Here is a 72089-nt window from a genome sequence, read left to right as displayed (position 1 = left end):
ATGAAGGCTTTGTTTAAAGTGCACAGTCATTGAATAGTCAATATTGCCTATGCTTACATACAAGATGTTGTATTAGTGACATCACAATGGCAGCTGAGATCATAACATCAAAAATAATGTAACAAGTTCAGGAGGCAAAAGCTTTTGCTTCAGCTGAAGTTGGAGTGTGAAGGAGACAGATCTATAAAAACAAAAAGGCAGAAAAGGGGCATTTAATTGGATCACAATCTGTTGGTGAGACTGCAGACTGTCAAGATTCATAGAACTATTCTTGGACAACATGGAATAAGTGGAGAATGCTGAGTAAGCCCAATAGATGTTCCTGTACTAGAGAAAATCGTGAATATTGTTTATGATCAAATTCATGCATTTTGCTTGATTTAAAGAGGGGGAGAGAAAGTTAATCTTTTGAAACTGTTTGATCTGAAATGCTCTTTACTACTAGAATTCCTGCTCTAGTTACAATATTATAAATATTGTTATAAATGTACTGAAATAACATTATGATGGATATTGTGGTTTATGGAGTTTGATATTCTGTAAATGCAGAAAAAAAAATGCCAAATAAATTAACAAGGAAGAATCAGCAGAAAAAAATATTTGAAAGACAAACCTATTGATTTTTTTTTTAAATCTAGGTTTGTATTGGCCAAAGGCAAAGGCTTAACATATGCCTAAGTTCAACACATGTATTTTAAACAAAGGATTTTGCATGGAGGATCTGAAGATGGGGTATGAGACACCCTAAGGGGGCAATCCTAAACACACTTACTAGGCATGAGCCTTCCTGAATTCAATGAGATGTACTTCTGAGTGCACATGGATAGAACTGCACTGTAATTATGGGAGCAAATGAGTGGTTAAATGACATGGAAGAGTTAACCAATCAGCATGATGCCACTTTAAAATCAAGTCTGGCCTGTAGACTGATGATTTTACAAGCTCTTCTCTAGGCTCACCCCGTCACCAATTTCTGGGGTAGAGGAGGGGCTGCAACTGGTTTTGTGCCACACCACTTGCCTTCAAAATAGTTGTGGTGGCATATGTTGTCAAGGCAGAAATTACTACAGTACTGGGTTGTAGCAACTTCCCTATTCTTCCTGTTGTTCCTTTCAGGTGACAGAGAATACAGTTTGGCACCCCCTTCCTCCACACACCCCCTTCTCCAATGTGACAGTATGAGGAGTGGATCAGGTTATCCATGCTGCGAATATCTACCGCAAAAGAATAAGGCTGCAATCCTAGCCACACTTTCCTGGGAATAAGCCCCATTGAATATTATGGGGCTTACTTCTGAGTAGACATGCATGTGCTTGGGCTCCAGGACTGTTAAATTCAGCTGTTTTGTGAACATCCCATCTGGTGTTACAGGCAAACACTCTTTTCAGTATATATTGGCTGATGAAAAACAGTGGGAGTATGACTGTTCTTACAGTGTTGTCAAAGAAAGGAACAGCTTGTTCCAATATTATTCCAAATACATAACTAGATAGAAGGAAAAGCCATTAGTGAGGGGGAGGCAATTGAAAGGACAAAAAAACACAAACACACATCAAGGTGGGGGTGTTGAAGACAGGGAAGTATGAGGTAGTGCAAGATTCCAAAATGTGAAAAGAATATTTTAAACATTTTGGGAACTTCTTCTGGGAAACACCAAGGAATTCCTGTGCTCTGAACTCTTGGAAAGCAGTAGTTCTGTGCTGTTACATCAAGGATCAATTGTAGGAAGGAGAAAGGACTGTGCACACTACTTTGTTTTGTGGTCTGCACAGGTCCATTGTGTGGAAAGAATCCTTTCAGAATGACTGTAAATTTGTGGCCACATGCAACCCCTGTGGCCACATGCAACCACATCATGAACAACTGTTGACATTTTGCTCTTCTTGGTGCACAGCAAAAGCAGAAGCCCTTCAAATAATAATATTTAGGGCATTGGTTTTTAATTGGTCATGCTATAGTCTAAGGCAGGTCATAGCAGTAGCATGAAGGTTGGTATGATGGGTGAGTCCCTGGGTAGAAAAATAAAAATAAAACATTGACAACCATTGCTTTAAGATTATTGTGTCACACAGCTACACAACTGTGGTTTCCTCTAATACAGGAGAGAGAAAGAAATCTACCTGAGACAAACCACACAAACCTACTCACATTTTTGTCTGTAACAGGTTGGATGTTGATGCGAAGCGAGGAAATACAACATTTCATCTGGAGCAAAAGTCATTGGAAATCCTCCTGCATTTAAAGTTCTCTCTTTAAATGAATAGGATTGACACAAGAGCATAGTAAATTCAATGAGTATGAGGCGTGAGCAGCAGAATTTCACAACTAAGCTATGAAACTCACTGAGGGCGCAATCCAAAGTGCGCCATAAAGCATGTTTGCGCCTCCGTGGCTGGGAGCCACAGCTGGGAGCCATTTAAAGGCATGCAGAAGGCTGGCAGAAGCTCTCGCGCCTACACAAGTGGCAAAGGAAGGTGTGGGGGCGTGGGGAGGGGGCATGGGTTGTTTCTGGGCGGGGAGAGGGCGGGCGATGGGTGGCCCTGGGGACGGGCGCGTGGGGCGGGGCTGGAACCCGGCAGTTATGCCAGATCCCAACCCCCATCCCCAGGGAGAGCGGAGCAGCATCATGCTGCTCCGCTCTCCTTGGACTTGCGCCACCTCCTGGCTGAGCCGCTGCACCCAACGAACCTGTGTTGGATGCAGTGCAAGCCTCCTGGCTTGCCTGCTCCAGCGCAGGTTTGGACTGTGCCCTGAATGACCTGAGAGTCACCATCTCTCAGCCTAACCAACCTCACAGGATGCTAGTGAGGATACCCTGCCCTGAGCTTCTTGGAAGAAGGGCAGGATAGAAAAGTAACCAAAAATAACCAATAATAATTTTCCAGTAGATTGTGCTATTAGATTGCTATGGGGATTAGTGACTTGCCAAACATTTATTCAGAATAACAAATTTTTAATTGAGGGTAAAGTTTGCCGCGATGTCACCGTTATAAAATTATGCTCCAAACCACAACCACATTCACTAGGCATTGTTTGTTTCTCAAACAATAAATAACATGTTTGCTGCTGATTTATGAACTGGGCCTACATAGTTCTCACAGATGTTATAAATGTGTCTGGCCTGTACCACTTCAGACTGCACGTGATGGCCTGTGTGATGGAATATTCCTCTATACAAATAAATAACAAATAATTTAAAAAAAACTAGCATTTCAGAGAGAAGCTTAGGCTAGAATGGGGTGGCCAACCTGCAGCACGCATGCCAATAGTGGCACATGGAAACTTTCTAAGTTGCACACAGTCACCATATATTTTTGAAAAATGTTTAAATAATAAAGCACTGCAGCAGTTTATGGTTTGCTTGATTTCTTAGCTATTCCTTATACAGCACACCCCCAAGTTTCTAATGCTGCAGTGGGCATATTCAGGGTGGCCATGGCTACTCTGCTTGATTTGCTCTGGTAGGAAAATGGAGAGAAAGGTGAGAGAAGAATGATGGGCAGGAGATGGAGCCAATAGAGCAGATTCTAGTAAACTGCATTCCACTAACTGGTGGGTCACTCACTTACACGAGAACGCTGGCATTGGTGGCGCGCTGAAGAGGCAAGTCCAATGCCCAGTCCAATGAGATAGTGTCCAATGAGCAAAACCCAGGTGGCCCAGCCAGGTGGAAATACCATCTTCAGGAAAATCATCCACAAAGAGATCCAGGCTAAGATCATCTTTGAAGACAAGAAGGTGGGCAGGCAGAAGGGGGCTGGGCTGTGCAGAATGGCAATGAACACATCTTATATGGACCTTGGAATGAGTCCTGCTGGACCAGACTAAAGGTCTATGCAGGTCACCTTTGGGTCTCATCAGCAGTCAGCCAGGTATCTTTGGAAAGCCCCAAATAGGCAACAAAACTCTTCATCATGCCTGTTTGTAGTTTGCAATCAAATGTAAACCAGAAGCATCTTAACCTTGATTACATAAGAGGCTCTCTAATTTCTATAGCCTGAATTTAAAAAAAAAAGCTAATAGAATTTAAATAAATCTGCAGAGTACGATGCCCGCAAGTCAAGCCATTTCAAGAAAGGCATTTACTTTAAATTTAAGAGCATTCATGCTGAAACAACATGAGGCCAAAACTAGAAGAGATTTTAAGCCCAATCCAATGTTTCCTTAGTGCCCAGGGCTACAGCAGCACCAAAATGGTGACCACTCTATCCTATGGGACCAGGGAAGCAGCAGCAGGTCTCCACAGGGTAAGGTAACAAATATTCCCTTACCCTGTGTAACATCCAGGTAGCCCCAATGGATCACCCCAGATCTGCACCTATTGATGTGGTGCAGAACAAAGGAGACCCCTGTTGAGTTTCCTGGCCTGGGAGGGGAACTTGCTGCCGACTCTGTCCCCCTTCACAGGCCTGCTTCTCCCCTCCCCTGCCCTTCTCCTATTCAGTTCTGTCCCCTTCCCACCCACCCACCCATCCACCCTTTCTTTAGACTGTTTTTGTATAAAGGTTATTTGGGTATTCAGATGTCTGTAGAGGGGTAATACTAATACACTCCCATCTAAACAATTCCCTTGTTTAAGCTCATCAGTTTTACTCCCAAGGAAATATTGTGCCTTCTTTTCCAACACAGCAACCCTGTTGTCAAGTACTGCATCAGATCATTTACGGGGAAGAGCAGATTCTGAGCATCACACCGTAAATGCAATCCTGGGTTTTATTTGCCACATATCTCCATCCCTGTTGGGCAAATAAGACCCAGGCTTGTATTCACTGTGTGATGTCCAGAACGTGCCACATGGAGGCGGTAATACAAGAAGAATGGCTTATTGTATGAAAAGAATGTGTCACCACCACATTCAGTGATTTTACATCAAAAAGGCAGTTGTGAGGAGTGGTCCTGCCAAATGGCAGGAAGTGGAGCTAGGATTCCCAAGGCCTAGTAGTGCGCCTGCCACTTTGTCACATGAACTCATTCACATGCTCTAAAACCTTCAGGTGAAACAATCCTATAGATCAGGGGTCTCTAAACTTTTCAGCTGAAGGGCCGCATCAAATATCTGGCACAGTGTTGAGGGCCAGGAAAAAAAAATTAAATATAAAATTTAAATAAATACATTAGAGATGGAACTTAGATGAATGAATAAATGAATAGGCTCAAATGTCAAGGATTTCTCCAAGCATCAACACAGCACAAGAAATAAAGCACACACCTAAATGGACTCCCATTCCCCCCACCCCACAACTCTGGTTGTGTTTGGTCAACTGGGTTTGAGACTCTCAAGAGATCAGATGCTGGCCGTGGGCCAGCTAGAGGCTTGTTGTGGGCTGCATCTGGCCCCCGGGCCAGGGTTTGGAGACCCCTGGAATAGATGGAGTCACACAGAGGAAGTAACATATGAGCAGGAACCATCATGTTGACAGATGCTGGTTCTTGGCAGTGATTTGTGTACACATGGTGCCAAGTTTTTTCAACTGCCTTGCTCATGTGATTCACTGACAGAGAGTGGCATCCGTTAGAGCTGTTGCACTGGCATGTTATTTTGTTCGGATAGCAGCATCTACAGGGCCACTCCATATAGAGGATTTTAAAGAATATGGCCCTTGGGGATTATGGTGTTTCTGGTCTTTTTCTTTATACTCTACACACTCCTGGCTCCACCTCACAGACAGCAGAAGTGGCCAGAAGAGGCAGAGCAGGAAAGAATTAAAGCAAAAATGGGGAAGATGATAACAAAAAGGGGATGTTTCATGAGGGGAAATGCACGAAAGGTGAGGGACATCAGAAGCACTTCCTTGAGGGAAATGCAAGGAATGAGTGACAAGGAGTGGCATTTACTGCACACATGTGTGCACGCAAACACGATTAGCTGTCATTTTATTAAAGACTGGCTCCGGTTAAGCCATTCCTGTTTCATCCCTTCCATATTCAAAAGCACAGCTGCTGCTGCCTCATGATTGGTATTGACACCCATTTTAAAGTGTTTATAAAACTTTGGGAATCACACCCAGTTCAACTGAAAATAAGGCCACTATAAAGTTTTTGTCACTATTTTTAAGAGGCACACCAAGGGCAAATGAGATATTGATGCACCACTTCCAGTGATACAACTGAGGCTTTGTAAAGCTGGTGAATTTCTCTTTGTGTACATCGATCTTCAGGACTGAGTAGGCATCAACTGCTAGTCTGTTTGGCTTTGGCTGCTTTTTACCATTTGCAATCAGTGGCAATAAGGAAATATTTGATACTATGAGCTTCTTTAAATGAAAGATTGCTTTGCTCTTCATTATCCTATCCCCTATCCTTTTAACAGCTTCCCAATTTAGACTGCTTGTTTTCCTTTCTTTATTGGTGATTTTTCTGATGTACACCAAAATCTCTCCTTCCTAATCTAAATCTATATCATTATAAGTGACTGGGGGGGGGGGGAGAGAAACCATCGCGAAGTGCAGAAGGAAAAGACCAATATGTGGGAAGGCAAGTATACATGTATTTGCACAAATTTGGGAAATCAGCCAATGTTTGGTTGTGCCAGATCTGTGCAGTAAGAGCAGCCCAACGCATTTGGAGGGTGGGGTGTTGCATAATTGCAGATTTTCTAAGAAGAATACAATGGGCTTGGACCTCCATTCTACTTCATGGTAGTGAATGCTGGGGGTGTGTATGGAAGGAGTTTTCTTTTATTCTATATGCATACTATTCCAAAGCTGATCTCACTTGGTAAGCAATTTACTTCTTTTTAAAAAACCAAAGTCTTTAAAGACCAATTAGAGTACAACAAGATATGTAAGTTTGAGCCCATATAGGAAATTGTTCAAGGAGAGACACAGATCATGGCAAATTGTTATTGCTATTGTATTCCTCCTTGAAAATTTCCCCTCAAATATCTCTCCTCCAATTTTTTTTAAGTACAGTGTGCATGCATGTTTATATACTGTATAGGGATAAAACCAATTTAGAATTGTTGTGGAATAGAAATCTTGGAGAATAAAAAGACTACTTGTTCAAGCCCACCCAAAGACAGATTTACAGAGCAATCCTGTACATGTCTGCTCAAAAGTAAGGGCCACTGAGTCCAAGGAGATTTATTCTCAGGAAAGTATGTATACAGTTGTGGCCTTAACCCACTATCTGCTTTGTAAAAATAACTGAGAAAGCACATATAAGGTATTCTGAGTGGTTAGGTTAGGAAAGGTGATGTACAAATATTTAGTGTTATTATAATACTAAATGCAACCTTATATAACCAAAATTTATCAATACATATAAAAAGATTTTCAGGAATTCCACCCAACCTCTGAAAAGCAGTATATGAATATTCTTAATGATGATGATTGCTTTTGGAATGGTATGTGCCCAACTTAAAACATTTATTATTTTGCCTGTAGTTAACATTTTTACCACAAGGTGGCACTTGGTCAGGTTTGGAAACAAGTTTAGATGCTAACATAATACTTTTATGAAAGAAGTGGAATCGGGTTCCACTTGGTTCTTTATTAAAGAAATCTATTTTTCTTTCCCCTTAATTATTATAAACAAGTGGAAAAAGACAAGGCATCACTGAGGTTGTTAACAATGGGCTCTCTTTTATTTGTTGCTGGAAGACTGGATAAAAAGATTGCTTGGTTTTTCAATGCAATAAAAGCCGGAGATTGGGAGAAGGGAAATAGAAACCACAGCATAAGAGCTCCTTGGCTGCATATCATTCCCAGGAAACTCCCTTGTGTTTGGTCTAGGATCAGATGGGGTTCCTCTGATGCCCTTTACTTAGTGGTCCTGACAAAAACCAACCAAGAATCTTGTGGCATCTTACATAGGAACATGTCCTTTGTAGCATAAGGCTTTGTGGATTAGCTCCCATCTCATCAGATGCATGAGAGTGGGTTTTTTAAATCATTCTGATTGAGTAATTTTTGACAGCAGAATTAAACAGGCTTGGCTTGATCTATTTGATCCCCTAAAGGAAGATGAAGCAGTTTGAACTTTTTTTAATTGAATGAAAATTGATGGGCTTTGTAATTCTCCTTTAAAACTATGTGAAACATAGGTGTTGACTAGTCTGTTGCGTTAGTTCCTAAACTTCTAGGCACTACTTACTTCTTTTTTTAAAAGTTGGTTGTTTCTGGACTTATGGGCCCTGACCTGTTCTCTTGAAGCTAAGCTGAGCAGCCCCAAGTTGGGTCCTGTCAAGTGGGCCAATTGAGGCTGTACAACCTGCCCAAGGTTGTACAGGTGGCAGGACCCATAATCCAGTAATAACCAACACGGTCTGGGCCGGATGCTCAAGCAGGAATCGAACCCATAGCCTGTTGCCTCCAGGAGACTACAAAACCTTAGGCAACATCACTGCTGAGCCACAGCGCCAAACTAGGCACTACTTACTTTAAGGATGTCTCTGGACTTGGCCCATGTTAAAGTGGTGCCTGGAGCAGTGCCTTAAATGCCCCACCTCCTTTAAATTCTCTTGCCCACTCAGTCACTTCTTGGAAAGAGACTGGACTCAGAGCATGCTCTCCCAGCCAGTTTCAAGAAGCAACCAAGAGGGCCAAGAGAGCACAGTGCCATACAACAGACATGGAGCAGGGGCCTGACTCCTTACCACTGCCACCTGCTTGTTTGTGCCTTGCAGCTGGGCTGGACCAAGCAGGCAACAGAAGGCGTGAGGGAGCCAGTCAGTCTTCATTGCCTCTTTCTTACTTGTGAAGCCAAGCAAGGCAGAGCAATCTTGCTTTGATTGCTCTCATGGCTGGCTTATCAATTTGCCATGCATGCCATGCCATGCTCTCATGGCTGGCTTATCAATTTGCCAGCCATGCAGGCACAAAGGAGGCAGAGGGTTCCCTGCCCTCCTTACCATTACCACCACCATCTGCTTGTTCCCATGAGAGCCCTTGTTTGTTCCTTCCCAGCATGCTCCACCCAACCTGTTTGTTTGAAGAACCACTGGATGGAAACAGCCAAGTGATGGAGGTGAAGGAGGAGGACACTGCAGGATCCCTGTGCTGCCCCTCCTCACCAGCCTGGTGGCTTCTTAAAACAGGCTGGGTGTGTATGCTCAAATCCAGACTCCTTTTTTAAAATGGCTGGGTGGGCAAGGGGGAGTGATAATCATGGGGCACAAAGAATTTTATTTAAGGGGATAGAAAATTAGGGCACTGCTTCAGATGTTACCCGAACACAGGCTGGGCCTCCTTGGCCCACTTTGGGCTCAATCCTATCCAACTTTTCTGTGCTGGTGAAGCCGTGCCAGTGGGGCATGTACTGCATCCTGTGGTGGGGAGGCAATCACTAAGGCCTCCTCAAGGCATGGGAACTTTTGTTCCCTTACCTTGAAGCTGCATTGTGGCTACATCAGTGCTGGAAACTTGGATAGGATTGGGGCTTTGCAGCCCAATCCTATGCGTGTTTACTCAAAAAATAAGCTTACTCAAAAGAGTCAATGGGGCTTACTCCCAGGAAAGTGTGGATAGGATTGGGCTGTCAGTCTCCCTGGACAAAACCATTCCCTTGTTATTGTGGCTGGGTAATAGCTATTCAGTGGGCAAAATCAATGGAATAGTGAAACATAGTCTCCTTAAGTTCAAATCCTAACCAACTTTCCAGCACTGGCATAGCAGTGCCAGTGGGGCATGTGCTGAATCCTGCACTTGGGTGGCACTCATGGAGGCCTCCTCAAAGTAAGGGAATGTTTGTTCCCTTACCTCAGAAGGGAACCTTCCCTTAAGGAAACATTGCCCTTATGCTGGTGCTGGAAAGTGGGTTAGGATTGTGCCCTTATTTTGACTGGCAACCTCTAAAGAAAGCCCTATATTAAAAAAGTATTCCCACAAAGTGGGGGGGGGCAATGTGCCTCAGTGCGCCCTGTAAGCTGCCCCTCCTCCTCACTGTCAAAGTCATTCTGAGAGCAACACAGAGGAACACCACTGCCATTATGATTAATTTGTAGCTACAAGAGTTAACTTTGCTAGGGAGATCTGCTTTGGAACTCACACTGTAAGTATTCAAACAGTGGGTGTGATTTTCAACATTATTAATCTGATGCAATTCCATGACTGAAGCCACTGGAATTTGAATCCAGAGGCTGGAGACCTGATGCACTCTCCAGTGTGTGCCAGGCATATCACTTCCACAGCATCCTTCAGTTCTGTCCTGCTCACACTGAAGAGGATGAGGCTGAATTTGCAATGCATGCTTATGGGAGAAATGAGATTTCTAATCCACAGGCTGGACTAGGCCACTGCCTTGTCAGCATAGCTGATCCTCCTCCACAGTGTTTACCACATCATGTTGGTAGGGATGGCTGATGGGTGGTGAGGGTTTGTTGCCAAAAGCCTTTGTTGCTGTTTTGCAATTGTGGGAAGGGGGGAGGAGGGCTCTGGCAGGGAGTTGTGCGTGTGTGATGTATGTGTGTTTTTAATATCTGGAGGGCTTATTGTTATAAGGTGCATTGAGTGCCCCTTTATTAGGGAAGAAGGAGGAGTAAAAATTAGCTAAATAAAGAACGCTTAGCAGCACTTGATTGGAGCCCAGCCCAGGTGCCTATTCTGGCTGCCAAAGTCCAGCCTGTAACAAATAGCGATAGACAGTGCTACTGAGCACATGAAAAGTGCCTGTCTCTCACCAACCAGAAACTGCCACCCAACAGACCCAGGACTCTACTCATCATCAGGGCCGAGGAGGAGGACTTGCAGGACAGAAAGAGTGCCCACTTCTGAGCTCAGACACCTCTCCTTGTGGACAAGAAGCCAGACAGACGAGGGATTCCATGATGGGACTCTGACTTTGGGTTTCCTTTTGCGAGGCAGAAGAAGGTTGTGGTCTTGTGTGTGCAGCTTTTGGAAGAGTTGGTGATGCGGTCCTAAATGAGAAAATGCTATGTCAGGAAGAGCCAGGACCTTTTCTAGAAGCCCAATGGAGCCAGCCTTGCCCCATCTAGGGCGAGAATCAGCACAGTGCTGCTCTGGCTCTCCCTGGGAGACTGAGAGCCCAGTCCTACACATGTCTACCCAGAAGTCCCATTAGAGCCAATGAGGCTTACTCCCAAGAAAGTGTGGATAGGATTGGGCTGTCAGGCTACAGCCTGTTCGCTCTTCCCAGGGAGTAAGTCCCACTGACTCTAACGGGACTTACTTCTGAGTAGACAGGCCTGGGCACTGTGGTCTCCAGCGCATTCCTGATTTATTAGAGTCAGCTGCATGTGTGTGTGTGTGGGGGGGGAGGCTGGTGTTGACTCGTAGGAGAGGGATCCGGCCTGCTTCTTCAGAAGTCTGGCTCGCCCACACGCACTTTCTCAGCCGCAGCAACAGGCGGGCGGGGTGAGAAGGGAGCGCTGGCCAGGAGCGGGCTGGGCTCGCTTCCTTCCCAGGCCTCCGGCCACCGAGCAAGCGAAGGTTCCGTTCCCACGACGGGAAGACGCGCGTTTTCCGCGCCAGGCGGGCGGCGCTTCTGCCCATTCGCCCTCCCCGGCGCATCTTTCCACCGCCGATGGAGAAAGCGCAGCCGGGGAGGGGCTCCGTCTCTGCGGTCGCGCCCTGCCGAGCCAGCGAGCGCGGGGGGCGGCCTCCGTCCCGACCCGCTCCGTTCTTTCCGAAGCTGAAGTTTCCGGAAGGAGTCCCAAAAAGGCAGCGGGGAGGAGGAGCCCGCGGCGCCGGATGCGCGCCTTTTTTGGAGCGGGCTCGGCCACCGGAATCCCCTCGCCCTCGGGGCTGTGTGAGCAGCGCTCCCCGGAGGTCTCCCCTCCCCTCCCGCGAGGGCGATCCGCGGCAGCGCGCACCGTGCAACGCTCTGCTCCGGCGCAAGCCCCCCGCCCGGCCACAAGCGCCGCTTCTGCACCGTGCAAGACTCCGGGCGCGGATCCAGCCACTCCGGGCACGCCATGCTAATTGCCCACGTGACGAGCCTTCCCCGTTCCTCAGTCCTTATATGGGCAGTGACGTCGCGGGCATTCACGGCTTCCCAATAAATACTTAGAGCAAGACTTTCCACCTCCCGAGCGGCAATTGATTAAAACGGCTCTGCAAGGGACACACACCGACTGTTACCACAACATCCTCCCAGCAGCTCCTGGGCTCCGGTGCCAGGAGATCAGGAGCCTCCTCCCCATCTATGCCCACAGACGCCTGCCTCCCAGCGCTCCATACTGGAGGACAGGCACCCCCTCTCCCTGCGTGACCACTACACGGCAGGCACGGCAGGGCTGCTCTCCGCGCTGTCCGTGGAGCAAATGATGACTGCCAAGACGATAGACAAAATCCCGGTCAGTCTCGGCGGCTTCGTGCACCAGCTCCCCGAGAGCATTTACCCCGTGGACGACATCGCGAGCACGCTGCCCACGCCAGTGATCAACTTTCCCAATGGTGACTTGGGAGGACCCTTCGACCAGCTGAGCGGTGTGACGGCAGGTAAGCCGCCTCTCCCCCTCCCGAGGCAACCTTGGGACCTCTGGGGGGTGGGTGGGTGAAAAGGGGGCGCCTTGAAACGGGGCAGAGGTGGCGATGCTGCCGTCTCCGTGGTCGCAAAGCTGGATCTCTGCCTGTTTTGGTGGCAACCTGTTTAAAGATCTCAGTGAGCAGTTAGTTAGCAGGCAGGGCCAAAAAGACCTGCAGAGCCCCGGCTCCAGAGCTGGAGAACTACAACACCTGAGAGGAGACCCCACCGCTCTCCTTCCCCCCCTTTCTGAAGGGCTGCAATGAATACATCGGTTGCCACTTGCAGCGGGAGCCCACGGGATACTGGGTGCTCTACTCAATCCGGGGAAGCCCTACTAGTGACTTCAAGCCCGCGGAACCTCTCCTGTGCGCGCTGACTCGCAGGCACGTCCCACTGTGTTCAGCTATGCACGGGTGGGGGGGGGGGGCTGTCGCAGTGGTTTAGGGTCTCTTTGCCCACAGCACTGAAGAGTTTAAGAGCCGAACCCTATGCATGTCTACTCAGAAGTCAGTCCCATTATAGTCAATGGGGCTTACTCCTGGGTAGGTGTGGACAGGATTGCAGCCTCAGCTAGCTTGTTCGCACTGCCGGTGGTTTCAAGGAGTTTGTGGGATGCAGTGAAAGTGAAGGGGCGAACAAAAGTGAACTTGGGTTATGTGGAATTGTGGGTCTCCTTCCATTTTTGTAACTTTAATGCAGCCAACAAAAGTTGGACCTTACCCCCCTCACAGCCCAATCCTATGCGTGTCTACTCAGAAGTAAGTCCCATTAGAATCAACGGGGTTTACTCTCAGGAAAGTGTGGACAGGATTGGGCAAGACGCGCCCTCCCCCTGAGAGGAGGGCCACACGTCGTCCCCTTCCCCGGGTAGCAAACCAGGAGCAGAGGCGAGGGCAGGCAGGTGTCCGTGCGGCGCGAGCGCGAACTGATGCTGACTTGCCCTGGCAGGGAGAAGAGGCTGCCTGGGCGCTGCTCGAGAAGAGCCCCTCTGATGACCCGCCTTTCTCTCCCCTCCACCCTCCAGATGGCCTGATCGGCGTGGACATGAGCGACAAGCGGTCCCTGGAGCTGCCCTACACCTGCAGCGGCTTCGCGCCGCCCTCGCGCGGCCAGCCCTTCACCTACATGGGCAAGTTCTCCATCGACCCGCAGTACCCCGGCGCGGGCTGCTATCCCGCCGACGGCATCCTCAACCTGATGAGTGCCGGCATCCTGCAGGGGGTGGCCGCGCCGCCGCCCGCCTCCTCGTCGTCGTCCTCCTCCTCCTCGGCCCCCTCGTCGTCCGCCGCCTCCTCGGCGTCCCCCGGCTCCCTAGGCTGCGCCCTGGCGCCCACCGCCGGCGAGCTGGAGCACATGTACTCGCCGCCCCCGCCGCCCTACTCCGCCTGCGGGGAGCTCTACCAGCCGCAGCAGCCGCAGGCGGCGCCCCCCGACGGCGCCTCGGCGTTCCTGGCCGCCCCCTCGGGGCCCTTCCCCCCGCCCCCTTCCTACCACCACTCCCCCAAGGCGGTGCCGCCCGCGGGAGCCGACGGCGCGGGCCTCTTCCCCATGATCCCGGACTACGCGGGCTTCTTCCCGCCGCCGCCGCCCGCGCAGTGCGGCCAGCGGGAGCTGCACGGGGGCGCGGAGCGCAAGCCCTTCCCCTGCGCGCTGGACTCCGCCCGCGGGCCGCCGCCGCTCACGCCGCTCTCCACCATCCGCAACTTCACGCTGGGCGCGCCCCCTGCCGCCGGCTTCGCGGAGGGGCCCGCCGCGCCGGGGCCGGCCGTGCGCCTGCCGCCCGGCGCCTACGGCAGCCCGGCCCACCTGCCGCTGCGCCCCATCCTGCGGCCGCGCAAGTACCCCAACCGGCCCAGCAAGACGCCCGTGCACGAGCGCCCCTACCCGTGCCCGGCCGAGGGCTGCGACCGCCGCTTCTCGCGCTCCGACGAGCTCACGCGCCACATCCGCATCCACACGGGCCACAAGCCCTTCCAGTGCCGCATCTGCATGCGCAACTTCAGCCGCAGCGACCACCTCACCACCCACATCCGCACGCACACCGGCGAGAAGCCCTTCGCCTGCGACTTCTGCGGCCGTAAGTTCGCCCGCAGCGACGAGAGGAAGCGCCACACCAAGATCCACCTGCGCCAGAAGGAGCGCAAGGCCGCCGCCGGCGCCTCCGCCGCGCCGCCGCCCGCCTCGCTCTGCCCCGGCGGCTCAGCCGCGCTGGCCTCCTGCGCCTCCAGGACCCGGACGCCCTGAGAGCCCAGCCTCGGCTGTCTGCTCAGAAGCAGGTCCCTGGCGGTCCGTGGGGCTTGCTCCCGGGAGACTGGATGGGGCTGCAGCCCGAGTCGCCCCGGCCGGCCAGCGCTCAGCGTGGGGCCTCCGCCGAGCCGGTCGCCCGCCTCCCTCTGGCACTCGCGTGTTTGGAACTGCGCCTGGCCAGGCTGGACCTGAAGCGCCTTTGCACACTGCGCGCGCCCCGCTCGCTCTCCAAGGGGAGAAAAGGAAGGAGGTGCGGGCGGGAGGGAAGGACTGGCGCCTGCACTTTAGAGCTGCATTCACACGATGCAACCCCCCACCCGAGTCAAGCCATCCACAGGAACCTCTGCTCTTGCCAAAGCTGCCCCCCAAACCAAGCACATGGATCGTTCAGCGTCCAACAACCCATCCTCAGCGGGTCTACTCAGAAGTAAGTCCCATTATGTTCAATGGGGCGTGCTCCTTGTGCATAAGATTGTAGCCCAAAACCTCCATTCTTTTTTGTTTTTCCCCCTCTGGGCAATAGCAATGCAGCTGGGAAGCTGCTGTCCCAAGAGCCCAAGCCTATGCGTGTTTACACAGAAGTAAATCCCATTAGAGTCAATGGCTCTTACTCCCAGGAAAGTGGGGCTAGGATCGCAGCCCAAAGCACGTCGACTTCGAGGGCAGCCCTGATGATGAAAAGTCAGTGGAACGTACACGTGTTCAGGATTGAAGTGCTACTAGGAAGAATTAAAAAAAAACAAGTGCAATGAGGACTGGTCGAGACAATAGGCCTGGCAATATCTGCCTCCCCTCTTTTCCCCTCCAAAAGGTACTTTCCAGATTTTAAATGACTACTTTTTTCCCCACCACCTTGTATATTTCCCCCTTCCTGTATTTTTTTTTTTTGTGCCTACTCTTTTTAAGACAATGTGCACTGTTCTTCGCCTCCCCCAAGAGAGGAGGGTTAGCTTCAAGTGGACGGATCGGAGAGGTTTAACTTATTATTTAAACTAAGGGGGCTGTACATAAGTTCTCTGATGTCTGGGTGCATGCAATCGTGTTGAACTGTCCTTGGTGCCTTTTCTGATGTAGACAATGGTTCAGTGGCTGCATGTACATTGGCTGCCTTATTAATTATAATGGGGGTGGGGGAACCACAGCAGCAACAAAAGTTTCCAACCCTCTGATTTTACTATAGCTGTATATTTCTGCCCATTAATATTTGGATTTTTTTTTTCTAGAAACTCTATTTTTGTATGCACTGTTTTTTGTGACTTACCAAGTGTTGCTTTTGTAGTAATAATAATTAAAAAAAATCAGAAGAGAATGTAAATAATCTTTCAAGGGCTAACAAAGAAGTTGTTGGCTCTGCACAACAGATGAAAGAGAAATGATTTATTCTAATAAGGCACAACCACTAACTGGAGCCATCCCCAAGAAAGGTGGTTTTGTCATGATTATTGTGTAAATAAATGTTTTGTGAAAAAAAGAAAAAAAATCCTGTTCTGTCATAACATTCTGGTCACCAGTATATCTCTCCCATGGATACTGGAACAAGGACCACCCTCATTGCACCTCTTAGAGTTCGCCTTCATACAAACAAATAAAAAGACTGCAGGGGGAAGGTAGTTTGAACATTCAACTTTTTGATCCCTTCTAGCTCTACTGATCATATTTCAGGGTACTTCCAGATGGGACATTTAGTCTGGGATTGACATATTTTGTTCACACACTCTTAATGGGGGTTTCACATAATGTTGTTACCCATCCATTGCCCACTCATGTTTTCTCATGCTTATAAATCATCACACATTAGTGTAATCACCACTAGTGCATTGCTATTGTTTTTGAGAGGTGCATGCCCAGGAAGAGTAAGATGGAGGGTCAGTCTATTTTGCCCCCCATACACATACTCTCTACTGCTGTGTGGAAGAAATATTACAATTTCCCATGTGACTACAAGCAGGAAAGCAACAACTGGCTGGTGCTACAAGGAGTCCATCTGGAAGTGCCCTCACAAACACTGGAAAACTTGCAAGACTCTTGTTTTTATTGTAGACTTGGATTCAAAGCCTAGGCTATGATACTAAAGTTTTCATTGACTTCAGTGGAATTCTTGACTTTCTCCATGTACATTTGTTATCTTTTTCATTAAGCACTAGACAGAGTGACTGGCCACAGGTAGCCTAGTGAGCTTCATGGCCACGTGGGGGTTTGAACCTGGGTCTGCCGTGTCATAATTCAACACCCTTACCACTATGTTCATATCTCATTAAACAACATAAGTGGAGCAGTTTTTAGATGTTGTGGTTTGATCACAATATTAGCATCTGGGGTAATCTGGAAGTGGGGTTGTTATAAGGCAGGGGTGCTCAATAGATCGCGAGGCAAAATGAGTAGATCGCGGAGTGCTGACCCCCCCCCGTCAGGTGCCTCTGGGAGGAAACGCCGGGAGTAAGGCCCATTGTACTCAATGGGGCTTACTCCCAGGTAAGTGTGGCTAGGATTGCAGCCTCACAGCCTAATCCTAGGCATGTCTACTCAGGAGTAAGTCCTGTTATACTCAGTGGGGCTCAAGGTACACCAACATACATTGTACACATAAATGTTATATGTTATGATGGCCCAAACATTGTAAAAAAAAACTCTGGTAGATCTCCGGGCCTTGCTGGGTTTCAAAGTAGCTCTCGAGCCAAAAAAGTGTGAGCACCCGTTATAAGGGATATTCATGATATTCCACAAGGAAGCGAGATTCAGCGGATATGTCCTTTTAAACATTCAAAAGTAACATTTGAAAGTTGTTGAAATTTGTTCCCTTGTAAACTCCCTTTGTAAATATGGCAAAACTAGGATGTAGTAGAGCCAAAGTTAAGCATTCTCATGCCATTGATTTCAGTAAAAGAAATGCAGTCTGATCCTATGTATGTTTACTCATTGTATGCAAAGGGTCTTGCTTGTAAGTGCAGAGGACTGCAGTGTTAAGCATGGGCTCTTCAACTAAAAAGCTTCTCACACTTCATGTAGATTGAAGAATCTGCCATAATCCATGCAGTTCCTTTGTGCCTCTCCCCCTTGCCCTTCTTCTCTAGGAAAAACAGACAATATTGTGAAACCAGGGTCACAGATGAATTACTGTAGTTCTTTTCGAAACTGAAACGGTGCACGCACAGTATGGTCAGCTGTTTATCTCTCTAGCAATCACATCTACTTCCAGAGAAATGTGCTTCTCTTAAATCAAGTATGTTTTGTGTCAACATTGTCACTATGTTGTTCCTGTTCTTCCAGTGTGGCCATCCCAGAGACTTTGGCCTGGTCCCAAAGAACTGTGAAACTGGTTCCACAAAACAGTGTGGGAGAGAAGCGCAGCCGCTCCTGTGCATGTTCATTCAGAAGTTAGCTGCACAGAATTTAATAGGCTGCAATCCTAACCTCACTTACCTAGGAGTAAGCTCCATTGACTATAATGGCACTTATACCTAGTAGACAGACATAGGATCAAGTGTACTTTATGTCTATAGGACTTCAGTAGAACAATGTGCTCCTATACACATTTGCTTAGAAATTGATCTTGTTGAGTTCAGTGGAACTTACTACCAAGTATGCATGGCCTTTGTCATGTTTTTCTCAAACAGCCTTCCATGCCACATGGCAAACTGCTTTTGAAATTGCAGGTATGGCACAGAGCCAGTAAATTCAAATGGACTAGCAGAAAGCCTGACCTTAGGTAATTCATTGGATCCCAGCCTTCCTTTCAAATTGTGAAGGTTGGGTGTGCACACAGGTCTTTGCTTACTTAATGCAAATTTTATCTGAGGTTGCAGGACACTCTGAAATTACAGAAATCTGCCTGCTCGAAATGGGCAAAGCTTCCTCCTCTACTTTGTAAAGAATTGTATAGACTGAATCCCTGAATCTAGCAGCACTTGAGCTCAGGGGACTTCCCTGATGAGTAATAAATAGAAATGTTAATTCAGATTAGGGCATTTTTGACTCATTACTGTTCCATGATTTCAGGCAAGCTAATTGAAGCAGGCTCAGGAAATAAATACCACACCAATCAACCAAAGGCCCACTCGGAGAGAGCTACTCTCAGTGCTGGGATGGGCAAGGAGAGGTGTCTGTGGCTTTGTGAAAGAATTCTGAAGAACATCATGGTGCTAACTGAGTTCCATTTCAACTAACCAAAAAGCCGACCACAGTAAACGGTTCCCTTTGGTTTAAATGCCTCTTTAACTCCAACAGCTCTCTCCGAAAATAGATATAGGAAAGTTGAGCATTGTTTTAGTGGAAACAGTGATAGCTTCAGACTCACTTTCTGTTTAGATCAGTCTTGCAAAAAGGCCCACAGATGTTTCTAGCTCTGCAAGCATTTTTTACTTGCCTGTCTACCCACAACATAACTATCGTGGTCATGCGTGGCTTAAAAGAGAAGAGAACACCCCTTTCTAAAGCCACAGGCGAGTGGATACTTGCAAGTCTGGCTTACACAGGCTTTTCAGAGTTCATTACTGGTGCTGTTATGCTTGCACATTTATTACAACCAATAGTACTGTAGGCACAGTGATGTAGCATTGTCCCCATGCGCCTTTACAGTGCTTCTGTACACTTGGTGGCTGGCAGATGAATGTGTCAACTGCCTGCACTAAAAAGCCCTTCAGGCCAAAGAGGTGAAGAACTACTGTGAAGGCTCACTTGGTAGTGTTGGATCTGTGATGGCACTTTCAAGATATATCATCACACTGCAGTCATAACTGATAAGTATATGGCAGCTAAGCCTCTAGTCTTGACCAAGAGTGCTTAGCTTCAAAAGTAATATGAGCTTGACAAAGGCAATGGGAGCAAACAGGGCATGACAAAGTGTAGATATGGAGGGAAATAAGTGGGATCTCTCAAGGATGTGACTTGGGACTAGTGTTTTTTTTTTCTTTTTAAACTTGTTCATAAATGATCTAGAATTGGGGTAAACAGCAAGGTGACTAAATTTGCTGATGGCACCATGCTATCAGAGTAGTAGTACATAATTAAGTACTCCAAAAAGGATCACTCCAGACTGGGTGGGAATGGAAGCCAAAAGGCAAATACGGTTCAGTGCTAACAGGTGTAAAGTGATACACATTTGGGGGGGGAGAGCCCAACTTTACATACAGTATAAGCTGATGGGGCTTGAGCCAAGGGTCAGCTGTCAATGATGAGCCAAGAAAAAAATCTGGGGTTGTGATGGATAGCTCAGTGAAAATGTCAACCCAATGCACAGCAGCAGAGAAGAAAGCAAATGCCATACTTTTTAGGCCAGGGGTGTCAAACTTGTTTCATACAGAGGGCCGGTTAACATTCAGGGTGCCTGCTGAGGGCCGGAAGTGATGTCATTAAGCAGAAAGTGACGTCATTAAGCAGCTGATGGCCAGAAATCAGCACCTTGTTCTCATATAGAAGTTCATTAACTGCAAATGACATAAGAGAAAATACGCAAATCTTGATCATATTTCAAGATATGGGAAAGCCCAATTTTCACGTGGGCTGCTGTTTCAGTGGTAACCTCAGCACTGCTCAGCAGCTGAGAGCCTGAGGGCCGGATAAAAAGCTTCCGGGGGCCGCATCTGGCCCCCGGAACTTATGTTTGACACCCCTGTTTTAGGCCATTACGAAAAGGATTAAGAATGAGACTGCAATCTTATCCTTACTTACCTGGAGTAAACCTCATTGAACATAATGGAACTTACTTCTGAGTAAACACACATAGGATTGGGCTATAAGACTGCTAATATTATGTTGCCCCCATATAAATCTATGGTGCAGTCACATTGGACTGCACATTTGGAATACCGAGTACAGTTCTGGTCCTCCTTTCTCACAAAATATATTGTAGAGCTGGAAAAGGTACAAAATAGGGCAACTAAAATTATCAGAAGGCAATAGCTCTTTCCTAATGAGGAAACACTACATCTGAGGCTTCTTAGCTTGGGGGAAAAAGGCAATTAAAGAATGAACGCAACTGATAGCACAACCCTAAGTATGTCTACTCCGATATTAATCCCCTTGTTTTCAATGGGGCCTACTCCCAGGAAAGTGTGTATGGTTGCAGCTTGAACCTTGTACAATGATGCCTGATGCAGAGAGGATTTCTTTCTTACTCTAATAATCATATAACCAAGGATTATCCAATGAAACTAACTGGCAGAAGATTTAGGATGAAGGTACTTCACAGTCAGTGGAATTAGTTGCTGCAAGGTGTGGTGATGGCCATGACCTTGGATGGCTTTAAAAGAACATTGGGCAGTTTCTTGGAGAACAGTATCAATGGCTGCTATTCATGATGGCTATGCACTACCTCCAGATCAAGTGGCAACATATTTCTAAATACCACTTGCAGGAAAGCAGTGATAGAAGAGAACTATGCCTCTTTCTCTCCTGCTGGCAGGTCACTGCAGAAACAGAATGCAGATAGATGTGACTTTAGCCTAATCCAGCTTTCTTCTCTGCTTCAAACTCAACCACAGAACACTGAAAGTGCCAGAACGAATTGTTTGGGGATGGTACTATTCAATTAGTCTTTGGGGAAATTAAAGAAAATGCAGTTTTTGCTCACTGTAAAGATCAAGTGACCTATCTGCTTTTCCTGTGCCAAGGTTTCCCAAAGGGAGGTGAAGGAGACCAGTAGGCATCTAGTGGAAGGCAAGGACTTCAATTTTCAAGGCTTGTGGATAACAATGTAAACTTATTTCCCCAGGTTTCCAGGTTTGAATTAGGTTTTCTAAGACAATGTCAATGGCAGATATAGCTTCCATACTACAACACGCAACTGGATTTCTGCTAGACAGGCCCATCCCCACTTCAAGTCCTTCTAACACATCATCTTCTTTTGAAAATGGTTTCTCAATTCTCAACCCTGTGTGTGTGTGTGTGTGTGTGTGTGTGTGTGTGTGTGTGTGTGTGTGTGTGTGAGAGAGAGAGAGAGAGGGGGGGGGGAGAGAGAGAGAGAGAGCAAGCCCTCTAGATTTGTTCTAGACTTGAAGACTAGACTCTTCTTTCATTTCCTACAATAAGATCTACAGAAGTATTATAACCTTTTCTGGAGAACTGAAGGAGGAGGAACAAACAATAGTTTTTGTAATGTGGTATTTAATGTCTTAGTGTATGCTGGAATTCATTTTGGGGTGTGCAAGTCTCTCCACAGGTTGGACATGCCTCTCACGGTTCCATATATTAATGGCCTCCCTGGATGCAGTTATATCTTCTGCATCCACAGCATACCTCTGAAAATGTAAATGATGAAAACTGAAACAATCCACAAATGCTACAGCAGCTGAATGTTAGCCTGCCATTAGAAGCAGTAAGATCAACTACAGATGGCAAATAGGTTGAAGTCACACTGAACAAAATAGAATCTGGAGTAAATCACTTCAGACTGTAGATGAGAGGCTGCATTTCTGTAATCTTCCCTGTACAAAAACCTGCCACTAGAGACTTGGTACAGGGTGACCCAAAAAAACCAGAACCCACAAATCTTTGAATAAAACTGTTAACTTTAATTTTTCTTCTTTTTTCTTTCAGGGTATACAAGTCGACTTTGTGCATGAAATATTGGAACAATAATCTTCCCCAATATGTCTTGGTCAACCAAGAAAAAGTTTCTTGAAATTTATTGGACCTTTGTAGGATTTAATAAAATTTTTATGAGTTCTGTTTTTTTTGGGTCACCCTGTACTTCAAGAAAAGAGGTTAAGCATCACTCTGGCAAATGTCGTTCAAAAAATACAAACCCCTGCCTGCAATCTGGTAACACTTCTGGCGACACTATTATGATAGTATATGCCTAATAAAGGTTTGTTGTATGTTGTTGTATGTACTATTATGATAGCTTTTCATAGAAACCCACATATTTAAACATTTTTCTACATGGTTTGTGGATCACTCCTTCAAGATTGTTTTTAGAAATGTTCCTCTGCCCTAGGCTGTCAAACTTAGATTTCAGTACCTTTAGGAAACCATCATGGCATTTTTTATTTTTTTTAAATCAAATGTTATTTGTGTATCCAAACATTTTGGGCAGCCCAATTCTATCCATGTTCCCCTGCATCGATGCAGCAGCGCCTGTGTGTCTTGCAGTGAATCCTGCAGGGGAATTTTGCAGGCTGGAGGTCTCCGAGGCAAGGGGACATGTGTCCTCTTGCCCTGGGGAAAGCCTCAGCAGCTACAATGGGGCAGCTCGGACCCATGCCTATTAAATCGCTGATGAAAGTCCATGTTGTCCCCATGTTGGTGGATCAGGCCCAGAAAGGGGGGTAGGATATACCACGTGCCAGCACTGCTGATCCCACATCCCCTCCAGGGCCCTATCCACCCTTCCCTGCCCCATTATATCTCTCCCTGTGCTGCTAGGCATGGAACTTACTGTGTCCAGCAAGTGTTGCTCCCTGGGCCCACCACTTCGGCCGAAGTGTTGCTCCCTGCGCTGGTGTGACGACACAGGTCTTTCTGCCAACGCTACTAACCGGCATGCTCTCACAATGTGCTTTACGGCATGTTTGCGACAGTCTGTGCTAGTGGAGCACATGCTCCGCCACTGCAGAATGGGAACAGAATTAAGCCATTAATTGAACAATGAAATAGAAGGGTTCTCACATAGCTTGTAAGATAGTATCTACCTTCCTTGTTAATTTTAAATTTAGACCAATGTAAGTGTGGGCATTTTAACCACAGGAATATTCACTTTTAACAGGCAAGTAGGTTTTCCACTGAGAGTATGTAACAACCTGTACGTGGCTATGAACTACTGAGTGGATGCATTTAAGGATTACTTCTAGAAATACAAACCATGACATTGCCAGAAGAGCAATTCCCTTCGGCCCACCATTTCTACCTTCCACAGATATTCAGGTCATGATCCAAAGGGCTTATGTGCAATGTTCCAGGTGCACAATAGGGCTGTTCTGCAGCCCCCTCCCCAGCTGCTCCTACATGGTGAGGAACCCATGCAAGCAACATTTGATGCCATGTGAAAGGAAATAAAGGGCAGCAGCAACCACATGCATGGAGAAGCTGAGATACCGTCTGCTCAGTCACGGGGCTCTTTGGATTCTAACCTTATTCAATAGTAAAACTCAATTGTGTCCTTAAACCAGTGACGCCCAAAGTTGAGACAGGGGTCCTCTGAAAACAAGGTCCCTGTATGGACCGCAGCTTGTCCTCCTGGTAGACCTGGGCACCAGGACTTTCTGGGACGTTGTGTCTGTTGCCCAGCATCCCAGAAGGCTGCATGATAGGGCGGCCATGCAGACATGACTGCCCAGAACGTCCTGGTGCCCAGGTCTACCAGCAGGACAAGCTGCATGGGAGCAGAACTGAAAGGTTCACTCATCAGGTACATGGATCCACCTGAACACCGGCCCCGGCCCCGGGCCCTGCCTTAAGCCATAATAAGTAGACTATAGTATGAAAATAATAAAGGCTAGCATTAGAGTAAGAATGTACTGAGAGAAACTCATACTGCCTTCAAGTGTCCTAAAAGATAGTCTATTTCCAGATTTTCATTCCTTCTGTCACCCTATGTTGATTTTATATTGTTATAACATGATTTCATGTTCTGCTTCCTATGGCAAAACTGCTGCTGAACTCCTGATCTAAATGGTATTAAAATTTACCAGAACCAGAACCAATGCACAGAACACAAAGCAGTATTATTTAACTTGTTTTTCCAGTATAATTCAATGCAGTCTATGTACTGTTTTCTCACATTCCATTAAGCATTTGTCTTCACTAGGAGAAAGCACATGTGTTATCGCAGCAAGGCAACTTCTTGCTTAAGAGCCCAATCCTATGCTCTGGCTGTGCTGCATCCTGTGAGGCCATAGCAGCAGCTGGAGGTCTCCTTGAGATCTCCTGGGACATTGATTCCCCTACCCCATGAAGAACTCCGGCTGTCCTGATGGACCTACTAGGACCCTTGCCAGCAACTTAGCTGGTACAGAACCAAGGAGACCCATATCAGGCTCCACAGTTTGGGAGGGTAGATATGATTCAACAGCAGCCTCTCCTTGCCTTCCTCCCACCCTGAAATGTCAGCAACAATACTTACCACAGGACACTCTTACCCAGCATCCCACTAGCATAGAGGCCCAGTACCAACTGGTGTGGGCCTTTTTGCTGGCACCACATGTTGCCCAGCGGCAGCAAAGTGCCTTATGGCACTTTTGCAATAGCTGTTCTAGGGCAGTGCACGGGCCAGCAGTGCTACCCTGGTGTAGGATTGGGCTATCCGTCTTTTTCAAGTGGTATGTTAACACACCACTACTGTATCAAGTGTTCCCCCTTCTGCTTCATCCTTGCCCAGTATCACTAGACAAAACAGCTTTGGTCAACTACAGGTGGGGCCACTTTATCCACAGATTCTGCATCTGCAGATTTGCTCCACCATGAATACCGAACTCCTGGAATGCCCCCCATAGACCTCCCAGACATGACCAGAACTTCATCCAAAAAATGCTCCAGGTGGCTTTCTGAGCCTCAGAGAGGCCACGCACAATGCTTCATAGCCTCTCCTAGGCTCAGAAAGCCATCCAAAGCATTTTTTTAAGATGAGGTTGTTTTACCCAAAGTTTAAAAAAAACAACAACTCCGGGTGCTGTTCTGAGCCACCGGAACACAAGGCTCCGGTTGGGTTTGGAGCAAAGGTGGGCTCCAAACATTGTGGATTTTGTTATCTACGATTTTCTGTATCCACTGAGGTTTGGGAACAGAACCCCTGAGAATAAAGAGTCGCTAAACTTGGCTAAGGCATCTGTCATAACACAAAGAAAACTGTTTTATGTTACGATAGGTTAACACTTGATTGCAATTGATGGAGGAAGAGTACCAGAAATGAAATCCAAAAACAGAAGGCAGGTGCTTGGGGACAGCCTTGAGAAAGCCATTTATATGAAGTAGCACACCAAGTGAGGGTTTGCTTACAAAATATATGTTGTTGCATTTTGTCTATGACTTAAATCAATAATCAAAATAATCAAAATTTGAAGCATTAAAGTACATTTGAAGCACTTATGTAAGTACCTCAACAAGATCACATGCACACCCTGCATTAGCCACTAACACAGCAAATGTGCAAAAGAATTCCACAGAGGTTGATAAGTTACTTAGAGCGTAAACAGTGCTCTGAGCCAGTGCAGGCCCCCTGTGCCGACTCCCGAGTGTTGCATATGTGCCATAAGGCCTGTGCCGGCCCAGGAGACCCAGATATGGACACTGTGCCGGCCCAACAGGTGCATCAGGCAGCCTGGCTGTTGCAGCGCAGGTTAGGATTGGGCTATTAATGAACCGTAATTCAACAGTGTTAAAGTATACCAATACAAAAACCTAGATCTTAAAAACTTAGCCAAGGAATGTATATTAAGTTGTATAGTATGATGAAGTTTTCCTGCAAGAATGCATCCAACAAGCACTCCTGTGACACCCATGCTTTGGGCAGGGACTGCTCAATACTAAACCAGCAGAGCAAATTTATTTTTCTCACCTTTTAATAGAAGTTCTGCAAAGTAACTCTATAAATAGTAAAAAGGAAAATTACTTCAGTACAACAACTGTTTACACACAGGTGTATGTACATCTGGTTTGGAGGAAAAAAACAGAGATTAAGAATCTACCTGCAAATAGAAAAATGTTTATCTTCCATTCTGTACAAGACTTGTGCCAAAAGCTGAGACTATTACCATCAACTGTGTAAAACAACACTGTTCATAAGTTGCATTATGTTATCCTTCCACATACAAAGCAATGGAACTTCGCAGAAAATCAATCAGAAAATAGTCAAAACTATACAAACAAATCATTGGAAAATGTCATATCTAAAAGGCATTATTTTAACACATCAATAAGCTCCCCTCTATTGTGGCAGCACCCATATGGGATGAGACCTTAATTTCAATTAGGTACCAGACCATTTCCTCTCCAGGTAATTAAGTATCTTACTTCAGCAATACTTCCCCAAATACATCCTGGAGGGCAGAATAAAGATATTGCCCATCAATTGCAAAAAGGATATTGAATTGGAAAAATATGGGAACTGCCCAAAAATGACTTGGACCTTTATACAGCACTTAACTAGCAAGCCTCAGAGAAGAATTCTTATTGCCTTTATTCTTTCAACAGCAGCAAAAGGAAAAAAAAAGTGAAGGTTCACAAATCAAAGTGTTTTTCTAAATTAAGCCAAGTTGTGCCTTTGGGGGCAGGAACATCCAGGTGCCTGAAACATCAAACGTTACTGCTCTTCCTGATCTTCACATTAGTTAGTACGAATAAATACAATGGTACCCAACTACTTTGCACCCATGGAATTGGAGAGGTAGCCTCTGATTTTGTAGCTTCTCTTCAGGAAGGGATGTAGGATACAATCTGTGCCCTGAGTGGATGATGCAGATCCTCCAAAAGCCACATATCTGAGACACACCTACCACAAAAAGCATCTCAAGTCCACATTATTGGCAGGAAGAGGCAGGAACCAGCTTAGTGTTCTTAGTTCACATGTAGAGTTATTACAGAGTTGCTGTGCTACTGAGGGGGAGGCCGAGCATGAGAATTCACCTCAGGAAAAACCCACTGGTATGCGCACCATAGTGATTTCAGGTGGGTGGAGGAGGGCCTGCTTTTCCCCCCACAACAAATTCATTAATACAGATGCAATGTTTACGTATCTGCCCACCGCTCTGGCCAACAGATTCCACTTCTTGATACTCTCAAAGCACCAAGAAGCAAACCCACAAGAAGCAGCAGCAGCAGAACACGCTGACCTATCTCCCAGCACGCTGAGATGCACTTGAGAAAAACTGGCATGCTGCATAATCAGTGGTGCAAGAACTATGTTGCTATTATTATCATGATTATTACTACTCAAAAAGCATTCCTAGCCCAGGAAAGGGCAGGCCAAGTATGACTTTGAAACCCCCAGCGTGGTCGCAGGACCTGAGGGGTATCAACAGGGCAAGAACCTGTCCATTGCCTCGCAGCGGGCATCAATGAGGAAAGGTGGGCTCCTGATGCCTTCCAGTGAAGCAGGTGGGTGGGCGAGAGGGCAGGGGCACTGGTGAGTCCCAACTGTGGGTGATGCCAGGTGAGCAGGGGCACCGGTGAGTCCCCCCTGCGGGTGATACCGGGTGGGCAGGGGCTTCAGGGAGTTCCCCTGCAGGTGATGCCAGGTGGGCAGGGGCAGGGTGGTTCCCTCTGCAGGTGATGCCAGGAGGCAGGGGCATCGGTGGTTCCCCCTGCAGGTGATGCCAGGAGGCGGGGCATCGGAGTCCGCCCTGCAGGTGATGCCGGGAGGGCAGGGGCATCAGTGAGGGCGAGGCCAAGCGGAGCCCCCCTCACGGGGACACGCGGGGGCCTGGGTAGGGCTCGCTTCCGCACCAGAAGTCAGCGGCCTGGGTGGTCTCCAGGAGCCAGACCTCGGCGGGCAGGGCGCGGGGGTCGGGGGGCAGGTGGCCGTCGAGCGGGCGGTAGTAGTGGCAGTCGCGGCCGTGCTCGGGGTCGTAGGGTGGCGCGAGGATGTCGAGGAAGGCGGCGGGGCCGTCGACGGCGTCGATCTGGTGCAGGTTGTCGGTGTGCGGCGAGAGCAGGCAGGGCGGCGAGGCGGGCGTGTAGAGCTGCTGCGAGCGGAGCAGGGCGCGGTGCCGGCGCGGGGAGGGGCCGGGGGGCGGGCCGGGGCCCGCGGCGCCCTCCCCCGCGGCGCTGCCGTGGCCGTCGGCGTCGGCGAGCGGAGCGTCGAGGCAGGCGATGCGCAGCTGGCCGTAGAGCACCTTGAGCAGGCCGTTCATGCCCGGGTGGTCGTGCAGCGGGATGCGGGCGCCGGCGCGCAGCACGAACACGCCCATGCTGAAGGCCTCCGTCTCGCAGATGTGCATGTAGCTCACGGGCGGCTGCAGCGGCCCCGGCACCGCCGACGGGCCCCGCGGCGCCAGGCGCAGGTCCTCGGCCCGCACCTCGCCCAGCAGCTGCCGCAGGCGCTGCAGCTCCTCCCCGAAGCGCGGCCCGCCGCCCGCCGCCCGGAACGTCAGCCGCGCCTGCCGCGCCACCCGCTGGATCAGGGAGGCCATGTTGTCGCGCGGCATCGCGGCCCCTCCGCCGCCGCTGCCACTTCTCTCCCCGCAGAGGCTGCCGCGGCCTCGCGCATGTGCCCACGGTCCCGCCCTCCCTCCGTCGCCCACTGCATTCTGGGGGCTGTAGTTCCCGGGCTCGGGCGCACAGGCAAGAGAACGCTGGTGGCCAAGGGGATCGGTGCGGGGATCGTGCTGCAAAAGTGGGGAGCGCGAGCGAGACGGTGTCCAAGGCCGCCTTCCTTTGCGCCCACTGACCACAATGGGACTTACTTCTGAGTAGACAGGCAGAGGGTTCAGGGACGTGTGCTGGGTGGGGAGGCAGGTGAGGCAGAGCCTCCCCACCAGAGTCCTTCAAAAAGCACCGTGGCCATGGGTGGTGGGTGCTGGAGCACCTCCCACAGTGATGGCTCTTTCAAAGGACTCCAGTGGGGAGGCACTGCCTCACCTGTCCCACCCACCACATGTCCCTGCAGGCTCCAAGTTACTGTGAGAAAACAGTTCCCATGAGGTTGAAGCCATCACATCAGGCTCCCTTTCCTTCAGGGTGATTGTCCTCTAGGCCCTTCAGCACTAAACCACGCAAGCAGGGCATGGTTGTTTTTTCCTCCCTTTGCCTGCCAGAAAGCTGCCTTTTATGGGAAAGTTCCCCTATTCTGTTTAAATCAGGATTAGAAAAGGGGAAAGTATTTTCACTCAGAGAAGTTTTCCGGTAGATCTCAAAAGACTTATCAGCAGAAAACTTTGGGTCTATTGTACACTCCTGGGGTTTGGGGGTGCTCAGAGTTCTTGGTTCTCAAACCCTAGAGCCCTCAAGGACCCCTGTTCGGTAGTACTGCCACCACCCTGTATGTGCCAGTGTCTCAGTCCAGGGACACTGAGACCCTCTAGGCCAGTGGTGGCAAACCTATGGCACGTGTGCCAGAGGGGGCACGCAGCGCTGAGCCAGGAGCCTGGAGAGGGGTGCTGAAGCTGTGTGTCATTTTAAAGAAAACAGAGGCTTTTTCCAAGCCCCTGTGTGTTGGGAGGGCAGGCTGTTTCCCTCCACCCCCTGAGCTCACTGCCCTCCTCTCCCTTCACCCCCACCTGCCCTGCATTTGTTTCCCTTTTCAGCCACCCCCTCCCTGCCAATATTTCTTTACCCAGCCTGTAATTAGTCTGTGGAACTCTTTGCCACAGGAAAATATTTGCCACTCTTTGCCACTGTGTTGCCACTGTGGAACTCTTTGCCACAGGAAGCAGTGATGACAACTTGCCTAGATGCCTTTAAGAAAGGATTGGACAAATTTCTAGAGGAAAAGTTCATTAAGGGTTACAAGTAATAGAAGGTAAAAGATGTTAATGTATGAGTTGTTTTTTTCTAAACTAAAACCTCAGTATTCAGGTTAAATTGCCATGTTGGCACTTTGCAATAAATAAGTAGGTTTTGGGTTGCAGTTTGGGCACTTGTTCTCTAAAAGGTTCGCCATCACTGCTCTAGGCTTAATCCTATCCCTTGCAGGCACTGAGCACTTTCTTTACTTAAAGCCTCAATCCTCAAGTTACTAGTCCTCAATGAGTGTTTGGTAGCTTGCTGAACGGCTAGGCAGGATTCTGAACCTTTGTCCCCAACAGACAATGAAACAACTTAGTAAAAGGATTTTTACTTTATTAAATACATAGGGTTACACAAAGTTACAAAAGGCAGCAAATGCTAGAGGCATAAACTTATAGGAAACATATCAGTATAAAATAACAAAGCTAACTGGCTCTCTCTATTATTCCCTACTCTCACCTGGGTCAGCTTTCTTTTGTAGACCTTTCAGCTCCAGGTTACCTATGAGGCCACATGGCCCTGGTGGACCAGGCTCTCAACCTGCAGGATGTTGCACCCACAACCTTTTCCACCAAAAAGACCCAGACACACCCCTTGGGCTTTGTTCTTATACTTCTCAGGCTAACAGGATGGAGGTGACTCTGTATTTATTTAAACTGTCCAATCAGAAGCTCCTGGGGACAGAATCTTCCTGAAGTGGGGCTGGATGCTATCCCACTGTTTTGCCAGATTCCAAAGCCAAGCTCTGCCTGGAGAATTATGCCCACTTTAAGCAAATTAGCTCCCCTTCTTTCCCCAACAAATGACCCTGGTTCTGCCCTGCAGTCCTGCTGGACCCCACCTCCAGGGTAGCTCACCTTTTCTCTCCTGCCAGCAGCCTCCCGCCACTACAGCAGCCCCTTGGTCCTCAGCAGGTCTTGGGCACAGCAGCCACACACCAAACTCCAGTGTCTCCAGCAGTCCGTTAGTCAGTCCATTAGTCACAAAGTCAGAGTATCCAGGGCAAAGTCAATAAGCCAAGCCACAGTCTGAGGTCAGATTCCTTCTACAACCCACACCAAACTCTCCCTTCAGCAGGTGCTTTTATGCCTGAGAGCCTTATTGCCTTCAGTGGCTGCAGCACACCCTTGCAGCACACCCTTTGCTGAAAGCCCAGGCCTTAATTCTTAAAGGGGCCACTGCAGACACCACATTCTACCTCCTTGCCAGATCTTCCACTATTCCACTACACCCGCTTAGTTCTTCCCCTGGCGATCCACCTGCATTCCATCCTTGATGGCCACCTTTCTATCTGCATAGGTGCTACATTATTACCTTCCATTGAGTTGTTAATTTCGTTGGCTGTTGTTACTCACATCCTTGCAGCTAGGAACTGCAAGCCACTTCTCTCTTACTGGTTTAGTTTGGTTCAGGCGTTACATGCTACTAGGCCTAAACTGTACATAATCATGACAGGGTCCAAGAGTGGCTTTTCTCAGTAACCAGAATTCAGATGTTTGTCTCTTAAGGAGTGCATGTTTGTTAAAATGTGGAGATATTTCAAGTTACAAAAATAAGCAACCAGAGATGGACATTAACGTTGGCACTGTGCCACTAAATGCAAGAAGAGAACATGACCCTCACAGTGCTGTCTCCGCCTGTGTAAGTTGTAGTTGGTGTGTACTTGAAACATTCATAATGCCACATAGATACTAGTTTGCACTTGAATTTTTGCTGTGTACTTTTCTACTGCACAAGCCAGTGATTTTCAACCTCTTCCATCTCATGGCACACTGACAAGGCACTAAAATTGTTAAGGCACACCATCAGTTTTTGGACAATTGACAACACACATGGCACTGACAGCAGGTACTCACACACCCCCAGTGGCCCTACTTTCCCCTTCTTTCCCCTTTTCTCAGTAACCAGAATTCAGATATTTGTCTCTTAAGGGAGCTCATGTAACAAATGATCCTCTCCTAAACTCCCATGGCACACCTGCAGACCACCCGAGGCACATTGGTTGAAAATGGCTGGCACAAACAATGACACAAAACATCCTTGCCACCCCATCTAGGTTTTAGTGGTGTTTTTACAGTGAGAATGAGAACAGTGTTCAGAGGTTAGTTTCAATTTCTTTCGCTATCACCCTTGTCACTGCTGAAGCTAGAACTAAAAGGCTGTAATCCTTATACTGTACTTACTTAGGAAGCAAGAGAGAGCTACCTGTTGTCACTTCCTGAGATACATATACCTTCTTCTCATTTTATACAGGAGTTACTTTTTTTGGAAAGCAGTGTGTATTTCAAAAGCATGTAAATTAAATATATTTTTATCATAAGAATGTATCTAAATGGTACAGGTTAGGTGAAAACCTAACCATTGTGGTTGTTGTCCCCCATATCCATAGGACAAGGACATGCAGTGGAGAACAAACTCCTTGGGTATAAGGAGAGCCTCCTCAGGTATAAGTGGGCGGGGCAGCTGTAGTGCTTTTCCATGGACTACAAAGAGGTGGTTCTGCCTCATTTGCTGCCCCCACACCTCATGTCCCTGACACAGGGAATACATTCCCACTGCCACTGAAATCACCTGAAACCACTGATAGCAGCAAACGCTATACTTACTGTGGCACTGCAAGGCTTTCTGGGATGCAACACTATCAAGAAGTGCTTCACGGATTCCCCCATCATGCAAATGACTCTGTCTCTGCAGCTCTCTTGTGCAGGGCAAACACTAACAGGAAGCAAGATGGAGGGCTACAATAAACATGACACTAATAGGAAGTTGACAGCACAGAAGACAAAGGAGACAGCGACAAGAGGCCTGCTGCAAATAGAGACACTCATTTGTGCGATGGGGGAATGAACCACGGATAAGTGAATTTCCGGAAACGGGACCCACAGATACAAGGAGGCTTCTGCGCCTGTCTACATCACAAAATAGTGCATTTTTTACATCCATTATTTATTACTCATTAATATAGTAATTATGCATTAATAATTACTCATTAATATAATATATCCTGGACTCTCCTTATCTACAGATTTGGCATCTGCAAATTTAACTCAACACAGGTGCCAGACTAATGCTCGAGGGCCTTACCTGACATCCTGGATGTGACCAGAAGCGCCTTCTGGTCACATCCAGGAGGTGTTCTGAGATGTGGGGAGGCTGTGTACAGTGACCCTGGGCCTGAGAACGCCCCCTGGAGGCATTGGAAAGGCACTTCCAGTTTTTTTTTGGTCAAACTAGGCTGAATAAGGGTGAATAAGTTGAAATTGAATTTGAACAAGGGAATATTTTACCCCTTACTCCAAGTAACTCCCAAGCTGGTGGACGTCTGAGCAGCCCAGTATAACATCAGATTGCCTGAGACGGGGATTAGGATATAGTGGAAGTCTGCTCCACTGATCCTGCCCTCCCAAGCCTAATCCTCCCTCATTCCACCCTCCCCTGTCCATAAATGCTTCCTCCCTGCCTCCTAATCACCATCTTGCTGCCCCTGCACTGCTCAGTGCTTCACTTACCTCCACTGGTGTTCTGCCAAATTCTCGACTCCTGCCGACCACGGCAATTTGTCCCGTCCAAATATCCCAACTCCCTTTTAATGCCCGCTTTTTGGCTAATTAACACCCTCCTTTTCCAAGAAGCACAGCTGCAGTGTGCAATGGAATGAACACAGAACTCCTTATCTATAGCAAATAACAAGAATTTATTGCTACAAACACAGCCACTCCCTGCAAGTCCCCTTGTCCAGAGGCTTTCCCTCCCCAAAACTCCACTTAACTCCGGGGGTAACGTCTGAAGCCTCCAAGTCCAATCCGTCTCCAAAGCACAGTCCAGTCTTCTGCAGTAGAGTTCCTCCTCTCCAGCAGTGTTCTCTCCAGCAGAGTGTCTCCTCCAGCAGGGTCCTGGCAGTCCTCTCTTCCTGTAGGTCTGGGTCAGGTAGCCCTCTTGGTCAGCGTCCGGCTTCCGGCTGGGTCAGCGTCCTGCTTGGCCAGCCCTTGGCTCCTTCTGAAGCTGCCTTTTATCCTGCAGCCCCTTGTTAAGTCCAAATTCAGCTCAGCTGTGAGCTACCTTGTTAAGTCCAAGTTAGGCTCAGCTGAGCTATCTCTTCAGTCCATGAGTCCATGCAAAGTCCCATCAAGGTCCAATGAAGCTCAGGTGTCCATCCAGGTCTCCATTGGCCTTGATTGATTACAGCTGTGGAGCCAGCCCTGCCCTTCCCAGAGCTGTCAAACAGCTGTCAAAACAGGGAATCGCTGTCAACACCACATCATCCACCTGATGATCTTCTGATCTTCCATTACAACTGGTGGCTGGGGGCTTGGATGCAGCATCAGCAGGGCGGCATAGCCCTCCCCGCCAGTGTGCCTTATAGTGACACCCTCTGCTGATGCAGGGACGACTGTGCTGGCAGAATATTGGCATAGGATTGCGCTCCGAGTTAAATAAGACTGTCTTCAGATCAAGTAAGTCCAGGATTGTAGTTTTAGATTACCAGTAGATTAAGGTGTATGTGAAAGAGATACTTTTCTGTAGTTTATTTGCTTCCTATATCAGTGGAAAACATTGAGAAAAATGTCACTTGTTCATAGGAGAATTTGCATGTTGTTTGAGTGCAGAATTCAAAAGTCTATATCCCCAGAGTAATGTTAGTAAGATTAAAAGTACCTCAAGGGGATATACCACAACTTCAAAGGTTTCTTTGTAAACATGAAATCTCCCACACATCCATGTTAGTATCTTACTCCAACATATTCCATGCTACTGTATATCATTAAGCATGCAATTTACACTTTGTTATATTCATCATTCCTTGTGACTTTAGATCAGTGTTTCTCAAACTGTGGATTGGGACCCACTAGGTGGGTCACGAGCCAATTTCAGGTGGATGCCCATTCATTTCAATATTTTATTTTTAATATATTAGACTTGATGTTACCATGGTTTGTGACTGCATTTGGGGAAATGTTACAGACCTGTACTTTGATTACTCTGTATATGCTCTGAACCATGATAGTAAATAGGACTTACTCTTGGGTAAGCGTGGATAGGATTGCAGCCTAGGATTGTTAAAAATTTTCCTGCTTGATGATGTCACTTCCGGTCACAACATCACTTCTGGTGGGTCCTGACAGATTCTCATTCTAAAAAGTGGGTTCCCGGTGCTAAAAATGTGAGAACCACTGCTTTAGATGAAAGGCAAAATTAGGTTTTATATTTAAAAAAATCAATAATAGGTGTTATTCCGGCAATCTAAACAGCACGTGTTGGAAAATGAGCTTACTTGGGGCCAGGTCAGATGATAGTTTTTTACCCAGACTCATGCATTTAAATGATGCATGCTCCTGACATACACACATTCTGTCCCTTCCTCTTCCTTTGGGGTATATACTGACACATGTCTGTCGGCATGTGTGGAAGAGCAGTTTACACAGACTGTCCACCCATGTAATTAAGAAAACTGATGTGAATTCACCCAAACATGAATTGGTTTGGGACAGGGCCAAGGTGTATGTATGCATGCCTTTAAATGTGTGGAACCATTCTAAGTGAAAATGTGTCATCCGTACCGACACACAGAGGATTATATCAGATCATAAAAGAATGATATTTTTGATTCGTCAGTCTGGGATCTCTTTCTTTGCCTTTTGGTTTCACCAGCCTTTAGATTATCATGTTGAGCTCCAGTCATTTTAAAGCATTCCTGCATTAGCTAAAAACTGGGGTCACTGACCAGGAGTGCAAATTCAGATCAGGGGGCTGGGGGACAAGAGTAGGAAGGGAACAAATGTTTACAGCAAAGCTTGGGCAGATTCAAGGCTTTTGGACATTTAGGATTAAACTGGAAAAAACAGAGTTTTAAGAGCATTTGTTATGGTTGCTTTTTTTTTTTTTAAATAAGTCATACAGGACAGCTACCCCCCTCCCCCCAACAATTAAATATACACACCTAGAAATGTTTAAACATACCATTTAAATGTTTATTTAAAAAAAAAACTGATGTGCAGAAACAGTGAATTGGCCAGATGAGTACTCCTCAAGCATAATTGCTTCTGTCCTGTTGGTGAATGAGGCAGGGCCTCCGAGAGGACTTTTATCAGGGGGTACAAAATTGCTTTGTGAAGGGGGGTGTGAAACAGAGCAGGAGAAGGTGGTGACAGGTGAGCAGAACAGGGGCAGAGAGGGGCAAAGCAGGGTGAGGGGAGGGTAGAGACAGCTGAAATAGTCTTTGGAGCCCAGATCTACCCACCCATGTGGCATCAGTAGTGCTCCAGCATCCCCAGTCATGGTAATGTCCCCAGCATCCCATACAGGCAACAAGTCTGAGTAGGTAGGAAAATGTCAGTTTCCAGAAAATTTCTGGGCCCCCTCCTTGGCTCCTGGGCCTGGGTACAAACTACCCCCTTTACCCCCCTCTCCTAGGCCCTGGAATGAGGGGTAACTCTCCTCTGCTATCCCCAAATTACACTTCTGCTATTAACCAGTTAAGGTTATTAGTTAGTTGACCAATCAGTTGATTACATATTTGAAAACACTATACAAGACAAATTAGCTATGGATATAAATTATAACCAAACAGACTATTTCTTTAAAATATTTTTGCTACTTTTTGACTATTAATCCCATGCTATTTGCAATAAGAATCTTTCCAAAAATTATTTTAAATGCACACACACCCAGAATAAAGTAGTCTTAATAGCAGGAATACATTGTTTCAAAAATCATAACTATAGACTCTAGCCATTTTTAACCTTTTTCAGCTCACGGCACACTGTCAAGGCACTAAAATTGTCAAGGCACACTTCCAGTTTTTTACTTACATTAAATTACTACATTACAATTAATTTTTAATTAATATAATTAATACAGTTAAATCATAACATGACAAAGGGCACAATCCTAACCAGGTCTATTCAGAAGTAAGTCCTATTTTGTTCAATGGGACTTACTCTCCAGAAAGTGTGGTTAGGATTGCAGCCAAAGACTAGGGGAGAACATGGGGGGGGGATGTTCCTGTGGGACTTACTTCTGAGTAGACATGCCTAGGGTTGGGCTTTTGGTTGCACTCTTTTTTCTCAAATACAGGAGCAGCCAATTGGCACTTCTCTCTCCTCTCCTCTCCCCTACCCCACCGGCACATCCCCCCATCTCATAATTGCAGTTAGCACCTCCTACTGTCCCTCCCCTCCCTTGTCTGCACCTTCCAAAGGTCCAGAATCACTTGCCTCACATTCTCCTGCCCCCCCCCCCCATTACCTGCTCTGTATTTCAGAAAAAAATGTGACCAAAAGCCCAATCGGGGCTTACTTCCAGATAAATGAGGATCTGGTTGCAGCCTTCCTCTTGCTCAGCAGCAAGAGATGCAAAGCAGCTGCAGCTGCTCCTTTTTTGCTGCTTCTCCCACACACATGCTGCCTACGTCCTCTGACCCCATGGCACACCTGAGGCTGCCTCATGGCACACTAGTGTGCCTCAGCACAGTGGTTGAAAACTGCTACTCTAGAGCAGGGGTGTCCAAACATTTTAGCAGGAGGGCCACATCATCTCTCTGACACTGTGTCAGGGGCTGGGAAAGAAAGAATTAATTTACAATTTAAAATTTGAATAAATTTACATAAATGAATATATTAGAGATGGAACCTATATGAATGAATGAAGGTCTTAGAATAGCTGAAGGCCCATAAAAGGCCTTGCACAAAGCAAGGGCAGCCTTTCCTTAGCTGCTACTGCTGCATCACAGACGTGAAACAGCAAGTAGAGGAGGGAGCCCTCATCCCACAGCTCAGACGGGAGATCAAACAGTTGTCCTCACGCTGAGAGCAGTTGTGTCGGTCCAGCACAGGCTCCAGCAAGTCTCCAGAGGGCCAGAGGCTCATTGGAGACTGGGGGCTCACCAAGGGCCTGATTGGGAGCTTCCGAGGGCCGCAAGTGGCCCCCGGGCTGAGGTTTGGGCACCCCTGCTCTAGAGCATGACCTGAGAGCTGCATATAGATTGTTCAGATACTCTAATTGTGTAGGAAGGATACCAGTGTTTCTCAACAAGAAGCTTTATAGGAGGAGACAAGATGGGCGCCCTAGAGCGTCAGTGCCTCTCTAGGGCACCTGTCTCCTATCCTCCTATAAAGGAGGAGGGGAGGGGGCGGCTCAGTCTGCACCGAGGCACTGATCCACAGCGCTCCTCTGGAAGGGGCAGGGGCAAGGGTCTGAGAGGCACCCCTGGTGGGTTGGCGCTCGGAACATTTGCCCCTTTTGCCCTTCTCTAGGTCCACCAGTGACAGAGGAGGACAAACATTGAGAAATGCTGAACTAGACCCATTTAATTTCTGTATATTATAAAGTACCTTATTTTGCTGTTTGGTGACTCCACCAGGAAGGCAAGCTGTATTTTGGGAGCTTTCCTTAGGAGGCTCCTATGGGCTGATTGTACCATTACTGGGCTTTATTAGGCCTTCAGTCACATGACATATGCTAGACTTTAATAGTTAATTACATCACTCTCACTGATGACACAAAAGGAGCTTGAGGCATCACCATGGAAATGCTGCTAAGTTACAGTCAAACATCAGACCACCCTTAAGGCAGCCTTCAAGAGAGAATGCGATATGATGAATTGTTAAGAACAAGACAGTAGCTTAGTGCCTGTGTTTTTCTGGTTTGCTCAAGGGTGACCCCTAGAGAAGGAGGCCTGCTCATCAGGAAAACAAAATACCTGAGATGCTTTTGGGCCTGCAGCCTCTTTCAGAACTGTAAGTTAGCCTGGGACCATTTATCTGGTGCTTTGTAAATCGGATACTGATTCTTATAGTTCTACTTTGTGTCAGTACAGTACTAGCAATAGGTTGGTGCTTTTGTATAAGTAGCCTGTGTATGTGAAAGGAATGAAGAGCAAATAAGGCTTGAGGAGACACCGTGAAATTTATGTCCATTTCCAGGCTTTATAATAAAAGTTGGCAGCATAGGAATCAGCAATAGCAGCCAGCTATAAACATGTCTAATATTACGAGCAGTTTACTTCACACTTAACCCATTTCTGCCCAGCCCACAGATGTACACATTTGATCCCTGTTGCGCATATGCAACATTGGGCAGAAATGGCTTAAGCCACGTTCAGACATTACTGTACTCATGGACCTCTCGGATAAGCTGTCTTCTCTGGGAATCCACCAAAGCCCAGCAACAGATCTCTAGAACTCTCTTCCCATCCCTTCTCTTTAGTTTTCAGTTTCTTCACCTCCTTACACTCCTGTATTGCAGCAAATACCCACTCCACCTGGGAGTAAATGTTTCTGAAGATGAAGACAATTCAGGGGAGATGATGGATCATTCAAAGGCTGTGGTTCAGCAAAAGGTGTGGAAGGTGGGTGGGTCTTTTTCTGGATTTATTAATTTTATACTGGCTTATTTGAAACTCTATTAGGAATGTTTTACTCTATAGTATTCTGAGTTGTTGAATCTTGGCCTACCATCCAACTACAAAAGGCAATGGAGAAAAAAGGGGGTGCAAAGCCTGTTCACATGCATATTTCTATAGGCCCAACAAAATAGATTTCCCATTAGTATGCATTAGTTAGAAAAAGGAACGAAACATATTTTTGTCAGAACCTGGAAATTATCACTCAATCATAAACTGGAAGTTAAAATAAGGCTGCAGTCCCAAGCATGCTTGCTTGGAAGTTAACCCAAACTCAAGTTGATCAAATTCAATAATATTTACTTCAGAGAAAATATGTTTAGGATAGAAGCATTAATGTGAAATATGCTATTTATCTTTCAGAAGTATAACACATGGGACAAAGCTCCGTTCCAACCCCTCACAGATGCTTTGCCCCTTTTGTGTATCCCAAATATACAATTTTTTTTAACTGGTGCTCTCCACTAATTTTGATTTACAGCCTTTGGTTGTCAGCCTACTTCAGAATCTGACCTGCATTTTCTTTCCTGTGTTAGCAATGTACCTCTGAGGTTTCCTGGGCTTACTTTGCTGTTGTCCAACATTTGTTTTGCTTGTCAGCCTTCTAGTCAATTGGTTTTAAAAAAATAACAGGTCTCAAAGAATTGCACAGGTTTGAATTCACTCAATATGGAAATAGCATTATTGCACAACATATCCTGCAAATCTGTGCAGTAAAGAACCACCACCTACACAGGTGTAAAGTGGGTGGAAAATCAATTACTGGGGATATAAGGCCAACAGCACAATCCTCTGCAGGTCTACTCAGAAGTGTTCCATTGAGGTCAATGGGACTTACTCCCAGGTAAGTGTGCATAGGATTGCAGCCCTATGATGCTTGTCTCTCTGCAGAAATGAATGCCTGAAAGGCAACTCTGGAATGTGTGCTATAGCCTCCCTTATGATATATGTATCTTAGCCACCCATTCCCTCCTCATTATCACAGTTTGTCTGCTGTGACAATCTCTGAACACGAGGGAGAGATCTTCCCTATGACTTCAACCCTGCAATGTTCATTGTTTGTCAGTGCAGATCAGGAGTGGTCTGTGGTTAGTTGCAGAATTCATAAAAGTCTTCAAATGGTTCTTCAAAGTAACACAGACTTCTGTTGTTACCCATCGTAATTCCAGATGTTGTTTTCAGGGTACATGCTGCATGTCAGCTGTATGCAAAGTCAACTTAAACTTAACATTGACTTTTCCATATTTCTGACTACGGCCAATCAGATGCCTACAGAAAACCCACGGCATGGTGTGAAGACAACAGGCCTCCCCTATTGTTTTGTCCCCAGCACTTGGTATTTGGAGATATACTACCTCTGAACATGAAGTTTCTAGTCAGCTGTCATGGCTAATAACCAATCAGGTTTTGAAATACACCATGTAATGGCCAAGTTGTTGTTGTTGTGTTAAGGATGCAATCCTGTAATAATTTCTGGGAGTAAGCCCCACTAGACACAATGGGACTTACTTTTGAGTAGATACGTCCAGGATTGTGCTATAAGTCAGCTCCTATTTCTTTACATGATCTCTGTGTACTGTATCTTCATTTGTGCCTTAACAGATAAAGATATTCAAGAAACAAATAAGGAATTCCAGAGAAAGAAAAAGCCCGGCCACTCTGGACATTGTCAGCCTGTCATCATCATCTCAGAAATAAGTGTGTTGCTGTCTGCTTTGCAGAGGGTTGATCAGTAATTGCAAGGCATGGCAAACAGCAATATACTGAGAGCTACAGTGGTGGTGACAAGCTGACATCCCCCAGAGCAAGTGTGAAGGCTGACGGTAGTGCTCAAAACGAAGACAGACTATAGTTTTACCAGATGAAAAGTAAAGTGAAGCTTGGATATGCATGACTCTCCAAAAACCAGCAAACCTCTTTGTTGTGTGTCTCTTTCTGAAATGCTCACACACTTGGGGCGGAACACCATGTTTCCACAGCAAATATGTTCCCCACCCAGGATAATAAGAAAGTGGAAGAAAGGCATTTGTAGGCTGCAATCTTGAACTCAGCAAGTAGAAAGAGAAGATGCTTCTGCTCTTCCCTACAAATGCTTCCCCCCATGTTGTCTTGCTTTCCCCAGCTGCTTTGAACGGATTACTTCAGGTCTCAGAGACTGACTTGGGAAAACAAGGGTTAAAAACATCCTGTGGGCAGGGAGAGATGTTCCAGGAAACAATTGGCTGTTGGAGAAGATAAAATATTCTCCTTCCACCCACTGATTCTCCCTGAAAAATGGTCCCCAATCTTGGTGTATGTTTAGGAGGGCCTATGTATTTCTCATAATGTGTAGTTTTGCCCTCAGCTTCCCTTTAATGTTTTGGGTTTTATTTTTTCCTTTTTAAACATAGCATTCAGATGTCAAGCAGCTGGTACATTTCCCATGTCAGTTGAATAAAAGATATTCTTATATCTTTCAGATGTGGGGGACTCCTGGAGCATATATTAGAATTCCAGTTTTGGGAAGAGCGTTGACTATCAGGTTCTGGGGATGACTCAGAAAAAGCCTGAATGGCCAAGGGCTGATTTTTGAGTGGGGCATATCAGAGTACAGTTTTGGGAGGAGAGAGGAAACAGAAAGGAAGAAAGTACGTGTTCTTAGAGTAGCAATGGAGCATTACTGAATCCTTACCAGTATCAGAAAGCCAGCCTGGCAAGCCCCCCCTCCCAAACTGACACAGAAATAAACTGTAGCTTCACTTCCTACCTACAATGCTAGTTTCAAAGGGCTGGGAAGTTTTTTTTTTTTAAATTATTTAATATTCAATCACAGCATTCATAACGAGTGCGGCCTTGCAAGGATTTTTCAAGGATTTATAAGGTTGATGCAGGTTTTTTTTCTGAATGTACAATTGCTGAAGAAATTGAAAAGGCATCAAGGTGTCTGGACTGGGCTGGGAGGAGAATCCGATTGCCCAAGTGCTGGTCTTTTTGAATAAACATCTTAGAGCAGTAGTTCCCAAACTGTGAGTTGTGACACAATTTTTGGAGGATCGCAAAGCTGACAAGCTGTTAGAGGACAACAAAAATGTATTGAGCCCCCTGGAAACTGAAACTGAGCTGCATATGCACATTACTCATGAGTAGGCTACCATGCCTAGTCCACTTTGAAGGGCAGACCGAGGGGAACACAGCACTACCAGAATGGTCCCAACCTAATGAATGCAGGCTCCAACAAACTCTTGAGGTGGAAGCCCCATTCTTCTAGCTATATTGAACCCTATGGGAAGCACAACGGAGCTGCATGTGTGCATTTACTCATGAGTAGGCAAGCATGGCTCTTATGGAAGGCCATGCAAAGGGGAACACAACAGTCTCGATCTGACGAATGTGGAGCTCAGCAAACATTCCACAAAGCAGCACCTCCATCATAATAAAAAGGATAAAAACAGATGCTTGAGCATCTGCTAAAGTGAAACTTTTTTTTTTTTTTAAAGGTCTAGTGAAGCTACATGGGTCCCGGTACAGTGTTATTTCAAAAAGTGTGTTTCGGTGCTAAAATGTTTGGGAACCACTGTCTTAGAGGTATGATGGATATGACTGCAGTCCTTCATTCATTCATTTAATGCATCTATAGACTCTGCCTTTCCCCCACATCAAGTCTCTTTTGCAATTTGTCCACATCAATATATTCATAGATGCTTTGTAGTTTCTAATATCCTGGAAGAAAACCTAATTCACTACCAATTGTTCTGAGAAATGTCTCCTTCAGCTTTCAGTGGCCTCCCGTAAATGCCGCTTTCTTTCCGAAATAGCAGTTGCTTGCAGAGGACTGCAAACAATGGCTTCCTTTTGCCGTTCATATGGAGATGTGGAACGGTGATATCACTTCATAACTAGGAGCATGATGAATTGTTTCCTTGATATTTATGAATCACTTCTTTGGCAGTGACCTCCATAATAGACTGTATATACCAAATGCCAACCAAAAAAAACCCAAACACATTCAATTGTTATAATTACTCAGAGGCAAGCACTTGGTACAGTTTTATCAGAAACGAATGGAAGTGGTGAGGACACCCATGTGTCACTCCACTTGTCTAATACACAGATATTTCAGGATCTAATTCTTTGGTTTGTGCCTATCCAGCAACTGTCTCAGGGCCCAATTCTGTGGGTTCTGAGTGCCGGTGCTGGCTGTTGCAAATGTGCTATAAGGCATGCCCGCCACACCCAGAGAGGACGGAGCGCTGGCACCAGCCTAGTGCAAGACTGATGCTGCCTGGAGCACAGTAAGAGCTCCTGATGGCAATGCGGGCCTTGTGGGCAGGGGGGAGGCGATCTGGGGAGGGGAAGGAACCAGGGCAGGAAAATTTGGCTTTCTGACTTCATTGTGTAGTCAAATCTTAGTATGTGAGGTCATCACAAAGCCAGCTCAGAACAAGGTAAACGTAAGGTAAATGCCATTTTCTCTAGCACTAAGCTTCCAAAGGAAGATTGTGGTGCTACTCAGTAATAGGGAGTGGAGTGCCACTGGCAGCAAGACGGACAAAACTGTGTTCCTGTTTGTAATGGCCTCAGGATTGTTGAAAAGTGACCCCTGTTCAAGCTGGCAGATAGGGTGTGAAGTTGGGTGGCTTGACAGGAAAGGGGGAAAAAAGGTCATTCTGAATATAGCCAGCGAAAGAGAAACTAGTTTCTGTTTGCTGGCAAGAAACTTTGGAGGTTTGCAAGGGCGTACAGTTGTTTTTGCGGAATTGAAGCTGTTTCAAGATTAGCGCTGCCAGTCTGGGTGCATGTTTATTTCACTTCCGCAATTGCTAAGAATCATCAATAAGAGGACATAGGATGGGTGACAAAAGCTAAAGTGAATTCAGTGTAACGTTTGGAATAAATTGCACACAGAAGGGTTATTACAGTGATCCAAATATTGCTTTGCTACGTATTCATGGAGAATTGTATTGGCAAAAGTACTGATAGGGTTTCTTGTTTGCTGAACATATTTTGCAGAGGAGGAGATTGGAGAAACGGTTTCAGAGAACTGGGATGTTCCACAGTACCTTTTTTTTTCAGTAAGTCTGGAGACAGATAATGTCACAGATGTTATCCCCCCAAATCTGGAGTTTACCAGTGAAACATACCTATTTCACTAGAACAAGATTGTCTGCATTTGTTGGGACATAGTTTCAACTCCCACTTTGCAAGTACAGTAAATATTGAATTTTTGTACCTTAATCCAGTAAAGGAAATAGCAGGTGCTGAATTTTTGAGTGTCGTGGTTGATAAACTACTGAAATAAAATGTATGTATTTTTAATATCTGAAGGTCTATATGTGCTCTCAGGTCTTTACTGGTGTGCCATTTATTATTATGATACAATATGCCATATTTCAACAAAATGGTTTACATAGCACAGGAATAAGAAGCTGGTTGCCCAGCAATGGCCAATGAGGAGGACACTGTGCTGGAATGAATAAGGATTATTACCTCCGCCCCACCGGAGAACCACCATTTTAAAACTGCCTCCTTGCCCAGTTAGCAGGAGTGAAATTGTTTTGAAGTACCTCTTTGCAAAATTCTTTGGGGCATGCTACCAAAACCGAGTGGAAAAGGTTTATTTGTCCAACTCGCTCAATGGCATACTATGATGACTCTCCAGTTCAATGGCAAAACAAATGTGGTTACATGCTTTTCAACTATTTGTGGACATGACTCATGCCACAGAGGATGGGCTGAGGTCAGGCTAGCAGCAGGTTGTGATCACATTTACAGGGACCAGAAAGAGTTTGAATGAACTCAGTGAGAATGGGGCCCTAGGTGGGGAACCACAGATTACTCCTTCTTGCTTCAAATAACAGTTCATCTTTGTTTTTGTTTTTTTTAATAGTGCTTGTTATACTATATTATTGCTTTTTGTGTTAACTGAAATTAAGTGCACAACTCTCCATACTCATAGTTTATTATTTAAAGGCAAAACAGAATTGAAATCATTTTGGTAACTCAACGTATTTGAAATTTAGATTGTAAGTGAATGAAATCTATTCTCAATAAATGCCATGTACAAAATTATTTTCTTTAAAGGTAGCAGTTGTGGGCAACCATTAGCTGTAAATTCTACTGAGAAAAACACTTTTTTCTAGCCTTTACTCCCCATATCTTGTAATCTTCAAATTACCTATTTTAATACACCCTCCAAATAATTTATCTGCTTAGATAAGTGGTTCTCAATTTGTGGTCTGCAGACCACCTGTGATCCATGAGACCCTGAGAAGTGGGCTGCAAGGTCTCATGGGGAAAAAAGATTGCCTTCAATCATTTACAGCATCAAACCGTGCAAGTGCTTCTCCACGAACTGCAAGAGAGGGTGGAGAACAGTTGACCTGAAACCGCTGCCAACACTTCAGGTGTCTCACTGAGCGCTCCCCACAGACTTCCAAATTTAATTGTATTTTTGGTGTGCAAAGGTTGGGGAATTGGGTATTGCATGTGATCCACTATGATTCTAATTTCTACCTTGGTGGTCCGCAGACTCCTAAAGGTTGGGATCCACTGTCTTAGTTTTATCTAAGATGTCCACTCAGCTAACCCCTTTCTCCAAGTCCAGATACCTGTACTACCCTTTTGCCTCACATCCCTTTTGCTGTGTTTTTCTCAGTGGTGGACATCCCCAGCCCTGCGCCCCGGGGCAAAGGTCTGTGATGGTGCCCCCCCGTGGGATGCCACCACCCCCCTGCACACAAATCTGCCCCCTTACCTGAAGCTTAAGGAGCCTCGCGCGACTCCAGGCTGCGTCGGGGAAGCTTCCTGAGGCTTCCCTTATGCTTTAAACTGTGCTTCCGGAAAACCAGAAGCACAGTTTCCGACCCTGTCGGGAGCCTTACAGAAGCTTCCGCAGGGTCCTAAAGGTGCTCGAGACATTTGCCCCATGAAATGAATGGGAGGTCTGCCACTGGTCTTGCTGCCTCTCCAAGCTTCAGATGTCTTAAGTACTAGTACATTTTTTTCTGGGGGCCTTGGGACAAAGCCTGGTACTGAGCCCCCCTGATAGTGCATTGGGCATAGTGCATCGTGATAGTGCATCACCCCTCGATAGTGCATTGGGTGTTATGCTACCACTAATGCTAAGAGTTCAAAGGTAGACCTGGATCAGTGGGCATGACCTTTGATAGGTGTGGCCTTGATCAGGGCCTGACCTGGCCAACTTGACGCTGCCCCTGAATGTCATCCTTCTTCTCAGATTGAAGACAGGCATCCATCCAAACCCCAAACAATTGCTCTCCCATTTGGCCATTCCTAGGTATGTGCCTGAATACAAGTCACCTGTTCTTATTTGCATAAGCCTTTACTCACTGTGCAGCCTAATTCTCCATGCCTAAGTCAGGCATGCCTAAGTCAGGAGAAGTCAGACTGCTCCTAAAGAGGAAAAAGCACATTGGGATGGTGATGTGATTTTGAGCAACTGGCAGGCAGAGAAAGGATTAAGGGTCTCTTTTCCTCCTCTCTGCTGCTCAAAACTGCAAGCTCCTGAAGCTGCTTTTCATTAAAAAAAAAAAAGTTGAGATTTAGTTATATACGTTTATCGACCCAATGCTATCCCCCATTTATGGCAGTGGATCCTGCATAAATCCTTTTATGATGGCGCAAAAGGCACGCCACCATCAAGTGCTCTGGAGCTGCTGGCATGAGTGGCCAGAGGGCTCTGTGCACTCGCCATCATAGAGCCTGGCCCATGTTGACTCAAGTAAGTTGGTGGGGGGGGGCAAGTCATAGGCAGGGAGGGGGAGGTTCAGGGTGCGGAGTGGGGAGTGCAGGGGATGGGAACCAGGCTGGAGGAGGAGGATCTTGGCAGCATAAGGGCATGCCAAGTCCTATTCCCCATTTTCCAGCCTGCTTCTCCCCCTTCCTCTCCTTGGACATATGCCAGTTACACAGCTGTCATGGGTCTGAGGAGACCCATAGGCAGTCAGAAGGCCTACTGAGAGGTAAGGAAAAAAGGATTTTACTTTTTTTTTACTTACCTCTTACCTAGTTTTTTACTTACATCCAGTTCACCTTCTACTTGTTCCCCCATAAGCTTGTAGCACACGCTCCATTTGTGCAGCTTGGCAGAGAATAGGATTGGGCTCTGTATGCAACATGTAGTTTGCCTTTCATTTTTGGCAACTGAATTGTCACTGAGAGAGTGCACCAGACTATCCTCCTGTGCTGCTAGACTGATCCTGTTTTTGCCAAGCAGCCAGTTGTCTGCTGATCTGCATCAAGCCCACTTGCCTACTCATTGCCCTCTGTGTTTGCCAGCTCTTTAAACGTTCCTTGGAATATCCCTAGGAACTCATCACCTAGACCAGGGTTCTCCATACTCTGGCCCATGGGCCAGATCCGGTGTCCTCGCTATTCCCTTCTTCATGTGAACGGAGCTTACTATTCCACCCGGGTGGCTTCCATTGTCTCTGCCGATTGCCCCCCCATGTTCACTCTGCCCTGCTGTTTCCGCATTCTGCTGCCCCAGCAGGTTCTGCTCCAGGATTTCCTGGCAGATATGGCAGGGCAGAGCAAACATGGGGAGTGATCGGAGGCAGCAATGGAAGCCTCCCTGGCAGAACAGTAAGCTCTGGTTGCACCATGAAGGCTGTTTGCAGTGTGTAGCAGTCTCCAGTTTGGAGACTTGGACACACTCACAGATCCTAGGTACAGCTCTGGGATCCCATGAACGGCAAGCAGAATCCATACTGCTGTTGTAGTGTATAAATTGGACCATAATTAGTATTTCTCAATGCCAGAGAAAGGCTCAGCATCTCTCTTTGACTAGATGCTGACTGAGTGCATGCTCCTTTAATGAGTCTGAAATATTGTAAATGTAATATGTACGTTTTGTTGATGTAACACACCAAACCAATGATCAGTCTGCAAGAATTAGGGAATAACACCCTTTCTGTGTAATGTTTGATTAATCATGTAAAAACCAATGGGAAAACACTCAACAGAATCTGACACATTTCTAATTAATTTACAGTGCAATCCTAACTTGCGCTGGAAACAGGCAGGCCAGTGGGCCTGCGCTGTATCCAATGCAAATTTCAGGTGCTTAGTGGCTCAGCCCAGGGCAAGAGAAATCGCTTCCCCTTACCCTAGGGAGAGCCACTGCAGCCCCAATGGGGCTACTCGGATTTGAGCCACCTCCAGAGGGAGTGCAAATCCAAGCAGCCCAGGGCTGGCCCAGGCTGCCCAGGAACAGGGTTAGGATCCGGCCTAACCACTGGATCTTAACCCCACCTCCCGCTCCCCGGGACCACCCACCATCCGCCCTCCCCGCCCCAAAATGCCTCCTCCCCGCCCTCCCCTCCCCCCTGACCCCTGCACCAGCCAAGCTCAGTGAATGCAAATTCACCATCCCTGGGGCCTGCAATAGTCCAGTTTGGCTGGCGCAAGTCCCTTGCACCGGCCTAACTACCTCCAGGGTGGCGCAAAAGTGCTTTATATGGCACTTTTGTGACACCCCTCGGCGGGTGCAAGGGACTTGCAGGGCCTACTAGTTAGGATTGTGTCCTTAATTACACATGTGTGTGGGGAAAAAATCTAGATTTACTTTGCACAGAAAATAGCCCTAGGCTTAAGTGCCCTGGAAGGGAACCTCTGACTCCAGCCCCCCCATGCTGGGCTGGAGCACACACTTCCCCCATTTCCTCCCTCCCACTCTCTTTCCGTGTTTGATCTCTTCTCCCCCTCCCCAGTTTCTGTAAATTTGGTGTATCATTTTTGAGTTATGTCGTGAATGGGAGTTGCACAAATGGATGTTTAAAAGGACTGCATGGTTTCTTGGTTGTTTTCTTTCCAACCTCAATCAAACTTTGTGTTCTGATTGCAATTCTTGTTGAGCCCAAGGAATAGCTTTAGGATTGCTAAGTGTCTGGAGGGTGTTGACTACTGAGACATGTTTTCTAAGCAGGCCATAATAGTTTCTACAGCTGTTAACAGTTCCTAGAAGAATGATAGCATTATTCGTCTTGTGTTTAAAATGTGCATGACTTACATTGCACAGAAGTCAGATTGGGAGAATGTCAGGATTTTCTTTTTCTTTTCTTTTTTTTCCTGAAATGTGGCCAGGAAAGTCTTCAATAACTGGAGAAATTCTTCTCAATCAACATGTGGTGCATTGTGTTGTTATAATTGCTCCGACCTCGCCATGAAAGTTGTCTTTGTAAGTGTGGATGTACAATCTGTACTGTTTTGTTTTTTATTTATTTGGCATTCTTTATTCTAATGTGTATTCCTTATTCCAGACCAGAAAGATGGTTATTGAGCTCCTCACAAAGCTGAAATAATGCTGTGTGTTAAAAAATGTGAACAATTTGAAAGAGTTATAAAAATTTATAAGTTGGCTCGGGGCTAGGGAAATATCTGCATATTTTAATATAAATAGGTAATGCAAATATTTGTTCTTTGCATTCAGAGATGCTCTCTGTTTTCTGAACGTACTGGTATTTAATTCTGATTGTGATAAAACTATTACAATTTCTCTTTTTGTTTGGGAACTGAAATGAATGCAGTTCTTAACAGCATGCTACGGATATGGTTAACGCTGTAAAGTGCAGCATTGAAACGCAAACTGGGAATAGTGTTCAGTGTCCAACTAACTGAATTTTTTGCACCTAACACTGAGAAATCATAATGAGATCCACTGGAGTGAGGATTAGCCCAGTGTATAGGCTGACAAGACAGCTGCAGAGCAGCACAGTGAAAATGATGTCCGTTGTGCTTGGTGGACCACTGTGCTCCCCCCACCCTCCCCAGACCCCCATGCTGGTAGCCCACCACCAGCGCAAACTTATCTTCTGCTGGTGCTGCAGATGCTGGATTTGGCCTTTGAAGGCCAGCACACACCCATCCACTGGCCTGCTGGCTCCTGAGTCATTGCAGATGTACCTTATGGCACTTTTGCAACACCCCTGGGCTAGTGCGGGACTTGTGCCAGCCTAACCAGGGGTTAGGGCTGCGCAGTAAGGGCGCAATCCTATCCTGCGCTGGAACAGGCAAGCCAAGAGGCTTGTGCCATATCCAGCACAGGATAGGTGCCCAAAGTGGCTCAGCCAAAGGTAAGGGGAAACTTTTCCCTTTACCTCTGGGTAAGCCACCCTTGCACCTATGGGTTTCCTCTGACTTGCACCACCTCCTGAGGCCACCATTGCGTTAGCCGAGCTTGACTCCCTCCCTCTGTCAGCGTGAAGGCTTGTTCCAGCCTCTGCAGGCTGGCACACCTCTGCACGCTGGCCTTGCCAACTTACAAAGAGGCGCAAACTTGCCTTATGGCACGTTTGCAACCCTTCTGGGCTGGCACAAGGAACTTGCGCCAGCCCAAGTGCAGCTCAGGATTGCACTGCACGTTTCCTTTTTATTATTTGATGACCATGAGGATGGTGATGGTAATGATTTCTTAAGTAATGGTAATCATTTCTCAATGATTTCTTATTCTCAAAACAAGGCCAAATTTAACATTGACTACCGGAACCCTGTCTGAACCTTTTTTGCATACATGCCACTGCTTTTAAAATGGGGTTCTGAATGTTGGCAGGAGGCTCTCTTAATACAATCTGCAAGATGGCTAAATTCAACATATGCTTGCTTCAGCTCATTTGTAAGCAAGCATCTGACAAGATGTTACCAAAATTCAAAATGGAATGTATAGAATTCTTCCTCCCATCAGATATTATAAGCGCATGTACATATGCTATGCATTCTGTATATTTATGGGAAAATACATATTTCAGTGCACACTTTGCAACATATCACAGGATTCGGTAGGATATATGTGAAATATATATATTTAAATATGGATTTTTCTTTGAAGATGGGCAAAATAATCTGAGGAAGACAGCAGAATGGAAATCAGAGGAAACTGCAAAGTTCAGGCAGGAGAGAAACAGAAAGAACCATCTATTCTCCTTGTACAGTACAGTTTAAATTTGTAAAATTAATTTAGGGCACAATCCTGCCCTTCACTTGAGCTGGCGCAAGTCCCTTGTGCCAGTCCAGGAGGGTCGCAAATGTGCCATAAAGCACATTTGCGCCTCCTCAGGAGTAAGCCGGGCTGGTGCATAGAGGTGCATTGGCCTGTGGAGGCTGACACAAGCCTCTGTGCCGGCTTCCTCAGTGAGCCTTGTGTTGGCCTGGCTGGACTGAGACAAGGCTCTGGGGTGGGTGGGGAGGAGACGGGAGGGAGGCGTTCCTGGGCAGGGGGAGGGCAGGATGTGGGCAGCCCCAGGGGAAGGCGGATGAGGAGTGGGAGGCAGAGCTGGGATCCATCACTTATGCTAGATCTCAACCCCTGTTCCCAGGGAGTTTGGAGCAGCTTCAAGCCGCTCTGCTCTCCTTGGACTCGTGCCACCTCAGGAGGTGGCGCAAGTCCAAGGAGACCCATAGGGGCGAAGGCACCTTACCCGGAGGTAAGGGGAAAAGTTTCCCCTTGCCTTTGGCTGAGCCGCTTTGGGCCCCTGTCCTGCGCTGGATACAGTGCAAACATCTTGGCTTGCCTATTCCAGCACAGGGTAGGATTGCACCCTTAGCTGTCTTCCCACTTGATTAAAATTGAGGTTCTTTTTAAACAACCACTTAGGGCCCAATCCCATCCAAATTTCCAGCACTGATGCAGCTGTGCCAACGGGGAATGCGCTGTATCCTGTGGTGGTGGAGGAATAATGGAGACCTCAGGATTGTGCCCTCAATCTGGCTATATGAGAAAGAGGCACTTTTTAAGAGGTAGTGTTTTTATATTAGGTGAAGAGACAGTAACTGTCAATATACACTTGACCACAGCATCTTTTTCAGTGGCCTTTTGACCTGTGTAGAGCAGGGAACCATTAAAAATTTTCTTTGCTATATAAACCACTTTGTGAACCTTTTTTGGGGGGGGGGGAGAGAGCAGTATATAAATATTTTTTATTAATAATAATAACAATGTTGCTTTAAGGACACATTTCTGGTCATTGTATCAGCAACACAGAAAGCTTCATGATAACGATGGCTTGACAGGCACTAAGCACAACTGACTGTTCAGTTCTGTCTTTGATAAGAAAAGCTGCAGAAGCAGATTTGATCATGGATCAATAGATCTCTGAGCCGTTCTATAAATTAATAGAATCCAGATGACTAAGATCTGGAAGGTCAGAGAATTTGTGACATAACATATACCCATTTTATTTGCTGTAGTTAGGAATGTGTGGTTTATTTTTTCCTCTTCCCGCTTCATCACTAATGTGTGCGTATTTCCTTCCCCACCACCTGATACTTTTTTTTCCTGTTAGCTGTATTTACTTGTTGAGGTTTTAGCCCTATGTAATTTCCTGTACTGAATTAGTGATTGAGTGGGCTGCTTGCAAGTTGCCGGTCTTGTGGCTGGAGAAGTTTGGCACATTTCTGAAATGGAAAGAAAGTCTCTTATAGAAACATAAAAGAGAACTCCTCTCAAACAGTGAAAAGGAGAAGGAAATGATTACTGAATTTATAGTAATATGTTTTCTAGACTGGCACTTCTTCAAAAACATCCCCTTGGTTGTGTAATATCAGTTATTCTTCAAGTCAGACTTATTTTGGGTGAAAGAAATGGCAGCAAAATAATACTGTATTGCATGGCAAGTTTCCCAGATCTCACAGTGGCAGGCGATGAAGAGCGGAGGGGGGAGTTGCGCAATGTGATGTTGTCCATTTTGACTTACTAAAAGGATTGAGGAGACATAGGGGCTGCTGGTTACTGCAGTGGTCATGATGTTTCAATCCAACTTTGGTCTATGTAGGTTGACTGCAAATACTTTTGTACAATTGCACCCCCACCTTTTCAGAAATCCATTAAATACTGTGGAACACAATCCGTGTTTTATTAAATCCATCTCTGAAAGAAATGCAAATGCATTAACACACTCAACTGAACTGAACAGCAGATTAAACCATTGCAGCTGTAAAATTGTGAAGTGTCCCCCTTTAGCGTACATTTATATGCAAAATGTGAATTGTGACTCAGACATATTTACGTGTCCTTTCCTGCCCCAATCTCTGCCATTGGAGTTGTGTTGGCGTTCAAGTGACACCCGAGCTACATCAGCATGGCATCAATGTCGTGCCAGCATGCATGGTGCCTCCATCAGTAGATGGGCTTCTACATTGGTGGAGCTGTCATTGTGCCAATCTACATGAAAGTATACTGGTGTATCTAGAGCAGAGGTGGGCAAACCCTGGCCCGGGGGCCATTTGTGGCCCTTGGGGTCCCCCATTCTGGCCCACATCTGCCAGAGATGTGGCAGTCTCCAATGAGAGCCTGACCTGTTGGAGACTGTTGCAACTTGCGCTGGCCCGCAACTACTGGTCGCAACCATTGACAGAAGCTGCAGGCCGAGTTAGAGCAAGATCTTTTATAGTCTCCATGTATTTTCTGCTTTTTCCTGGGCATTATTTTAACCTCCTCCCCATTGCCTCTGAACATCTTATGTCTTCATGTGTTTCTGGCTTGACCTGTAAGTTTTCACTGTGCAAGAGGTGTGTGGCAAACAGTTCATAGTTCTCATGTGGTTCTGCATGCCTGTATTATAGTTCTCATGTGTACTATAAATAAGCTCAGTAAAATTCATTCATGCATAGAAGTTCTATCTCTAATGTATTAATTTATTTAAATTTGAAATGTAAATGGATTCTTTTTTTCCTGACCCCCGACACAGTGTCAGAGAAGTGATGTGGCCCTCCTGCCAAAAGATTCGCCCACCCCTGATCTAGAAAATAGGATTAGGCCTTTAAACACTTCCCTAAAATGTGTTTTTGGCATATAATGAAGTCTCATGTACAGTATGTATTTTATTATATCTGCTGAGCATCATCCATATTCAAATAGTGATGAATTTGCAGTCTGATGTAGTGCTGAAGTGCAGACTTAACATTGAATTGCAGCCATAGAAAATTATTTATTTATTTTAAAGATTTCTATACCACTTTTCTAAAACTCAGTGTGGTGTACAATAAAAAGATAAAATGTGCTGAAAATAGAACATCTAAATAAAAGCATTAAAATAAAACCAATTTTAAAAAATTTATTTTTTAAAGATGTAGGAACAGATTAAAATATAAAACAACTATACAGTATTAGGAGATAAAAGGGCACAGCTTAGGAAATAGGGTGGCTTATTCAGGGAAGTGCATTGAGAGATCTGACTATGTTGTGTCCTCTGCATAAGTCGTTGACATAGAAAGGATGACTGGAAAACACCAACCAAGTAATCAGCTGTCTATTTTGGTAAGGAGGGACTTTCCCTTCCTTTAATTTCTTGCCAGTGTTCTGGCTGGATAGGCAGTCTTACTAAAATATAAAGGTCCATATGTTATACTAGGAAAAAAACCTCTTGTTTTCCTGGATGAACACTTCCTATTTAAACCCCTTTCACCCAGTGTCAAGAAAGAAAGGTAAATTTGACCCTTCCTAAAGACTTTCCCTGAGTGCTGCCCTTTAGTTTTCTCCTCAAGAAACAGACATGTAGGGAAACTAAAGCGGTACACTTAGGGAAACCACTGGGATGGAGATAAACCTGCTTATTGCCCCTGGAGACACCAGCAGCAATGGGAAATCATGCTGGTTGCCAACTGCTTTAGCCCCTTGGGGGATTGTGGAAGGCTTTGCCCAAGGTCCCCTGCCAACATGGTGCAAACACTGCTCAAGATAATAACATTGGTGTTATCATCACACAGGGAACTGGTCCAAATTGTTTAGTGCATTTTTCCCTGAAAGAACAGGATTTGGGCCTTGGATATGCATAATTAATTAGTTAATATATTAGTGTGTCTGGAGGTAGAGAAGCAAAGGGAAACACCCTCAGGTCTTTGCCATCAGCTGGATAGCTAAGGGAAAGTTTTTCACATCTGGGCAGCCCAATCCTATGCCCTGGTGGCGCCCAGAGGAGCACTGACACTGAAATGGCTGCAGCTGAATCATATGGGGCCAGGGCAGCTGCAGGAGTCTCCTTGAGGTAAGGGAACTTTTGTTCCTTACCCTGAGTAAAGCTGCTGTGGCCTCAATGGGTCTTCTTGGAGCTGCTCCAGCTATTTTGCTGGCGCAGAATCAAGGAGGCCTGTGGGGGTTCTACAGGCCGGGAGTGGACATAGGATTTGGCTGAGGAGTCTGCCGCTGTCTCCACCCCCCCCATCCTGGACCCAATCCTCCCTCTGGCCCAGATGATTGAGCCCTAAAGGTGCCCACTGAGCTACCCAAATGAACTTCCACAGCAGGGGCTGGCCAATCAGGGAGCTGGCATGCCTTTGCTTCCCATTGTCCTCTTGGGTCACTTGAGTCACTTGATTACAAGAAGAGAGGGGAAAAATTGTACACACCAGTTGCTCATGGCTGTTTCAACACCAAGAATAGATGCGCTGTCATCTTGGTTCCTTCTTCTCCATCCCCATAGCAAATGATTAATGCTTGTGTGATTGAGTAGCAGCCAGCTGGTTGGCTTGTCAGACGTGCCTGCAAGTTCTCAGAATTAGAATCACTTTCTATCATGTGCCAAACAAGCCCAAAACGAAGCTGGTGATTATGGTCTGTGATGTTAACATGTAGGGGTAGTAGCCTACTGTCTTCCATATGGTATCAGTTACTGAGACAGCAAAGGAGTGTCCTCAGCCTGAAATGTCCAGAGCAATGTGGGACCCACCTTCCAACACAGCCTAGAATTTCAAATATGTTACCTTTGATGTCAAAGGCTCATTGTTCACTAGTGTAGCACCTATGCCTGAACCCATCATCCAGTCACATAGGAATTTCTGGCTGAATTTTGAGTTCCCTGTACTGTCCAATGACAAAATAATATTATTCAAAATAGGCTTCTTGTGTCATGAAATCAGAACTGGTCCAACCCACAGGCATCTTGCTCGAAATTATAGGAAACGACACATGGGACTAGTTTGGATTTAGCTTAAAGGCTAACAGCGCAATCGTAAGTTGCACTTGGGCCAGCGCAAGTCCTTTGCGCCCGCCCAGGAGGGTTGCAAATGTACCATAAAGCACGTTTGTACCTTGTCATGAGCAAGCCTGCCGGCGCACAGAGATGTGCTGGCACACTGAATCCAGCCTCCATGGCGGCTTGTGTGGCAAGCCTTACATCAGCCCAGCCTGGGGGTTGGTGGGCGGGGAGCAGGAGGCGGGGCTGGTGTCTGTCAGTTATGCTGGATCCCAACCTCCATTCCTGGGGAGTTCGGAGTGGCTTCAAGCCACTCCACTCTCCTTGGAGTTGCATCACTTCCAGAGGTGGCATGGATCAGAGGAAACCCATAGGGGTGCGCAGGGGTAAGGGGAAAAGTTTCCTCTGGCTGAGCCGACTCTGGCCCCTATCCTGCACTGGATACAGTGCAAGCCTCTTGGCTTGTCTGTTCCAGCGCAAGGTAGGATTGTGCCCTAAGAGACTAAACCTGAAGTATTCAATCTGTGCGTCCCGCCTCCCTAGGGAGGCAGGGCTAGCCTCCAGGGGTATCACCAGGCATCTCGGGGGAGAGAGGCTGGGCTGGGTTGCTCTGCTCTACATGCTGCCTGCTGACTTGCTGCTTTTCTGCTGCTGTGAATGAGGTGGGTGGGGCAGCGTGAGACTGGGAGGGCGTGTGAAACTTGGTGGGGGGAGGTGGGAGAGAAGGCTGGCTGGGTAGGGAGAGGTGCCACATCTCATGGAGCTCTCTCCGTGTGCAACCTCGCCCCAAGGGCTACATTTCCCAGTGGGCCCTCGCCCTGGGCATCCTGGGATTGGTCAAGGCTGGAGGAGAGAAGAGTGCAGAGGTGCTGCATCTCGGGGAGAGAGGTGGCTGGCAGGTGCGCTGCTGCTGAGCTCTGCTCAGCTCAGCTGCAGGTGCTGCCTCCTGACTTGCTGCTTTTCCAAGGCTGAGAAAGAGGTGGGTGGGGCAGTGTGAAACATGGTGGGCGGAGGTGGGAGAGAAGGCTGGCTGCCTGGGCAGGCAGGCAGGCAGAGGTGTCACATCTCATCATGGAGCTCTCTCCATGTGCAATCTTGCCCCAAGGACTACATTTCCCAGAGTGCCCCTCGCCCTGGGCATCCTGGGATTGGTCAAGGCTGCTTGGGAAGGAAGGAACCAGCCTGCTCCTAGTGGGGTGGTGGTGTCCAAATGCCCCAGTTTGCATCCCTCCGTCTTGCCTGAGTGGGAACAGGGGTGGCATCTGCACATTGGGTGTGTGTGAGCAGCCCCCATCTACTTTGGGGTGAGTTGTAATATATTGCTGGGTGTGGTTGCAATCCTTTCCACACGTTCCTGGGAGTAAGCCCCATTGACTCAAATGGGGCTTACTTCTGAGCAGACCTATATAGGCTTGGGGTCTGTGTCAGCTTAACCCAGGATCCTCACCTTTCTTTTTTTCCTCCCCCTTCAAAAAAGAAAAAAAGCCACTCTTGATGGCTTTGTCTCCAAAAATTGATTAAAAATAAAAATCCCCATTCCTTTTAGCCATTCCCCTTTTTCCTCCTGCCTCCTTTGGGGGGGGGGTACTCTGTTGGCTGCTATTGTAAGAAAAAAGGCACAATCCTAGCTAGGTCTACTCAGAAGTAAGTCCTTGGATCGTGCAGACCTGGCCACGGTGATCTATGCTACAGTGACATCGAGGTTAGATTATTGTAATGCGCTTTATGTGGGGCTGCCCCTGAAGACAGTTCGGAAACTGCAATTAGTGCGAATGCGGTGGCCCGTGTGGTCACTGGAGCTAGGCGGTTTGACTCTGTCAGCCCGCTTCTCCGGGGGCTACATTGGCTGCCCATTCGTTTCCGGGCCCAATTCAAGGTGCTGGTTTTGACCTTTAAAGCCCTATACTGCTCTGGGCCAGGGTATCTTAGAGATCGCCTACTCCCGCACAATCCGGCTCGTCCTCTTAGGTCATCAGAGAAGGCCTTTTTACAAGTGCCGCCGCCTAAGGAGGTACGTGGGGCGGCAGCAAGAAATAGGGCCTTCTCAGTAGTGGCACCAACGTTATGGAACTCCCTTCCCCTTGACTTGAGAATGGCTCCCTCTCTTGAGACTTTTCGGCGAGGCCTGAAGACCCTTCTGTTTAAACAAGCCTTCTGAGTTCTCGGCCTCTTTAACATCTTTTTTTACATCTTTTAGTATTTTTTACAGGCCTGATTCCTCTACGATCTGCTGCTTTATGCTCTTTTTATTTGACTTTTTATCTGACTACTGTTTTATGGTATCTGTTAATGTGTCTTTAATATGTTTTTATTTGTTTGTTAAATTATGTTTTAATCTGTTTTTAACGTGTTGTAAGCTGCCCTGGGTCCCTTTAGGGAGAAGGGCGGGGTATAAATAAAGTTTATTATTATTATTATTATTATTATTATTATTATTATTATTATTATTATTGTGTTCAGTGGGACTTACTCCCCGGAAAGTGGGGTTAGGATTCCAGCCAAACAGTCTCTAGGTCTCAGTTTGCATCAGTTTGCAATTAGCAGATACTCACAAAACAAAGTCTTCCCCTCCTGCAAATTCATCACTTCCCCCCTCCCTTTCCAAAACCCTCCAGGTGTGCTGCTAACAAACTTGGGGCACAATCTTAACCAGGTCTACTCAGAAGTAAGTCCTATTTTGTTCAATAGGGCTTACTCTCAGGTGAGTGTGGTTAGGATTGGAGCCTCAGAGTGCTGGCAGCCTTGTTTCTAGTGTATAATTATAACACCTTCATTCCCATTTTGGGGTAACTGAGGTGAGGTGTCGTAATGGGGAGTTGTGGCTAATGGATACAAGGATCAGGGGAGGCGCGAACCGGAAAAGTTCGAGAACCACTGGACTAAACTATAATCAAGATTTCTCTGCTTCAAATCTAATCTTTGCCATTAATTCTCAAAAACTGACCTGTTGCATGCTGTTCTATCCAACCTAAAAGGATAATAGTATTTACCTTACAGAGCTGTTGTAACGTTTGCATCAAGGCAATAGGTGTGTCATGGTACATACAGTAGGTGCTAAGTATTGTTATTAAATTCAGCAGGGTTCCTCTTATTGTGGGTTGCAGAGCCAGAGATTGAATGTAGTGATGATGAGTATGAAAGCACGAGTTCATAGAAATACCCCACAGTTCTCAGATTCCTAAACTGGGGTTTAGAATTAGGGTGCAATCCTACCCTGCGCTGGAACTGGCAAGCCAAGAGGCTTACACTGTATCCAGCACAGAATAGGGGCCCAAGGTGGTTCAATCAGAGGCCCAGCTGGGACGATGCAAGCCAAGCTCAGGAAGCCGGCGCAGAAGCTTGTGTCAGCCTCCGCAGGACAGCGCATCTCTGAGCGCTGGTCTTGCTTCCTCCCAAGGAGGCGCAAATGTGCCTTATGGCATGTTTGTGACCTTCCTGGGCCAGCGCAAGGGAATTGCGCCAGCCCATGGGCGCCTTAGGATTGCACCTTTAGTTACTTAGCCCACTTTCCTATTATCTTGAAGCAATTGGATCCAGCTAACTAAAGGCATGCTATCAAATCTGCTGCGCATGGCATTCTGTGTGGCATTTCTTTAATTGTGAGAATAGCACAGAGAAAATTTGCATCCTAATTTTTCTGTGCCATCTTTTCTGTCGAGAATGGGTGTAAAGACTATCTCCCATGGGGGCAGGGGAGTATTGAAGTCAATTCAAAATACAGCTTAGCGTGGAAGATGTTGCTTTACTACCAGAGCACAGTTACTGGGAAGCAATTCCCACCCAAATCTGTCAGACTCACTTCTGACTAAACATGAAGAGATGTGTTCTATATTCTTCCTTAGAGTTTTGTGCTCTCTCCCCTCCCTCGCTGCCTCCCTCCCTCTCTTTTAAGCAAGCCACAGTTCTGTCTGCATCATTGTCAGGGCAGGAAGTGGGTGGGGAGGTATTCTCCTCCTATTCTGAAAGTTCAAACAGAACTGTGCTGATGAGACTGTACTGGGCTTGCAGGCCTCCGAGTTCAGAAATCATGAGTCAGGCCTCAGAACTGCCAGGTGAAACATTTGTTCTCAGTAAAGGGAATCTTGTTGTGGATAGTGCATTGGATTTGGACCAAGGAGACCTGGGTTCAAATGCTCAGTTAGCTCTAAGGTTGCCAACTTGTGATTTTAAAAATACAGGTTGGTCCTTGGTATCCGTGTAGGTTCCATTCCCGGAACACTCACAGGTGTAAAAACCATGGACAAAAAAACCCACAGTCTGACCTGTTTTCTGAGGCACAGGGAGGTTGCGCATGACCTCCCCATAAGACCTCGCGGACTCGGTCTCTGGTCATATCCAGGAGTCCTCAGTGGGCCATCCAGCTGCAGGTTCAGAACCCGAAGTGGGTCAAATTCATGGGTTCTGAATCTGAGAGTAAAAAGGACCCCCTGTAACTGGTTGAAGGGTGGAGGTATGGATGGGAAAGGGTGGATCCAGGATAGGTTTTGACTGGTTTGTACAGAACATGGTTGGTTTGGGGCAGGTCAGGGACTGAGGCTGGTAGAATTTTGTATGTCAGTGGGAACATGTTGGATCAGGGGGCTGAGATCAATAGGGGAAAAAAATCACACCCACACATACTACTCAAGATACATGTTGATTTACTCAACAAAATACCGGATACCAAACTAAGGTTGCTAACTCTTGAAATTAAACATATATAGGCATGCATTGCTTAACGACCTTCTACCTAATAACAGACTGCATATACAAAGGTGATCAAAGCACAGCAAAGAGGCTCTTAATGAGGCAATCAGGTCTCCAGTAGCCTTCCCAGCAAGTGTCTTTTTACACAACAAAGAAGAGGCTCTTAATGCAAAGAAGAAGCTCTTAAAGAGGCAGTTGGTCTCCAGTAGCCTGGACAGTGAGTGTCTGGCATGGAATGTCTGTTTACACAACAAGGACACTCTATGGGGCTGAATGTAGCACCAATGAATGTTTGTGGAATGTTTGTAGGACAGCTGGCAAATCCCTAGTACAGTCATTTTCAACTACTGTGCCATGGCACACTGGTGTGCTAGGAGTGGTCCACAGGTGTGCCACAGGAATTTGGGGGAAGGTCATTTATTAGTAGTGCCAATGGGTGATGTGAGCCCCCCACTGGCAGCATGGTGTGCCTTGTCAGTTGTCCAAAACCTGATGGTGTGCCTTGACTGTTTTAGTGCCTTGTCAGTGTGCCGTGAGATGAAAAGGGTTGAAAATCACGGCCCTAGTAGATAATTCAAAGGCATATAGATCAGACAACTCAAGAGAGTGAGTCAAACCACAGATTACAAATCAAGTCTCATATTTCCAGAGTATAGTCAAGAAATGAAGCGTACAGGAAACATTTCTACAAACGTGGATCCATTTTACAAATGCGGAGTACTGCAGCTGACAGATGACTTGCTCAATCAAGCCTAAGCCACAGATCCACAGTAGAGCATTGAGGGCCCAATCCTATCCAACTTTCCAGCACAGGTGCAGCTGCAATACAGCCCTGAGGTAAGAAAACAAACATTCCCTTAACTTGAGGAGGCCTCTGACTGCCTCCACACCACAGGATGCAGTGCACACCCCATTGGCACAGCTGCACTGGCACTGGGAAATTTGATAGGATTGGGCCCTTAATCCATTAAAAGCCAACAGATATTCTGTTGACACTCAAAGAGATGACACAGGCACTGTTGAAGGCAGAAAGGCACATACATGGAGGAGCAGACAGGAGGAGGAAGATATGACTGGGAACAGCGAAGGGCACAAACGCATACACACATCTAAATGAGTGGTGGTGGTGGTGATGATGGTGGTAATTATGAATATTTATATACCGCTTTTCCACAAAAAGTAGTTGACAAAACAGTTTATACAACAAAATAAATGGTTCCCTGTCCCTGAAGGGCTTACAGTCTAAGGCTGCAATCCTAACTTCACTTTCCTGGGAGTAAGTCCCATTGAACACAATAGGACTTACTTCTGTGTAGACCTGCTTAGGATTGTGCCCTAAAGCAGCCATTTTCAACCACTGTGCTGTGGCACTTTGGTGTGCCGCAAATGGTCCCCAGGTGTGCTGCGTGATTTTGGTGGAGGGTTATTTTTTAATAGAACCATTGGGGGAATATGAGCCCCCCACCAACAGCATGGTGTGCCTTGACAATTTTAGTGCTTTGTCAGTATGCCACGAGTCAAAAAAGTTTGAAAATCACTGATCTAAAGAGATGTAGAAAAGATGCCATGCTGGGTTTTGCCTTTTGCCCAATTAGCAGGGGTATGTACTCTCACGCTGAGAATTCACATATACTCATATCAGTAAATATACATATATAATATGAGCTCACTGTAAGGCATGGCAGGAACTCATTACCATATTCTGGGGGCTAAGACCAGTCCACTCTCTTTGCTCCTAAGTGACCTGACCAAACCCATCATCTCCATTGAGAGCCTGGCTTCTGCCACTGTGCTGCAGCTCTGGTCACAGGTGGTGTTGAACACATAAGTCCAGGAGAAAATGGAAAGGAAACAGACAAGGTGAGAACATTGCAGCCAACTGTGGCTGTTAAATGGGCTGGCAATCAACATTGGGATGGTAGCAGGGCTGGCCCAAGATCCCCCGACTCCTGAGGCAGCATGCCAAATGCTGCCCTCTTACTTGATGATGTGCCAGAGTCTGCTCCTCCCACTCTCCAGTGTTCTAGCTCAGCATTCTCCTCCCTTCCACATTTCCTCTTCGTTCTGTCCCTCCCCCATTCCTTTTCCAATTCAGGAAGGAGAAGGAGGAGCAGTGGAGGACAGAGATGAGCCCCCCTCCAGCAGTCTGCTGCCTGAGGTGACAACTTCAATCAGCCTCGTTGATGGGCAGCTGCCCAGGGTGGCAGGCTTGAGACTGTCCAGAAACCAAGTTCCTTGCAGCCGATGCCTGCTGCTGACCTCACCATCAAAAACTCCACCCTAAGCCAGCCATGCCTTCCATCTCATCCACAAAGCAGCCATGCTTGTGGTGCAGGACTGACAGTACTCAAAGTGGAACTCAAAGAACAACAAAAATCATTCAGGTGATTCCAGATCAGAATGACTTGGCTAAAATCAATGGGGTGAATGGGAGGAATAAGCCCCAAGCTGTGGTGCTCCTGCTGAGTGCTTCATCCTGCAGCACAAACAAATGAAAAACAAACGGAGGGAATTTATATAGACCTAGGGATTGTATGAAACTGCTGTCTACTGAGTCAGACCACTGACCTATCCAGCTCAGTGTAGTCTGCTCTGGCTGGCAACAGCTCTGTGAGATTTCAGACAAGGTCTTCCCAGCCTTACCTGTAGATGCCAGGGAATGACCCTGGGATCTTTGGCATACAAAGCATCTGCTGTACCAGTGACTATAGCCCAGGTTATGTTCTGGGATCCCATCTCTGACTTGGTATTGTCCAGGCTCCTCTTGTCTTCTTCAAGGGCTGAAAAACAGCAGTTCATGTCTTCAAGCCTAATGTTGCTGAGTTGTCCATTGCAGCCTTTTCGTGAAACTGAAAGTAAGTTTGAAAATGGTCTAAAAGCAGAACAAACCATATAAGTGCCTGCCCACCCCTTTACATTTTCTCACCCGAAGCATAACAGAATTATGACACCCCTCCATCAACTCATTTTTAGAATGTATGATAATAGGCAGGACTGATGTTCACATGTATGTACATAACTTATTTTAGGCTTAAAAGTTCAGGGTCTTTGCCTCCAAAATGGTCACAATAAAGTAACATCCGTATAAATGACAGCTGTCAAACAACAACAATTAAAAACACAACCTTAAGACACCCATAAAAGCAAACAAAAAAGATACCAAATCCAATTGCTTTCTTTCTAAAGATCCAGAGGTGTTTTTTTTTTTTTTTAAACTGTCTATCAAATAGCACTGACAGGAACTGAAAGACGGGAGTTGTGTACATACATCTTGCCATTCAGATACAACCTCTCATTTCAGCTTGCAGTTTAAAACACAGAGAGCCCATCTGAAACATGAGGAGCAAGACTGAGGCATGTTTCAGACAGGTACTTTGCCTTTTGTTCTGGGCAAACTTATTTGAGAGGTTCTACCTAAAGGCTATAAATATTATAAATAAAACAAAGAAACAAGTAACACGTTTTTATGTCCACGTTGCAGAAAAAAGTAAAGACCATTGCAAATCTCCTAGGGATGAGGGGGATGGGGAGTGTCTGTGACATCACGGGAGCTGGTCAATACACTGCCTCCACACTTACACTTGGGCCATGACCACACTGGAAATTTTCACAGCTTTTTTTCAGAACCTATTCTGTTATATTTTAAAAAGCATGTACTGAAAGTGGTGAAGGTGCTTTCAAGGTGCTGTCCTGATTGCTCTAAAAATGAATGTCTTCACCTTAGTATGTTATGAATACTATACTATATAAAGTATTTATCCAGTTATGATCCAGAACAGTAGTGGGCGGTTGTTGAAACTGTCAGATGAAACTTTTGAAGTGACCTTTAGACTGTTTGTTTGAACCGTTAACCTGTCAACCTCCAGTTTCCTGATATGGCTATCACTTAAGTAAAAATGAAAGAAGACAAATTTTTGATATGGAAAGCCATGTGGGAGGAAGGTCACTAGCATTGTAATGAATTGTTTATACACTTGGACCTTTTTACATTTAAATCATGCAGTAAAGCATGCTATAATCAAGTAATCAAATAAAAATAAATTTATTTATTTAAGGAATTTATATCCTGCCTTTCCCTTGCAAAGCAAATGCCCAAGGTGGCGTCTGAACTTTTATAATAAAGTACAGAATATTGCAACAGGTAAAAACATCAACAGGGCATTAAAACATTATTGAAACGTAAGTCAAAACAGAGTAAAATTTAACAAATATCATTGGACCAATGGGGAACAAATTAGTCCAGGGAAGCTGAAGTCATGTCCATATTTCAGAGGCCCAGAGGGCAAATATCCACTTAGCAATCAAATGCCAGATGGATCAGGTGTTTTTTGAGCCCTTGCCAAAAAGCAATGAGGGAGGGAGTAGTTCTCAGTTCCCATGGAAGGGAATTCCATAGTTGTGGTACCACTACAGAGAAGGCTTGCCCCCGGGCTGCCACCCCTCTCACTTGGGACAGAGTTTTAATTGTAGAGTAAACTTTGCACGTGGTTAATTGTTTGGAATGAAATAAAAAAAACCTCTGGATTCATGAAGAGTCCACCACAGGGAGGATCCACACAGATACCATCCGCCGGTTGTCGTGAAGTGTTGTCCACACTCAGAGGCTGTGGTCCCTTCTTGCTGGGAGGAGATTCGTTAGGCTTGCCTGTCTTGCCCCTGCAGCCCCTGCGACACAATGCTCTCAAGCCTCACAGAAAGACAAATGGTAATCTTGGTCCTTGGTGCAGCCTTTCCAAAGACCCACAAACTCCCTTCTAACTTTCCATGTCGCTGTCTTTTGTTAGTCATGCTGACTGCGTGCACGCTTACAGCCCAGTCCTATCACCCACCACCAGTGCTGATGCAGTTGCCAAAAAGGCGTGCACCGCATCTTCTGGTGGGGGAGCAACCAGAAAGCAAATGGAAGCTAACTTTGACTTACCTCTGCTTAGGCCAGGGGCCACATATGGGTCTCCTCAGACATATGTCATCTATCTGGCATGTCTGAGGAAGGAAAAGGGGTGTGGTTTACAAAGACCTCTTTTCTGCTCCTTCCCTGCCCAGAAATGCCACATTCCTCCAACCACCTTCTGTCATTGCCAAATCATTGGTGCCGGCAGACAGTGGCCTTTCTGCTGGCCTGCACACACAGTCACCAGCTATTGCACTGGCTGTCTTGTTGCACTTGCCAGTGGAATGTTACTTTCACCACATTGCTGTGCTTCCATTAGTGGATAGGCTTGGTCCTTTAGTGTTTGTTGTTTTCCTTCTCTTGTTGAGAGATCTGTGTAGTGTGTGTGGGTTGAATATTTTTTTCACCGTTTTTGTGGAGACTTGAGATCAGTCTCTGGCCTTCTTCTTGAAACCATCTTAACCAATCCACCAAGTATGCCCAAACAAGGAGAATCTCCCTTCCCCATTGTGTTCTCCTTTTAGCAGCTTGGGCTATTTGTTAAGAGTTTCACTGCAAGTGGGTGAAATACTTTCGTGGCCTGTCTAGAGCAGGGGTGTCAAACTCGTTTCATACCGAGGGCCGAATGGCATTCATGATGCCTGCTGAGGGCCGGAAGCGATGTCGTTAGGCAGGAATTGATGTCATTAAACAACTCATAACAAAAAATAAGCACTTTTTCTCACTTAGGAATTCATTAACTACAAATGACAAAAGAGAAAACATGCAAATCTTGATCATATTTCAAGATATGGGAGAGCCCAATTTTCGTGGGGGCTGCCCTTTTAGCAGAAACACCTCAGCACTGCTCAGCAGGTGAGAGCCTGAGGGCCGGATAAAAAGCTTCTGCGGGTGGCATCCAGCCCCCGGGCCTTATGTTTGACACCCCTGGTCTAGAGGCTCACCTCTTGCCTGTAGCCTCTGGTTAAAGTTGCAAAGAGCTGCTCTCTAGTCATGGTCTGAACCAGGGGTGCCCAAACCCCAGCCTGGGGGCCACTTGCGGCCTTCAGAGGCTCCCAATCCGGCCCTCAGGGAGCTCCCAAGTCTCCAGTGAGCCTCTGGCCCTTTGGAGACTTGCTGGAGCCCATGCTGGCCTGATGCAACTGCTCTCAGCATGAGGACAACTGTTTGACTTCTCTCCTGAGCTGTGGGATGAGGGCCCCCTCTACTACTTGCTCTTCTACGTCTGTGATGCAGCAGTGGCAGCGAAGGAAAGGCTAGCCTTGCTTTGTGCAAGCCCTTTTATAGACCTTGAGCTACTGCAAGACCTTCATTCATTCATATAAATTCAATCTCTAAAAAATTCATTTATGTAAATTTATTCAAATTTTAAATGCAAATTAATTCCTTTTTTCCTGGCCCCCAACACAGTGTCAGAGAGATGATGTGGCCCTCCTGCCAGAATGTTTGGATACCCCTGGTCTGAACCATAGGAATTCTCTCTTCTTCCCCACCAATTTCTCCAATGCTCCCCCTTCTCCTAACTTGCTGGCACCCCAGATCCTTTTTTCCATTTCCTGGGTTCCTCTGGGAAACCCACCTAATCTCCCTATGTCCTTTCTTTCTCCTTCCTCATTCCCCCCTTCTTGCTCAGCCCCTTTTCCTTTTGTCTCACTCTCTTCCTTTCTTCTGGTATTTGCATAGGGCTCTGTATTGGGTGAGCGATAGATATAGATTTCTCCTGTGTCAATTAAGGTGCAAGTGAGTAAGTTTATTTAGCCTCTGTTTTTGAATAATCTTTTTTCTGGTTTAACTTGCTAAAATAAAGTCTTTGTTGCACTTTTCACCCTCACCTCCACTATCCTTTTCCCCTCTTGATTATACAGGTGTGGTATTGGCCAGTACACAGAATTCATGCACACAACTGTTTTCCCCAGTGTGTGCATGTTACATGTGTTTTTAAAAGCACTGCTGGTAGTACTAGTGTGTGTCTTGTAGGCCCTCAAAATAACTTTCTTTCAAAATATCATTTTAGATATTAACCCTGTCTGAAGAACACTGACCCCATGAAAAACTTTCTCTAGCTTTCCTGTGCCTTCATCAAAAATTGAGGCAGAGTTTTAGAAAAATGAAACTTGACATTTTCACTGAACTGCAGTGTTTGTTAAAATATTTTACCCATTTCACGTCATTCATTTCATCCCATCCAGTTCTTCCTTCCTCGGGTGAAAAGGGTTAGCTGCTGCAAATGTACTCAGTGGAATTATTTCTCAAACAATGAATAAATAACCAACAGACTAATGTATGTACACCAAAGCAGATTTGAAAAAGCATTGGGCACTGTCTGTTACAGTGTGCGCTTGTGCAAATTCTATGCACTTGATGGTGGGTTTTGAGAAAAAAAACCTGTCAGCTTGCATCCATTCTCTCCTGGTCCTACCCAACCTTTGAAGTTTTAAACAGAAAGTTCCCTAAAGAGCACTTTATGTCTCATACTTTGTGTAAAGGTTTAAGTTTACAACATCCTGCTTGTCAAATTCTGACTTTGAATTGACCCCTTTGGCTTTTTGCTGTTTGATGTTCAGAAGCGATTCACTGCCACTTTTCCTGTGCAGGACAGTTAATTCTGAGTGTTAGATAGAGATCAATAGTCATAGCTTGAAATTGACATCTTTGGAGGAAAAATATGTTGTGTGGCAGTAACACAGACATGATAGTGCTTCAGTTAAGAAAATGGTGTACTCTTTCATTATTGTTTTTCAATGACAGTATCCAGAGTGTTATTTCATTCTCTGAGCGAGAGTCTGACAGTCTCTTGCAATATCTTATCTATCAGAGCGTTTTCATTCCTATCCTTTCATGCTTGGCTTCTCGAGTGGAACTTTATTTACAAGGCCTGTGGAATTAGAAAGGATGGCTTATGCTATCAGCCTTGGTTGCTAAGAAATAAGACCCATCACTTCAAAAACTCAACTTTTGCTTCTTCGGGCACCAAAGTTGGACACTTAGGGCCAAACTGCACATTTGATAAAGATCCCAGGCCAAGAATCCACACCTTCACCAAACAGCTGCAAAACAACAGGAGAAAAGCACACAGGGAAGTAGGCCAGCAATAGGTGTGCAACTTTTCCTTAGCCACCAGTATGAACCTGAAGCACCTTCCTCTTGGCCACTTGTCCCACACCCGCCATGTTTCTTTCACTGAAAAGAAAACAGAGTGGGAGAGGGGGACTAATGCTATGAAAACGCAATGTGGCAGGGAAAGGTTTAGCATATTTTCTCATCCAACTCTTTCTCCTTTCATACCATGCTCTCTCCTTCCGTTTTGCAGCTGTTTGGCAAAGGCCAAAGTAGGTAGGCCCCAAGTCTTTGCTGAGCATGTAATTTTTGTTGCAGTCTGTGCTCCCTATAGACAACATTTGCACACTTCAGGCATTTAGATCAGCCATAAGCTCCAAAAGGTATGAAATTTACTATGAGGGATATGCAACTTTCTGCTCCGGGGGGTCCAGCTTGAAGAATAGCAGGACAGTGAATTCATACCACAAGCTGAAGAGACAGAGGTTCTCCTAAACAAGTAGTTTGCTTTCTCTAGACATTACAAAAGATTCATAGTACATAGAATCATAACACAATAGACAATTTCAAGGAGCTTGTAGTGCAATTTTATCACGTATACTCAGAAGTCCCATTGTTTTCAGTGGGGCGTACTCTCAGGAATGTGTGTATATAGGATTGCAGCCTTATGGCTGAATCCTGTCCATGCCTTCCACTAACAGAAGATGTGTAAAAAATTCTTTTACTTGCCCGTCTGCGACTGTATAGTCTCTTGCCAACTCATGGCATATAGCAGAGGCTGCATTGGCACCACTGCACACAATGGGCTGGCTGAGGAGAGGATATATCCAAGGAGCATTGCTAAAATAAAGCATTTCTAAGGAGCATTGTGCAGTCATAACCACAGAGGTTGGAAAGCTGCCTGAGTCAGTGGAGGACTGAAATGTGTTCCCACATGGATATCAGAGCCTGTTGAGCATGGATATAACCTGCTCCTGAAGGCTCTCAATCTTTTTTTTTTAAATAATATTTCCCAAGAAAAGGCAAAATTAAAATGTTGCTCAGCCACATTCCAAAACCCGTTCCTAAGTTTTCAGGGCCAAAGGTGATATTTGTATCTTCTACTTTGATCTAAAATTAGGTTTATTATTGACTTCTTTGATCTCTATACATTCCAACTACTTTCTTCACACAAAATTATTCATCTCCTGACTATCTTCTTCTGCTAACCACCCTTGTGCCTACCTCCAAAACATTGTTTAATCCCAGTAAGATACAAGAAAACGAATGCTCTTGTTTTCCTAGTGAGTGAATTTAGAATTTGTTCTTCTCTAACAGGGAGAGAACCTTAAGGTGGAAAACTGAATCAAAGCGAAAAGGGCAGGAGCTGAATCAAGCTCATTTTTTCATAGTCAAAGCAAGTTTTTCCTCTATAAGCCATGACAGTTTGGCCTTTAGCTACCTCAGTGCACACACCAACATCCCTACTACCACAATATCACATTTTCTGCCAACCAGTAGCATAGCCAGTGGGGGCAGGGGGCTACCCTAAGTACCATCCCAGACCATCACATGAGGGGATGCCCACATGAGGCCAGCCAAGATGGCAGCTGTCGAGGAAGCAGCATCTGCCAGGCAGCTGCAAACCTCTGAGCACAACACTGCTCAGAGGTTTGCAGGGGCTCCACAGAAGCCGAAAAGCAACTGGAAAGCAGAACTTCCCATCACCACAGCCACTGCCTTCCTTCTCCGAACCAGTGTTGTGAGATTGCATGATGTCAAGATGTTACCACCCCAGGCAGTGGGGGGCCTGGCTACACTGCTGCTGCCAACAGTGTTCTAAGTACTACACTCACCACACAGTATGTTAATTGGAACTTCTTGGGTCTAAAATACATGTACAGGTCCAACCTTGTTATACATGGATTTTTTTATACACGGATTTGACTCAACACAAATGGCCATTGCAAATGAGAAGGCATGTGCTGATTCCCTGGAGAAGGGGAAAAATGCATCTCTTTAAAATCACTGTTTAAAAAGTGCTTTTCTTACTGTTGTAGAGAGACAGTCATGCAAGTGATTATTCATTCTTCAGCTGAGCCAGGAAAAGCAGGGGATCCTTTGCATTTCTAATTGCTGACTGCCTCTCTACAACAGTAAGAAAAGCTGTTTTAAAACCACAATTGTAACAGGAAGCACTTTTTAAATTTTTTTAAACTACTTTTATTTAACACATTTTATGGTATTAGCGGGGAGTCCCAGAATCAAACCCCTGCACATTTGAGGCATGACCTTATTCCATTAGGAGCAATGGAGGGGCAACAAACCTGGAAGTGGATCTTTAAATCTATTTATCCACTGATTTTTTTATCCACGGATTTTTTTTTATCCACTAGGGGTTCTGGAATGGAACCCCAGCAGATAATGAGGGACAACCTGTATATACGCCTTCAATTTCTTACTGCTCTTTGGAGAACATTTGCAGCTTGCCCAAAAAACAGTCAGAGCCATGAACTGAAGCCATGCAATCTCATGGGATACAAGATGGTGCTCTTGGGGGCTCTCATGTCTGTTAGCGGATCTGCTGCCAACTTGTCTCCACCTATGCTTTTCTAGTATATTTGAAAATAAAAACATTTTTCTAGTGCCATGATCCTGTGCACACTTTCCTGGAAGTAAAGCCCACTGAACACAGTGCGATTTACTTCCAAGGAAACACACATAAAATTGAGCTGTAAGTCACCATCAGTCTCTTGTGCCTGCTCTTTCTCTTCCAAACAAATCCAAACCTGAGAAGACTGATTCTGATAACTCCTCACCACTCCAAGAAAGGGACGGGGAGAACTCAGTGGGACCATCACAGATGAATCAGCACAGACTCTTGCAGGCTCTTATTCGCTTCCTTACCATAGCCCTTTACCCCTTTCCCTTGTTACTCTCCAGGCTGCCCTCAAAGGCCAAATTAATATCAAGATGAAGAGCTCCATATAAGGCTGTCTTTCACTGTTACTTTTACTACCTTGCAGTACAGTCAGTCTGTCACAGAAGGAGACAGGTGACAAGTACTCATTGGGGGAAGCTATGCAGATTAGGTTGGTTCCTGTTCTGGGGATGTGCTCATGAG

General features: G+C 46.2%; 2 protein-coding genes across 2 annotated transcripts; one reads left to right on the top strand and one right to left on the bottom strand.

Moving 5' to 3' along the window:
- Window positions 1-12220: 12220 nt before the first annotated feature.
- On the top strand, window positions 12221-14670 carry EGR2 (early growth response 2). Its single transcript, XM_066621706.1, has 2 exons — window positions 12221-12398; window positions 13451-14670. The coding sequence occupies exons 1-2, from the start codon at window positions 12221-12223 to the stop codon at window positions 14668-14670; spliced, it is 1398 nt and encodes a 465-aa protein (XP_066477803.1).
- A 10877-nt stretch (window positions 14671-25547) lies between these two features.
- Window positions 25548-28791, bottom strand: ADO (2-aminoethanethiol dioxygenase). Its single transcript, XM_066620810.1, has one exon. The coding sequence runs from the start codon at window positions 28746-28748 to the stop codon at window positions 28005-28007; it is 744 nt and encodes a 247-aa protein (XP_066476907.1). The 5' UTR covers window positions 28749-28791; the 3' UTR covers window positions 25548-28004.
- Between the last annotated feature and the right edge of the window lie 43298 nt (window positions 28792-72089).

This window comes from Tiliqua scincoides, chromosome 3 (assembly GCF_035046505.1).
Source record: "Tiliqua scincoides isolate rTilSci1 chromosome 3, rTilSci1.hap2, whole genome shotgun sequence".
Lineage (NCBI taxonomy): Eukaryota > Metazoa > Chordata > Lepidosauria > Squamata > Scincidae > Tiliqua > Tiliqua scincoides.
This window is presented reverse-complemented; position numbering and strand designations above follow the sequence as displayed.

Coding starts and splice junctions, on each gene's coding strand:
- ADO (XM_066620810.1), bottom strand. CDS start 28,748: ATGCCGCGCGACAACATGGCCTCCCTGATCCAGCGGGTGGCGCGGCAG.
- EGR2 (XM_066621706.1), top strand. CDS start 12,221: ATGATGACTGCCAAGACGATAGACAAAATCCCGGTCAGTCTCGGCGGC. Junction 12,399..13,450: donor GCTGAGCGGTGTGACGGCAG/GTAAGCCGCCTC, acceptor TCCACCCTCCAG/ATGGCCTGATCGGCGTGGAC.